We start from the raw sequence: 72089 nt of genomic DNA, 5'->3' as shown, positions 1-72089 counted from the left end.
CTGGAACAGGCCAGGAACGGAGCTTGGCCTCAGGATTACTTAGCTGGAGGTGAAACAGGGGCCACGTGGAGTGTGGAGCTTGGGATCAGAGGCCCTGAGGTACAAATAAGACCGTGCTACTTGTGAGAACGGTGAGATTGTGCAGATAGTTCCCTGGCCCTCAGGGTCCTCATCTGTAGAAGGCCCGAAGCACAGTGGGTAAGATCGCAGTATCTGGAGTCCTGCCTAGTAGGTCCTGGCTCTACCACTTCCGGTGTGACTGGGGCAAGTCCTCTCTGGGCCTGTTTTCTCATGTGTCAGATGGGCCTGGTAAGGACAGTACCCCCTGCACCAGCTGTTGTGAGGATTTAAGGGCCCAGCTACACATGTAGCATTTCCTGCAGGCTCTTCATCTAGTCATCATCTTGATCATCATCTTCTCCGTCCACCTCAGAGGGTGCTTGGGGGGCTTTCACAGGCCACTGGTGCAGGCATTACCGGGTAACGACTGGGCAGGTGACAGGTGCTCTGAATAAGGTGGTGGGAGGAGCAGTGAGACTCACTGGAAGGAGTGAGTTCTGCCTGGCTGGGAGGAGGAAGGGTGTGGAGGTTCCTGCAGGAGGTGGCTTTCTGGGCCTGGAAGGATGTGTAGAAGTTCCCCGGGCAGAGAAGGCAGAAGGTAGAGAGATGAACTTGAGTGAGACAGCCTGAGCGTGTCTGGGGACCATGGAGCGGTTCCATGAGGTGAGGGGTGAGGGGCCAGGCGTGAGGCTGCACAGGGGCACTGGGTCCAGATGGCAAAGGGCTCAGAGTGCGTTGCCTGGGGGTTTAAACTGGCTCCAGTCGGTGGGAGTTTCTATGCCTGTCTACATGGCAGATTCACCCGAGGGACTTTATAAAACACAGATTCTGTGGCTCCACCCAACAATATTCTGAGTAGTAGGTCTCAGGTGGGACCCAGAATCTTTACTTTTTAAAGCTCCCCAAGAAATTCTGATGCCCACCAGGTATGGGAACCCCCAGCATGGGGAGAGGGTGTCTCTAAGCAGAGAAAGGCCCCATTGGGATACCAACCCCAGATCTCCAGGATCTAAGCAAGAGCTTGAGAAGGTGGGGATGGGGTGATGAGCCCTCTGTTTCTGAACTCCAGCCTCCCAACACTCTCCAAGGGCATCCCACACCCTGATGGCCACATTTGCCACCAGGGCTGGCTCCTGGAGACAGACAGCCTTCCTGTTATCCATCCATCCATCCATCCATCCATCCATCCATCCATCCGTCCATCCGTCCGTCCGTCCATCCATCCATCCATCCATCCATCCATCCATCCACCCACCCATCCATCTTTTTACTCATGCAACAAACAGTTTTTGAGCTCTCCCACCATGCGCCTGTCATGGGGTTAGGTCCTGGAGTACAATGATGAATAAAGCAGACACTCTACACCCCTTGCAAAGCTTTTTGTCAGTTCTGGCTCTCTCGGCTGGCTGAGCATGGAGTGCTTTGTCATCAGGAATATGGCTGAATAAAAGAAAGCTAGGACAGGGAACTCACCAGGGGCTTTAGACAGTGGTAGCGGGAGGGCCCACCGGTCCAGCCTCCAGGCCAGGAGGGTCCTAGTGCCCAGGGTAGGCATGAACTGTGCAGCTACTTCCCCACCCCACCCCCAAAGAATGCAACAGGCTTGGGTAAGGCCTGAGCAACTCTTCCCAAGGGGAGGGTCAAGGAGCACTTCCTTACAGAGGTAGCAGAAATAACAAACATGAGGAAATGACAGGGATTCCAAGGATTTTCAGAGCACACGGCTCTGGTACAGGACGGAGCCACCCAGAGAGATGGGTTGGGACTTGCTGCAGCAACTTCCTGGCCTCCCTCTTGGAGCCATCTCCTGGTGTTCTCTGCTTTTGTTTCACCGTGACCCCTTGCCTGCTCCAACGTCACCCACACCATCCCCAGTGTGGGTGTTGTGGATGTCATTGTCACACTCACTCATTGCTAGTCATTCATTTCTTCAGGCATTCAACACATAGGTACTTTGTGCCAGACACTGAGGATGAAGCTAGAAGCAGAATATGGCCTCACATGGAACTTCCACTTGGGTGGGAAACAAATGCAATGAGACAACTTGAATACAATGTGATTATTGCCACCGTGGTGTTGTGCATAGGGTGTTATAAACCCAGGGAGGAACCAAGGGAAAGCTGATTCTTGATGAAGGAGTCAGAACTTGAGGAAAGCATGCCAAGCAGTGAGGACAGCAAGTGTAAAGGAAGAGTAAAAAAGATGGTTTGCCATGGCTGGAGCACAGGGAATGTTCCAAGGACAGCAGGAGTGGAGGCTGGAGAGGTCAGAAGGACAGTCCATGAGGGACCTTGAATGCTGGGCTAAGGAACTAGAATGTTCTACTATAGGCAATGGGGAGCTTTTGGAGGATTGTGAGCAAGGAAGGGACACAATCAGATCTGCATCTTAGAAGGATGTATGGAAGCTGGTTTGGAGGGATGAGCTGGAGAAGGAGAGGCCAGGCAGAGTGTCCAGTAAGAGGGCAAGACACAGTCCAGGTAGGAAAGCCAAGCCTACTCTAGGGAAGGTCGCTAAGCAGGTATAAGCACCTCTGGGCATAAGAACAAAGGTGGGTATGGGGCAAATGGTCTATAGAGCTGCCCCACTCAGGGCAGCTGGGCGTTTCCATGTCAAAGAGAGGCTGAAGCAGGCAGGAGCTCCTAGGCTTTGGGCTTGAGCAGGCTCAAGGTCAGCAGATGCAGCTGGGTCTGTGTCTAGAGACAGGAGGTCCACAGCAGGACCCTAGTCTAACATAGGAATCAGGGCAAGGTCTGGCCCTGGGGAAGAGTTCCCATGAGCCAAGCAGGGTGTCAGATGGAGCCCTGGTCCTGAAGGGAGAAGAAGCTACAAGGCAAGGAGCAAACCTGGCTCCAGCACCTTTGTGTCCCAGACCACCTCCCTTCTATGGCTACTTGTGAAGATTGTCTATGGGGGCACCTGGGCTATTGTCTTGCCCTCTCAGATGAGGCACCCCTCAGGCTCCTCATCGTGACTCCAGTTACCATCTGCTCCTGACCTGGGGACCCAAAGTCTGCATCAGGTCTGTCCTACCCTTACCTTTAAGCTCCTTCGAGGATGAACTGGGCCCCACCTTCTCAGGTGCATTTGGGAGTGTCCTCACATTGCCAGGCCCCTTCAGAATACAATCACAAGATGATTATCTAAAGTACATGGACACCAGAGTTCCCTGCCTAGAGCCTATTGGCTAATTCATCACTCACACAACAAACATTTATTCACACACCCACAGTGTGCCAGTCCCTGGAGTGAGAGTTGAATTTAAAAGGTTGAATCAGGTTCAGTCCTTGTTCTAGAAGGTTCACGGTATAATGGAGACAAACACTTTCAGCACAACACAATCTATTACAATATGACACAACACAGTTCAACATGACTCAACTCGACACAGCACATCTCAGATCTCAGGTCTGTTTTACAGACCCCTGACCAGGAAAAAAAGAACAGTTCATAGGCAAAAGGGTTGAGTGGTCTTACTAGGTAGGGAGGGGAGTGCTTTTAGGAATGCAGGTAGTAGAGGGTAGAGATAAAGAGGTTCCATGGTCAGAATACCTGGCTTCATTCCTGCCATTGTAATCTTGGACTGATGTTTTAGCTCTCTGTGCCTCCATTTCCACTTCAGCAAAATGGAGAGAATAATGTATATCTCATAAGGGTTTGAGAATGAACCTGGCCGGTGTGGCTCAGTGGTTGAGCGTAAACCTATGAAGTAAGCCATCACCAGTTTGATTCCAGGTCAGAGTACGTGCCCGGGTTGCGGACTCAGTCCCCAGTAGGGGGCGTACAGGAGGCAGCCAATCAGTGATTCTCATCATTGATGTTTCTATCTCTTTCTCACTCTCCCTTCTTCTCTCTCTAAAAGAAAAATCAATAAAAACACATTAAAAATGAATTAATTGAAATGGAGACATCTGTAATAGTGTCAACAATAAAAATAAAGTAATAATTAATTAAGATAATACATGTAGAGTGCCTGGTACCATGCCTGGCATGTGGTGACGCAACAGCATTGTGGCTGGTGGTGATGGTTGTTGCCTTAGAATTGTAACGCCTTATTATACTCTTAAATTCTTTGAGTCAGAAAACTGTAGTCATAGAACCCAAGGGTCTTAAAATCTTAAACATAGAACCTAAATAAAACAGAGAGCCTGAATGTCAGTTGGGGGCCTCCCTGTCCCTTCAGATGGTGGTGAAATCTCTTCTAATGCCTCAGGGCCAGGGCTATCACATTCAGTTGCTCAGGCTGTGCACTATATGCCTCTGGAGAGAGCCATTCACATAAGCTTTGATATGAATGGAGCCCCTAGATACTGTAGGACCCCTTGATGCCTGCAGCACCACACAGGGTTGCCCTGCTTTATCCCAGAGATGCCAGCTAAATGCCAGGGGATTCAGTTACTCCCATCACCTCGGCCTCCAGCAGAGCATGCTGGCTTTGTCCTGAACCACACTGACTTGAATGTTATGAAACTCAGATCCTTATTTGAATTTCTTATTTAAAATAATAATAAAATAAAATCACTCCTCCCAAGCATTCCTGAGAGTACATTTTACAGACGTTTTGGATGTTCCAGAGAAGGATCACATCCTGTGGAGCACAGCCTGCTGGCATCTAGATGTACAATGAGGCATGTGCTCCCCCCCACCGCACCTTGCATCTTGCCCCCACAACCCCCCTCGGAGCCCAGGCTCTCAGTCAGATGTCTACTAAAACCATCAGCAAAGCATTTTCCCCACAAAGATAGTTCCCTCTACATCATCATATTGAGTACCACTTATAAAATCTGAAAGTCACAGAACATTAAAATCAAATAATCTTAGAAATAAGAATCTTGGAATAATCTGGCTCAAGGAACACAAGTTTTAAAAACCATGGAGATTTTTAGAATCCCCCAAATTTTACAACTAGAAGGGGCCATGCAGGGTCATGGAGTCAACACCTTATTCAATGCAGACATCTCTTCTATAACAACACAGCTGGCAGCTGCTCATACTGCTTACACATACAGGCTCTCCGCCTTAACACAGCTCTTACTCTCTCACCAGGTGATCTATTTGTCCATTGTAGGATTATATCAGCTGCCCTCAGAAATGCTTGAAATAGGAGGCTCTTAACTTTCTTTTATACTTGTCATAACACAGGTGGTGTGGGATTTTAGAGCAATGACAGTTGAGACCCAAGAGATGGGACCTGGGTGCTCCAATGTATGATAATCATAGTGAGCTCAGATATGATTGGGGCAGGGCTGAGGCCAGAGGGTGAGGCTAATGGTGGTGGTTAACATGTTTTTGTTTTGTTTTTTAATCCTCACCCGAGGATATTTTTCCATTGATTTTTAGAGACAGTGGAAGAGAGAGGAAAAGACAGAGAGAGATATCGATGTGAGAGAAACACATTGATTGGTTGCCTCCTGCACATGCCCCGACCAGGGCCCGGGCCAGGAAGGAGCCTGCAGCGAAGGTATGTGCCCTTGACTTGAATTGAACCTGGGACCCTTCGGTCCGCAGGCCAATGCTCTATCCACTGAGCCAGACCAGCTAGGGCAATGTGTATTAATTGATGAGTTGTATTTTTTATTTTTCATTTAGTTCAAAATATTTTTAAATTTCTCTTGATTTCTTTCTTGACCCCATATGTTATTCAGAAGTGTGTTGTCTAATCTCCCAGTATTTGGGGATTTCTCAGATAGGTTTCTATGAAAGATTTCTAGTTTAATTCCAATGTGATCTGAGAGCAGATATTGTATGACTTCTATTCTTTTGGACTTGTGAAAGTTATGTTTTATGGACCAGAATGTGGTCTATCTTGGTGAATATGCCATGTGAGCTTGAGAAGGATGTGTATTCTACTGCTATTGGATAGGTAGTTGATAGATATCAATTATATTCAATTGATTAATAGTGCTGTAGCGTTCAACTATGTTCTTACTGAGTTTTTGCCTGCTGGATCTGTCCATTTCTGACTGCAAGGTGTTTAAGTCTCCAACTATAAGAGTGGATTCATCTATTTCTCTTCACAATTCTATCACATTTTATCTCATGTATTTTGATGCTCTGCTGTTAGGCATAACACATTAAGGATCGTGTGTTATTGGATTGTTGATCCCTTTTTCATTACATAATGCCCATCTTTATTTCTGATAACAGTCTGCTCTGACTGAAATGAATACAAACTACTCCTATTTTCTTGTGGTTAGTGTTAGCATAGTATATCTTTCTCCATAGTACTTTTATTTTTTATCTGTTACTTTTAATCTATATGCGCCTTTATATTTAAAGTGGGTTTCTTGTAGATAACATATAGTTGGGTCTTGTTTTTTGATCTACCTGACAATCTGTCTTTTAATTGGTACATTTAGACCATTAACATTAAAGTGATTACATGATAAAGTTGGATAAGTGTCTGCCATATTTGTTACTATTTTTTTATTATTGTCCTTTCTTTGTTCCTAGTTTTGTCTTCCACTCTTTTTCTGTCTTTTGTGGTTTTAGTTGAACATTTTATGAATCCATTTTCTCTCCTTTTATGAATCCATTTTCTCTCCTTTCTTAGCTTATCAATTATACTCCTTTTTAAACTTTTCTTAATGATTGCCTTAGAGTTTGCAATATACATTTACAACCAATCCAAGTCCATTTTCAACTAAACTATTCTGTTTTCCAGTGCAAGTACCTTATAATAACTAATATTTCTAATTCTTCCTTCCCGTCCCTTATATCGTTGCTGTCATTCATTTCATTTATACATAAGTTTAACCATCAAATACATTGTTGCCATTATTTGGAACAAACCTATCTGTTAAGATCAATTAAGAAGAAAAACTTTAAAAAATTTGTTTTCCCTTCACTTATTTCTTCTTTGATTCTCTTCCCTTTTAAAGGCAGATCAAAGTTTCTGACCTATATCATCTTCCTTTTCTTTGAAGAAGTTCTTTTGACATTTCTTGCAAGACAGGTCTACTGGCAACACATTCTTTCAATTTTTGTTTGTCTGAGAAAGTCGTCATTTCTCCTTCATTTTGAAGGACATTTTGCAGATACAGAATTCTAGTTTGTGGTGTTTTTCTCTCAACTTTAAATATTTCCCCTCATTCTCTTCTTGCTTACTTGGTATCTGAGGAGAGGTCAGATGAAATTCTTATCTTTGCTCCCCTATAGATAAGGTGTTTGTTTCTTCTGGCTTCTTTCATCTTTGATTTTTCTGTAGTCAGTGTAATAAAGGTGTACCTTCTTTTTTTGGGGGAGGGCGAGATTATTCTGCTTGGTGTTTTCTTAGCTTTCTGGATCTATGGTTTGGTGTCTGACATTAACTTGGGTGAAATTGTCAGTCATTATTCCTTCCACTATTGCTTCTGTTCCTCCCTCTTCTCTTCAGGTATTCACAGTATGTAGGTTATACCTTTTGTAGTTGTTCCACCATTCTCCCTTCACTGCCCAGCCAGTATATATTTTTTCTCTTTGCTTTTCAGCTTTGGAAGTTTCTACTGAGATATCCTTAAGCTGGAGATTCTTTCCTCAGCTATGTCCAGACTACTAATGAGCCCATCAAAGGCATTTTTATTTCTGTAGGTATTTTTTTTATCTCTAGCATTTCTTTTTGATCTTAGAAATGTCATGTCTGCTTCCATTGCTCATCTGTTCTTGATGTTGTCTACTTTTTCCATTAGAGCCCTTAGCATAGCAATCATGGTTGTTTAAATTTTCCAGTCTGATAATTCCAACGTCCCTGCCTGATTTCACTGCTTGCTCAAATTGTGTTTGCAATTTTTTGTTGAAAGCTGGGCATGATGTACTGGGGAGAAGAAACGTCTAAAGAGACCTTAGTGATGTGGTGGTAAAGGTGTGGGAGATGGGGCCGAAACCGGTTTGGCTCAGTGGATGGAGCGTCGGCCTGCGGACTGAAGGGTCCTGGGTTCAATTTCGGTCAAGGGCATGTGCCTTGGTTGTGGGCACACCCCCAGTGGGGGGTGTGCAGGAGGCGGCTGGTTGGTGTTTCTCTCTCATCGATGTTTCTAGCTCTCTGTCCCTCTCCCTTCCTCTCTGTAAAAAATCAATAAAATATATTTTAAAAAAGAAAAAAAGGTGTGGGAGATGGGACGTGCTTTATAGTGCTATGATTATGTCTCAGTATTTTAGTGAACCTGCATCCCTGGACTGTGCCCTTCACAGGTGTTTCTCAGTCCCCCCTCACCCTCCACCTTACTCAGGCAGGAGAGGATGGCTGGAGAGGGCTAGAATTGGCTATTTCCCTTCCAGATAGGTCATACTCTGACAGAACCCCAATAGGCTGGGCTCTGATAAATAGTTTCTACTGAGGGCAGACTTTGTTAAGAAGAGCAGAATGCGCTGGCGTATTTCCACCCCACGGGAAGCAGAGGGGATTTTTCTCATGTTTACTGTGAGGACCTGGTCAAGCTACTGGAGGTAAAACTCACACACCTGTCGGGGGATCCCTGTGATTGGGTCCCCCTGGAATTTTAAACTCTCAGACTTGTCCACAGAGAGCCTCCAGCAATCCTTCAATGACAGCGCGGGTTTTCCTGTCTCATCCTCCTTCCTGCAGAGGTCCCCCTCGTGGGTTCCTGCTCCGGCACGTTGTTACTCTCCGCAGCCACTGTCTGTCTCTCCCGTGTTTGGCTCAGTGATTGGCCTGTGACCTCACTTCTCTGACGGATGTAAGAAGATGTGTTGATTTTTTCAGTTTATTCAGCTTTTAAATTTGGTTTTCTGGTAGAGTGGGGACTTCCAAACTCCTTACAGTCCAGACTGGAGGTGGGGATCTTGCTTTTACCAAACCAAAGTTCATGCACCTGACCCTTCAAAAGACCCAAACTCAAAATGTCAGGGTTTGGAATAAGGGAAGGTTCGTTGACTAAGAAGGTGCCAGCCGAGAAGATGGGAGACCTAATGGTACCTCAAATCCACCTTGCTCCCTAGGCCAGGTTAAAGTCTTTCAGGGGCTGGGGAGCAGTATGCAGACGTAATGGCGGGGTACACTTTAATTGGGGGAGATTGGAATCTGGCCGTTTGTAGTGAAGGGGCATCAACACTGGGTCTTCCCGGACAAGGAACCCTCGGCTTCTGAAAGGCTCTGGTGTCCAAGTTCTGGTTCTGTCCTGGTCCTCTGGTTCCGGGGGAAGGGGGCTGAGACTTCCGTCCCAGGTGCAGCTAGAGATCACCGTTCTCTCCCCTGCGCGGGCTTTGGCTGCATGACTTGCAGTTTTTGGTTTGTTGTCTCTGAGAAGCAACCCAGTATCTCATTAAACAGAACAGGAACGTTTAGAGCTGGTTCTGTATTCACATCGCTATCATGTATGCACACCCATGCGAAGTACGCGCTTTTTATATATTATCTCATTTAATCCTCACATCAGTCCTGTGAAGCAACACCATTACTCCATTTTGTAGAAGCGATTCTTACGGCTCAGGAGGAGTAAGTGACTCCCTCAAGGCCACACAGTTAGAAAGTAGGATTTGAACTTAGGTCTGTTTCATTAGGATGCCGCTGTGTGTCTCGCCCATCATGCCACCTCCCACAGCTAAGCAGATTCTGACAGGGCTCGAGTCCCAGAGGCAGACACAAGTCAGGACTAGCAACAGAGGCTCAGGCAAAAGAGAGGATGGGACCCAGAGGATATGGAAGTTCCCAGGCCTCATTCCTGGCAGGCAAAACACCAGGTCTCCAAAGTTAAGTGCGAAATCCTGATCCTGCCCCTTAGGGAAGTCACTTCACCTCCCCCAGCCTCGGATTCTTAGCAAGTAACCCTGGGGCCTGGAAAATGGCAACGGCTAAACAAAACAGGGGGGTGTTACTGTTGTTGATAGGTAGTAGTTAATGTTGCCAGCTAGAATGCTGCAGGTGCTAATCCCTGTTTAGCCCTGGTCAGGTGAAGTCAGAAACTGGAGGAGAGGTCAGAGCGGCCAGACTCCAGCTGGGATGGCTGGGGGAGGTGAAGGCACCGGAGGAATCATTTCGTTGACAAAGTTATAATGAGATACCCCAGCTCTGTCTTCCCCTGGGACACACTCGTTACCTCCTCTTCCTGGTTACTGCCCTGGTTGGCTGGCACCCAGTGCTTGAGAGGTTGACAGCACAATAGGATCAGTGCCTCCCTGGGGCCAGGTGTGCCACCTGGTGTAAGGGAGGAAAAACCTCCTGGACCCAGCGCAGCGCCAACCCTGACGCTTCCTGGTCGATTCCAGTGCCAGCACCGATGACAGGAACTTCTGCTTCTGGTTAAGGTGGAGTGACAAAGACTGGATTTACCCTCCCACCTGAAACACGAGTTTCGCTGTCCAGCTGAGTATTAATCAACTAGAAATTGTATTAATCAACGTGGGGGTGGGGGGACCACTCAAAAGGATAAGTGAGATTAGTGCTCAGAGTTCACACAAGGCTGGGAAAGAGAGCCTATTCCTGACAGCCATTAGAGTACTAAAAAGGTCTTGGCTGAGTGCTGAGGAAAGTAATCCCATACTAGAGGCAGCTCTGACCACCAACAAAACAATCGCACTGTTTCCAAGTCATTTAATGACTTCCCAGAACAAAACCCAAGATTATTAAAAAAAAAAAAAAAAAATATATATTATATTATATAAATAATATATATATATATATTTATTGATTTTTTACAGAGAGGAAGGGAGAGGGATAGAGAGTCAGAAACATCAATGGGAGAGAAACATTGATCAGCTGCCTCCTGCACACCTCCTACTGGGGATCGAACCTGGGACCCTTCAGTTTTGCTGGTGGGCCAGAGCTGCATCTAGTATGGGATTACTTTTCCTTGACCGGCATCGAACCTGGGACCCTTCAGTCCGCAGGCCGACGCTCTATCCACTGAGCCAAACCGGTCAGGGTAAAACCCAAGGTTCTTTACAGAAACACAAAACAATTCAGAGCCCAATAAGGTAAATTTCACAGTGTGTGCCATCCCGATCAACAATTACTAACCCTAGCCCTAGGTCTGGCTCAGTGGATAGAACGTCAGCCTGTGGACTGAAGGGTCTCGGGTTCAATTCCGGTCAAGGGCACATGCCTCCGTTGCAGGGATTGGTTGGGGTGCTCGTAGGAGGCAACCAATCAATGTGTCTCTCTCACATCCATGTTCCTCTCTGTGTCTCTCCATTCCCTTCCACTCTCTCTAAACATACATGGGAAAATATCCTGGGGTGAGGGCTAACAACAACAAAAAACACAAAGAAGCAGGAAAGCGCTACCCATAATGAAGAGATAATCAACCAACTGAACTGATGGTAGAATTAATAGGTGGTAACATGAAAGTGGGTGTGTTTTATATGTTTAACGAGAAGAGAGATGGACTATGTAGAGACATGAAATAGCTAAATAAAAAAAGTTAAAAAAGTGGGACTTTTAATTTAAAATTTTAGAAAGATCCAAATAAAAACTTCTAGAGGTGGGAACTACAATGTTGGAGATATAAAATACAGTGGATGGAAATAACAGTAGATTAGACATTGCAAAAAGGAGATTAGTGAACTTGAAAAAATAGTTACAGAAACTGCAAAATGAAACACAGAGAAAAAAAAGACTTTATTTTTTTATTTTGGGGGGGATTTTGCCATTTTATTTATTTTTATTTATTATTATTATTTTTTAATTTCTTTATTGATTAAGGTGTCACATATTTGTCCTCATCCCCCCATTCCCATCCCACACCCCTCCCCACGGATGGCCCAACCCCCTGTTGAACTTAACCATTGGTTAGGCTCCTATGCATGCACACAAGTCCTTTGGTTGAACTCTCCCCCCTCCCCCCACCCTCCCCTATCCTCCCTCTGAGGCCCGATAGTCCGATCGATGCCTCCTTGTTTCTGGTTCTGTTCTTGTTCATCAGTCTATGTTGTTCATCATTTCCCCTAGATGAGCGAGATCATGTGTCACTAGAGATATACTTATAAGAACTGAATGTGAGACGAGCAATAATAGTTATGCTGACAGGCAAATGAATCAGTCTGTGGTGAGTTTCTTTCTGGACCAACAGTTCTTTTGAGACTCAATTTCAATGTCCACCAGTTCCTTATGTGTACATGTCGGCACTGACCCCTCAGCTCTGGATGGTGGACAAATGGTGGTAACGAAGGTCCGACTCCCTCTGGTTTGGTCTCGGCCGGACCCAGGGGCACGGCTTCACCCGGACTCAGAGGCACGTGGCCTCACCCAGACCCAGGGGGCGTGTGGCCTCACCCGGGCCCAGGACCCAGCCTCACCCGGATCCAGGGGCACACGGCCTCACCCGGACCCAGGATCCAGCTTCACCCGTACCCAGGGGAGCAAGGCCTCTCCCAGACCCAGGGGCGCGCGGCCTCACCCGGACCAGGTACCCAGCCTCACCCGGATCCAGGGGCGAAAAAAAGACTTTAAAAAGCCAATAGTTTAGTGAACTGTGGTACAACTTCAAAAAGCCAAATAGCGAGTTCAATAAAACAGGGGGAGAGGAGGAGGGGGAGGGGGAAGCAATAAAAGGCAAATAAGATTGGAAAAGAAGAAGTGAAACTATATTTACAGACATGATTGCTTGTCTCGAAAATCCTATGAGATCTACAAAAAAGATACTAGAACTGATAAGTGAGTTTAGCAAGATAAACATACAAAACTCAATTATATTTCCATACATTAGCCACAAACAATCTGAAATGGAAATTTTTAAAAATTTCAGTGGCATAAAAATATGAAATATTTAGGGATAAATCTGACTATATATATAAGATCTACTAGTATACATTGAAGATGATAAAATATTGCTAAGATAAGTTAGCACTGTCCATAAAAAGTTGATAAATTTGACTTTATCAAAATTAAAATTTACTGCTCTTAGACATTGTGAAGAAAATGAAATGCCAGCCACAGATTGGGAGAAAAGGATTTGACAAGGGGCTTGTTTGCAGACTACATAAAAAAACCTTACCAGTCATGCCCTGCTGGTGTGGCTCAGTTGGTTGAGTGTTGTCCCATGCACCAAAAGGTTGCAGGTTCGATTACCTGTCAGGGCACATGCCGGGGTTGCAGGCTTGATCCTTAGTAGGGGGCATGCAGCTGATAGATGTTTCTCTCTCACATCGATGTCTCTCTCTCTCTCTTCCTCTCTTTCTCTCTCTCTCTCTCTCTCTCTCTCTCTCTCTCTCTCTCTCTCTCTCTCTCTCTCTCTCTCTCTCTTTCTTCTTCTTCTTCTTCTTCTTCTTCTTCTTCTTCTTCTTCTTCTTCTTCTTCTTCTTCTTCTTCTTCTTCTTCTCTCTCCCCCCTTCCTCCTCTCTAAAATCAATAAAAACATATTTAAAAAAGAACCTTACCACTCAACACTGAGCAAACAAGCCAATTAAAACATGGACAAAGATTTTATGGACAAAAATTTGAGCAGACACTTCACCAAAGAAAATATATGGATGCTAATAAAAGCATGAAAAAACCCTCAATATCATAGCCATTAGGGAAACGCAAATTGAAACTACAGTAGGTTCACAGCCACAGATCTATTAGAACATATAGAATTAACAAGACTTGACCACACCAAGCCTTTGGTGAACATGTGAAGCAGCTGGAAGTCTCAGATGTTGCTGGTGGGAGTGTCAAATGGCATCACCACTTTGGAAAAACAGTTTGGCAGTTTAATGAAACGTTAAACATAACCCATGTTGTGACCCAGCCATTCCTCTCTTAATTATTTACCCAAGAGAATTGAAAGCATTACAAAAACTTGTACATGAATATTCATAGCAACTACTGTATTTGTAATAGCCCAAATCTGGAAACAGTCCAAGTCCCAGGGCGAAGGGAAAAGAAAAAAGGGGTTGGCCTGGGGATTATTTAGGTGGAGGTTTAAAGAGGGGCCATGGAAGCCCTGGCCAGGTAGCTCAGTGGGTTAGACCATCATCCCCATACACCAAGGTTGTGGGTTGGGTCCCTGGTCAGGGCACATGCAAGGAGCAACCAGTGAAAGCATAAATAAATGGAACAACAAATCAGTGTTTTTCTCTCTCTCAAATCAATAAATAAAAGTAAACAGGGGACACGTGGAGTGTGGAGCTGGGGGATCAGAGGCCCCGAGGTACAAATTATGACGGTGCTACTTATGGTGAGTGTGGGCACATAGTTCCCTGCCCCTCGGCGTCCTCGTCTGTAAAAGGCCCGAAGCACAGTGGGTACAACCACGGTATCTGGAGCCCTGGCTGGTAGGTCCTGGTAGGTCCTGGCGCTGCCACTTCCAGTGTGACTGGGGCAAGTGAATTTGCCTCTCGGGGCCTCGGATTCCTCAGGTGTCAGACGGGCCCGGTAAGGACAGTACCCCCTGCACCAGCTGCTGTGAGGATTTAAGGGCCCCGCTGCCCATGTGGACGTTTCCTGCAGGCTTTTCACCTAGTCAGCCTTCGCCACCATCACCTTCTCCGTCCACCTCAGAGGGTGCTTGGGGGGCTTTCACAGGCCACTGGTGCAGGCATTACCGGGTAACGACTGGGCAGGTGACAGGTGCTCTGAATTAGGTGGTGGGAGGAGCAGTGAGACTCACTGGAAGGAGTGGGTTCTGCCTGGCTGGGAGGAGGAAGGGTGTGGAGGTTCCTGCAGGAGGTGGCTTTCTGGGCCTGGAAGGATGTGTAGAAGTTCCCCGGGCAGAGAAGGCAGAAGGTAGAGAGATGAACTTGAGTGAGACAGCCTGAGCGTGTCTGGGGACCATGGAGCGGTTCCATGAGGTGAGGGGTGAGGGGCCCGGCGTGAGGCTGCACAGGGGCACTGGGTCCAGATGGCAAAGGGCTCAGAGTGCGTTGCCTGGGGTTTAAACTGGCTCCAGTCGGTGGGAGTTTCTATGCCTGTCTACATGGCAGATTCACCTGAGGGACTTTATAAAACACAAATTCTGTGGCTCCACCCAACAATATTCTGAGTAGTGGGTCTCAGGTGGGACCCAGGAATCTTTACTGTTTAAAGCTCCCCAAGAAATTCTGATGCCCACCAGGTATGGGAACCCCCGGCATGGGGAGAGGGTGCCTCTAAACAGAGATAAGCCCCATTGGGATACCAACCCCAGATCTCCAGGATCTAAGAGCTTGAGAAGGTGAGGAGGGCATGTGAGAGTCCCCTGACTCTGACCCCCACCTCCCACCCCTCTCCAGGGGAGTCCCACACTCAAAATGCCACATTCACAGCCAGAAAGTTTCTTATAAAGTGATTTCTTTACATTACGACCGGCAATTGAAGACATATGACAGCACAGTCCACCCAAAGGTTTGTAAGGGAAAGCTCGTAACAGCTCTGTTTGTAGTAGCCCACGGTTGGCAACAACACTCATGCTCACAGGTGAGTGGATATAGTCATACAATGGGGTACCGCGCACAATGAAAAGGAATGAGCTATTGATACACGCAACAACACGGACGGATGGCGAACAAGCTGGACGAAAGAAGCCAGAGCAAAAAATAAACAAGTGGAAGCGTTCATAATGTGCAGGGCTCCATTTCCATGACAGTCTAGGAAATGCAAACTAATCTGCGGTGCCAGAGAGCAGAGCCATGGCTGCGTGGGGTGGAGGGCGGGGGAGATAAGAGGGAGGGTGACCGAGGGGAATAAGCGACTTCTGGGGGTGATAGATATGTGCCTTATCTTGGCGGTGGTGCTGGTGTCAAGTGTGTATACATGTGTCAGAACATCCAATGGTATCATTTAAACGTGTGCTGTTTATCGTGTGTCCATTACACCCAACGAGGCTGCTGACAGCCCTGACGCCAGCTCTGCGCAGGCGCGCCGGTGTGGCCCTCACACAGCACTCCTCGCCACGTCCTCTTGCGAATGGCCAGGGCACCTGGGAGGGTTACCGTGCACGTGGCACTGTCTGCTAAATGCTGTGTGGAATTTTCATTTAACCTCACCACGGCCGTGTGAGGTGGTGCTGTTGTTGTTATCTGTTTTACATTTGAGGAAACTGGAGCTCAGAGAGGCTAAGTCACTTTCCCCAGGAAATGTCACCTGACTGAGCCCCAGGCCCAGCCCCAGCCCCAGCCCCAGCGTTCACCCCTCAAGCAAACTCTCGTCTGATCTGTTCTTATGATTATACAAACATTGCGATATTTGTGGAAACAAAACTTAAATAGCTTTCAATCCATCTCTGTACATCCTGAAAGTCCTAACACATCTAATGATTTTTATTTTCCATGCTTTTTTTTTTTTTTAATCCACATGAATGGAGTATTTTTACCGCTGTAATAAAAAAATGTACATAAAAATGTGTGTCCCCCCCACATTTTTATGTACCCCCCCCACCTTACATCTTCACATGTAGTCTTATTTCTTCTCCACAAAGAACAAAAAGAAGAACAGCTTTCAGATAGGTGATTTTTCTTTTTCCAGGCAAAGTCCTGAAAAGTGGGGGGCAGGGCACAACGTGTGTTGTTTTTCCTCCTTATCCTGATCTAAAACACAACTCAACCTTTTCACTGTCTGGTGGAAGCCGGTGTCTTCTTGGAGCTCTAACCTGGACCCTGGAGTCCTGGGGCAGTTGTCAATTTTTACCACCAAGCACCCCTTTTCCCCATGGCTCTAGGAAGTAGCTCACTTCCCAATACCAAGAATAGGTTCTGAAAAGAGAAAGAGTGAAAGAAAGAAAGGAAGGAAGAAAGAAAGAAAGAAAGAAGAAAGAAAGAAAGAAAGAAAGAAAGAAAGAAAGAAAGAAAGAAAATTTTCTGCTAGTTCTTTTTTAATTTTTTACTTATTGATTTTAGAGAGAGAAACATCAATTTGTTGTTCCAATTATTTATGCATTAATTGGTTGCTCCTTGTATGTGCCCTGACCAGAATGGAACCCACATCCTTGGTATTTTAGGACGATGCTCCAACCAACTGAGCTACCCGGTCAGGGCTCATACTCATTTGTTGAAAAGACTATGCTTTCCTATTGAATTAACTTGGCCCCTTTATAAAAAATTAATTGATTACATATTATAAAATATATGTAATAAATAGACCAATGTGGGTCTATTTCTGGACTCTTATATTCCACTGATTAAATGTCTATCCTTACATCAATACTCAGTGTCTTGACTTTTATATTAAATCATAATCAAACTTGTTCTTCCTTTACGAAATTATTTTCATTATGCTAGCACCTTCACATTTTCTTTTTAAAAAAAATATATTTTATTGATTTTTACAGAGAGGAAGAGAGAGGGATAGAGAGTTAGAAACATTGATGAGAGGGAAACATCGAGCAGCTGCCTCCTGCACAACCTCCTACTGGGGATGTGCCCGCAACCAAGATACATGCCCTTGACCGGAATCGAACCTGGGACCTTTCAGTCCGCAGGCTGATGCTCTATCCACTGAGCCAAACCGGTTAGGGCACACCTTCACATTTTCATGTAAATCTTGGAATCAGCTTGTTAATTTCTAAAAAGACATCATGCATGTGTCTTGATTGAGGTTTTATTGAACCTATAGATCAATATGAGGAGAAGTAACATCTTAACAGTATTGAGTTTTCCCATCCATGAACATGCTGTATCTTTCTAATATACAATTTCTCTCAGTAATGTTTTGTTGTTTCCAGGAACAATATTGGTTTTTAAAATATATTCACAAGTTATTTGTTGCACCTCCCTTCTAGAGGTGGAGACTAATTCCCCTCCCCCTGAGAATGGGTTGGACTTAGTTTCTTGACTTGCTGTAGCAGGTAGAATAAAGAAAATTGACTGTGGGACCTCAGAGACTGGGTCGTAGACAGCACTGTGGCTTTCTGATTGGGTCGTCCTTTCTCTCTTGGCTCATTCATGATGGGAGAAGCCACCTGCTATGTTAGGAGCAGTCCTATGGAGACTGAGGCCTCCTGCTAACAGCCACAGCAAGCCTTCAGATGATTGCAGCCCTGGCTAACATCTGGGTTGCAACCTCATGAGAGACCTTGAGCCAGAAGCACCCAGCCAAGCTGCTCATGAATTCCTGGCCCATGGAAACTGAGCTAGTGAATGTTTGTTGTTTTAAACCACTAAGTTTGGGATAATTTGTTACACAGCAATAGATAACTAATACACACATCTTGCATCTATTTTGTTAAATGTATCACTACGTATTTAATGTTTCTTTGATGAAGTTTTGAAAAATGTTTTTGGAATTTCCGTGTCCAGTTGTTTATTTGCTATATGTAGAAATATAATTGAATTCAGAATATTGGCTGTATCCTGGGACCTTGCTAAACTCAGTTCTACTAGCTTTTAGAAGTCTGTAATGTGGATGTGTTAGGAAACTCTGTGGTAGTCCTCAATTCCTGTTTGGGAGCATGCTGCTCCTATTCCGCAGTCTACTTTTACCAAACCAAGTTCTCGTTCATTCTAAGTCTGTGATCTTCCTCCTCCACACTGGGAACCTTTAGGACCACCCGTGGCAGGAGTTCGTGGACTTTTCCTCTTACAGCTCAAGATGAACACAACAATGTGACTCCCGCCCCAGTTCGCTTCACTTCATTCTGCTGGCTAATTTCTCTTCTCCGTCACTCGAACAGGCTCAGATCTCTGGACTTCTTCAGAGTGTGACTACTTTGCTTCCATTTTTTCTGTCCTGTTTGCCCATGTTTCTCTGTTGAAGTTCCCAAGTGTGACAATCTGGTTTGGACCATTTCATCTTGTCCCTCCATGTCTTTGGTTGCCAAGAAGCCCTAAGCAGGTGGTCAGGTCCCTCCTTATTCTAGTTGGTTCTCCACTGGGGACAAGGTTCCATGGTCCAAATGTACCTACTTTGTCTTTGGGGGTTGGGGACAGAGCAATCTCCCTTGAAAGGAGTATGATGAGTGGGCCCTGTGATGGACACCTCATACAAAATGGACATCTCTCATGCAGTGGACACCTCTCATGCATACCTCCAACCCTTGGCTCTGCCGCCTCCTAATCCTTGAATCACTCTGTGACCTTATCACTGCTCCTCCTGTAATCTCTGAGAGAAACCAAACCCCATTTATAGAACTCAACATGTCTGTACTTGGTATTGATTATCTCCCTCCTCCCTTCCAAGCCCTCTCACCCTCTTCTCTGCTCATTTACAGTCAGAACTGAAAGGCCCAGAGAAATCATGCACTCCAATCCAGGCATCTAGCAGGTGAGAAATCTCTGGGCTGGAGAGCTCAAGTTCATATAGAGGCAAAATATCAATACAGGTCTCCTATTTTCCCAAATTAGTGTTTTCCCCTGCCAAGTAGTACTTGGTCCCAGCAGGCATGCCCACCTGCCACTCCCACTGGGGTGTGATGGGCAGAGAAACTTGTGCTGCAGTCCAATGGAGGAAGGCAGGCCAAGGAGCAGATGGCAGCTGTGACTCAGACAAGGCTGTGGGTGGCAGGGGTCCCATCCCACCCAGAGTCAGGCTTTAGGACTAAGTGGGTGAAGACCTGGGGAAACGAGAGACACAGAGGCAGGGGCCTGGCTGAGCTGGAGCCAGATCAATAAGCCTGGATTAGTTTTCTGTGCCTGCTGTAGCAAATTACCACACACTGGGTAGCTTAACACAATAGAAAATGTGTCCTCTCAGGGTTTTGTCATTTGGAATTCTGAAAGCAAGCTTTGGCAGGGCTCCACTCCCTCCCTGGACTCTGTGGAAGAATTTGTTCCTGGCTTTTCCAGCATCTGATGGCTGCAGGTGTTCCTGGCTTGTAGCCACATCACTCCAATCTCTGCCTCTGTCTTTACATCTCCTTCTTTGCAATGAACATATGTCTTCTCCTCTCTCTGCCTGTCTCTCTGCCTCTCTTTTGTAAGAACACTGGTAGAGAACCAGGATGGTGTGCAGGTAAACACTGGTACTCACCGCCTCCCATAACCACATCAAAATTACAACTAAAATACAGAACAACAATCATTCAGTGCTGCCTGGAATCTGGCTAAATGAGGTCCTACAACTAGAGAAGTGAAGAAGAAAACATGCCCCGCCAGGGTGGCTCAGGGGTTGAATATGAACATCTGAACCAAGAGATCACGGTTTAATTCCTGGTCAGGGTACGTGCCTGGGTTTTGGGCTTGATCAATGATTCTTTCTCATCATTAATGCTTCTATCTCTCTTCCTCTCTGAAATCAATAAAAATATAACTTTTTTAAAAAGAAGAAAGCACATTGAGACTGGTATGGGGGACTGAGATGCAGAATGGGCTGGTCTGACACCTATGTGTGACATTTTCTCTCTCTCTTTTTTTTTTTTGTCAGGAGGGATATCTCCACTTCCGAGGGGTCCCCATCCCACACCAACCCTCCAGCCCAGGGTTCTAGAATGGCGAAGAGATTCCTCTGTAACTTTGGGCTGAAAAACCAGTGGGAATTGCGGCTGACGGACACGGAGGCTGCTGGAGACTCAGGCAGTTCCTCTTAAAGAGCCAACACATGGACGTACTCTAACTCCCTCCCTCCGGGCTCTAGCACTGGGCAGCCTTTTCGGGGAATTCAGGGACCTATGGGAAGGAACTAGATAGATGGTCTGGCAGCAGGGCAGAAACTCAGGGGCAGCTTTCTCCCCTCAGGGGTTGCTCATAGGCGTCATTGTTCCTATGCTGGGACCTCCCCCATTGCAGAGCTGAGTGGCAGCCATCTATGAGTTTCCATTAACCTGGCTCACACAGTTCTCTCCATACTGGTGATTCCCTGAGACCCTGTCACATCCAATTTGCAGTCCCACCCAAGCTGTTTGCAGCAGCTTTCCCGTATGAATGGCCTATCTTGACTCAGGCTTCAGACTTTCCTAAAATCTCTAAAACAAGCAGCAGCCAGAGTCAGCATGCCCTAAACCTATCAATACAAGGCTCAAAACCTGGCACTAGCACCAGCCTGCCTTGCTTCACAGCTTGGCCCTGGCCCTTCCAAGCCCAATACAAGTAGCAGTCATCTGCAGATCCTCTGTAGCTCCTTATGGGTAGCCCCAGGCAGTGGCTACCTTTGCACCTTCTGGGAGGCCCCAGAACCAGTGTACCTGGTGGATAGCTTCAGACCATACATGATTACAACTCTACACATTCACAAGCGACACACTCAAGGGGCAGACTCAGTGAACACCAAAGCCCCACGGAAGCAAGTCCTGCTCCATAAGGATGTTTTTTGCACAGTAGCTATTCCATTGTAGCCACAGCTGGTCTTCACAGCCACTTGGCCTGGAGATCAATTCCTTCCATTGATGCCAATAGCAATCAATGCTCAACTACAAGATAGTGCACACAGCCCACAAAGGGGCACACTTAGAGTACCCACCTCAGATGATTGCAGCGGCTGAGCCACTGGGTCCTACAGGACACCTACTACACAAGACCACCACTCTACCAATTCCAGGAGACATAGCAGCTCTACCTAATACATAGAAACAAACACAGGGATGGTGCCAAAATGTGGAGACAAAGAAACATGTTAAAGAACAGAAGAAATCTCCAGAAAAACTACTAAATGAAATGGAAGCAAGCAAACTACTAATACAGAGTTCAAAACAATGGTTATAAGGTTGATCTTAAAGACAGCCTCAAGAGAGTTAAGAATTTCAAGGAAATTAGAGCATCAAAAACATTTTAGGACCAGTCAGAAATGAAGGGTACACTAACTGAAATGAATAATTTACAGGGAATCAACAGTAGAGTAGAGGATGCCAAGAATCAAATCAGCAATTTGAAATATGAGAAAGCAAAAAACACCTAACCAGAAGAGAACAAAGAAAATATAATAAAAAAATATTAAGATAGTGTAAGGAGCCTCTAGGACAACTTCAAGCGTACCAACATCCGAATTATTGGGATGCCAGAAGAAGAGAGAGAGCAAGATATTGAAAACCTATTTGAAGAAATAATGACAGAAAACTTCCCCCATCTGGTGAAAGAAATAGACTTACAAGTCCAGGAAGCGCAGAGAACCCCAAACAAAAGGAACCCAAAGAGGTCCACACCAAGACACATCATAATTAAAATGCCAAGAGCAAAAGACAAAGAGAGAATATTAAAAGCAGCAAGAGAAAAGCAGTTAGTTACCTACAAGGGAGCATCCATACGATTGTCAGCTGATTTCTCAACAGAAACTTTGCAGGTCAGAATGGAGTGGCAAGAAATACTCAAAGTGATGAATAGCAAGGACCTACAACCAAGATTACTCTACCCAACAAAGCTATCATTTAGAATTGAAGGTCAGAGAAAGAGCTTCACAGACAAAAAAAAAAAAAAAAAGCTAAAGGAGTTCATCGCCACCAAACCAGCATTCCATGAAATGTTGAAGGGTATTCTTTAAGAAGAGGAAGGAGAAGAAGAAGAAGAAAGAGAAGGAGAAGAAGGAGGAGGAGGAGGAGGAAGAGGAAGAGGAAGGAGAAGGAGAAGAAAATATGAACAATGAAATGGTAATACATTCCTATCTATCATCAATTGAATCTAAAAATCAAAATAAACAAACAAGGAATCTAATGAACAAAATAAACTGATAAATAAAATAGAATCAGAGGCATGGAAACATGGAACAGTATGATGAGTCTCAGAGGGAAAGGAGGGTGGGGGGGGGGGGGAGAGAGCTTAACCAAAGATCTTACCTATGGATATAGACAGTAAGTTGATGAAGGCTTGGGGTAGAGCAGGAACCAGATGGAGAGGGACAGTGGAGGGAAAAAGGGGGACATCTGTAATACACTCAACAATAAAGATTTAAACAATTTGAAAAAAGAGAATCATTTTTTAAAAATGAACATTTGTGCGATAGCAGGTGTGGCTCAGTTAGTTGAAGCATCATCCTGTGCATCAAAGGATCATTGGTTCAATTACCAGTCAATTACAAATCAATAATAAATAAAAAAAGAACCTTTGTGATGGCATTTGGGCTCACCTGGACAACTCAAGTTATGCTCCTCCTTTCAAGATCTTTAACTTAATCACATTTCCCCCCATATTAGGTGGATATCTTTTGGGACACCACTTTCGGTTTACTGCAGACCTTACCAGCCCATACCACAACTCTCCTTTCAATGTCCTCTGAACTGTTGGGGAAGGAGCGGCAGGCCAGGATTCCTTCCTTAGTCCATCTGGGAGTAGAGGGGAAACAGGAGGTTGTCAAGAGAGAGAACAATTATGGCCCCGTCCCTATTTATTTATTTATTTTAAATAAATATATATATATATACATATATATATATGTATATATATATATATACACACACACACACACACACACATATATATATATTAATATATATATTTTATTGATTTTTTACAGAGAGGAAGGGAGAGGAATAGAGAGTTAGAAACATTGATGAGAGAGGAACATTGATCAGCTGCCTCCTGCACACTCCCCACTGGGGATGTGCCCGCAACTAAGGTACGTGCCCTTGACCGGAATCGAACCTGGGACCTTTCAGTCCGCAGACCGACGCTCTATCCACTGAGCCAAACCGGTTTCGGCTTAAAATATATTTTTAAAAATATATTTTATTGACTTTAGAGAAGAAGGAGATGGGGGAGAGAGAGAGAGAGAAACATCAATGATGAGAATCATTGATCAGCTGCCTCTTGCCTGTTCTACACTGGGGATAGAGTCCGCAACCCAGGCATGTGCCCTGACCAGGAATTGAACTGTGACCTCCTGTTTCATAGGTCAACACTTAACCACTGAGCCATGCCTACCGGCCGGCCTTAAAATATTTTTTTTTATTGATTTCAGAGAGAAACGGAGAGGGAGAGACAGCACAGTAGCTATTCCATTGTAACCAAAGCTGGTCCTCACAGCCAGATGAGAGAGAATCATTGATTGCTTGCTTCCTGCATGACCCCCACTGGGAGTTGAGCCCACAATCTGGGCATGTGCCCCTGACTGGAATCAAACTGGTTCATAGGTCGACGCTCAACCACTGAGCAATGCCAGCCAGGCCCCACTACTTATTTAGACACTATATTAGCTTGTGCTGCCATAACAAAATATCACAGACCAGGTGGCTTAAACAACAGACGTGCATTTTCTCACAGTTCTGGAGGGTAGAACTCTGAGACTGAAACCAAGGGACCTTATGACTGATTATATTTAGCTTTAAATCTTACCTAGCCTTTCCCCAGGATCATCAACAACCCCCAAGGCAGCAGAAAACATTGCCTGGACCTGACTAATGATCAAAAGATACAGACCCCTGGCAGGCTAAAGATAACATGTTGACCTAAGTTATGTTTCAGCAACTGAGCCCAAGGTGGAATGACCCTCTGGCTACTTTTCCATGAGACAAGACAGAGGGACTCCAGAACAGACCTCTGAACTGTCCTCAAGATCTGAAGAAATGATTTATTACCCTTACTCACCTCCGACCAATCAGCTCCCAACAGGACTCTGAAGCCTTTACCCTCGGTGACTTGGGAGTTTTGCCCTGTATAGCTGTATCTTATGTGCCATCAGAGAGTTTGGGCTTTTGAACATTAGCTTCCCGTTCTACTGGATGGCGCCATTCATAATAAAATAGCCAATATTTCTCCAGTGCAATTCTTGATGTTTAGGGCTTGGCTCTGCTAGCTCCAGATGGGTGAACTCTTTCTGTGTGATAACAAATTCAAGGTGCCAGGGTAGTCCATTTCTGGTGAGAGTCCTTTTCCTGATTTATAGATCTGCCTTCTTGCTGTGTCTCCACATGGCCTTCCCTCAGTGTGTAGGAGTCAAGGGGTAGCACGCTCATGAGATGTCTTTTCTTATAAGGATACGAATCCTATCAGATCAGGACCCCACTCTTCTGATTTCATTTAACTTTAGTTACTTCCTTAGCGGCCCCATCTCCATGTCAGGACTCCGATATATAAACTTGGGAGAGATATAAGCATTCAATCCATAACAGACTCTTTTGCTTATGTTCTTATTGAATCATCTCTATATTATCAGGTAAGGATTAATATTCCTACATTCCAGGTGCGAAAATAAGCTCATAGAAGAAGTAATTGCCCAAGTAACTCACTTCTCAGAGTCAGGAGTCAAAGTCAGGTCGATCTGGCTCTGACGTCCAAGCTAAATGCATTGCCCCGGGCTCTACTGGGAACTCCCCAGCTAAGCTTCTGGCTGGAACCTGCACAGGCTGCTCTCATTGCCGCCGCCTTCCACAACGCACTGACTGCACAGCCTCCTTACAGCAGCGCCCCATCCTCAGCACTCATGGCTCCCAGGTGTCTTGAGGAAGGCAGTGACCAGAAGGAGTAAGGCAGGGGCTCTGGAGTTGGTCTTCCCTGTGTGCACACTGGCTTGAGCCATGCAAGGGGGGAGGATGGTCTGAGGAGAATGACCTGGGAGAGGCCATGGAGGAAGATCTTGTCTCCAGTGAGCCAGGAGACTTTAGATAGGGGGCAAGCAGGACAACCCAGGACAGCCTCCATGAGTGATCTCTGGCAGTCTGTTCCATAGTCTCAGTTTACTCATCTGATGGTAATGGGTGTTCAGTTCATCTGTAAGATATGTTCCAGTCCTGAACTTCTATGATATAAAATGCTGCCACATCGACAAAAGCCCTCATGTTTGCACAGCCCTAAGCGGGGGCCAAAAAAAATATTAATACTTTTCCTCCCACCTTCTATGTTCTTCTGGCTGGCTAATAACCAAATTAACAGAGACAGATTAACAGGAGAAAATAAAAGTTTAATACACGCACATGGGGAAGTCACATAGACATGATAAATCCATGAAAATTCCAAAGATAATAAGGCAATATTGGGTGTATAAGACATATATATATATATATATGATTTCAGAGAGGAAGGGGGGAGCGGGAGAGAGAGATAGAAACATCAATGATGGGAGAGAATAATTAATTGGCTGCCTCCTGCATACACTCTACAGCCCACAACCTGAGCATGTGCCCTGACTGGGAATCTAACCATGACATCCTGCTTCATAGGTCGACGCTCAACCACTGAGCCCCCGCAGCTGGGTATATAATACATTTTTGGACAAATGAGGAGCGGGGGTAGGGTATTAGATTTCAGAAGTAAGATGGGTGATTTACAGGTCGTTGAGGAAGAGCAGGACACAGGTGGCAGGAAAATCCTTGCTAGGAATCTCAGAAACAATGGGGCACAGGGAGTGTCTAGCTAACAGGCACCTGCCTGAAGCTCCCTTGTGTACCACACTTAATTCAAATTAGGCTGAGGGAGCACCCTAAGATCTCCTTCCTCAAGGTTTCTCTGTCTGAATCTCTTGGGTAGGAAAGTGGTCCTTTCTTTCTCTCTTTAAAAAAAAAAAGTCCGGGCCAGTTTTTAATTGATTTGAGGGAGAGAGAGGTAGAAACATCAATGAGACAGAAACATCAATCCGTTGCCTCCTGCATGCCCCTCCTCCACATGGGAATGGAGTCCACAACATGGGCATGTGCTCCAATGGGGAATTAAACCAATGGCCCCTTCTTCATGGGATCATGCTCCTGGCCTGAGCCCTTTATTTCTTAATAAACATCTTAAATTCAATATCCCAGAAAGCGCTTCAGGGTGGCAGACTTTTGGTTAACACCTTTCTGGTTAAACAACGCTCTCACTCATCACTTAACCATTCAGTGAACATTTACTTCCAGGCCATGTGCTCGACCATGTGTTGGGCAATCCTGGGCAATAGAGGACACCGAGATGAGGGAGACCCAGTTCCTGCTCTCAGAGACCTGCAAGTGCAGGCACAAAGGCAGACATAAAGGGAGGAGTGGGTAAGAGTGTGACAGGCGAAGGAAGATCCTGGGCTCTGAGGGAGAGGGATGTGGAGGGAGGAGTAGTGACCCTGTTATTGGTGAGGTGTCCTCTGTGTCCCCGCCTGTTGCTGGTGGAAGTGGGCTTCTTGGGGTGCAGCGGGAACAAGAATTTCCTGAGGCCCCCACGGGAGGATGAGGTATCCTGGAAAGCTGTATTGATGATGTAACATGAAGGGAGCTCCCCTCCATGGTCTCATCGCTCTCCATTCTGCCATAGATTCCCATCTTGTCTTTAGCAGAGCTAGAATTAAATCCACTGCCCAGAGTCTTTGATCCACATTACAGCACAGTCCGGTCCTGCAATTGGCTAGCTTACCTTGTGATAGATCCTCCCTTCCCCCAACTGATGGACGGAGAATGACGTAAACTCCACCTGCAGCACGGACATTCCTGAACACCTAACCAGGCACCTTATATGGACTGTACATTGAACCACCAATCAGCACCTGCCAAATACCATAAGCCCCTGATTCCTAAGACCCTAAGTGCCTAATCATGTGCCTTATATGAAACCACCAATCAGCGTGTGCCGAGTACCTTAAGCCCTGTCCCTTCCCTTTCCTCCCCTCAAAAGGCGTGTTCACCCCTGCATGTGTGCTCTCTTCCTTTGGAAGGCAGCCTGGCAGGGTTCCTTCTCCTCCAATAGAGCCTGTGTCCTGGTCTCCGCCGCTCTGTCTCATCTTTCACCTTGTGTTCCCAGCTGCAGTCCATTGTGTGTGGGGTCTGCAGAGCCAAGGGCCATGCAGTTTCTAGGGCCACATGGCATGCTAGTGTGGGTCATGGAGCAAGCGAGTGCAAGGAAGCAGGAGTGAAGCCAGAGGAGCAAGAGACAGATAATTCTTTGTCTCAGAGTTATAACCAGGAGCTTAACCAATTAAGCCTTCAGGATTTCACATGCGTGCAGTGGCTCTGCCATGCTGGCCAATGATTTGTTCCCCAGGCTAGACTGACAGGCAAGCACCTTCCCTACTTCACCCCAACTTCACTGAGCATGCGCTCATGTTCCCCTTTGTTGAGACCCCCACCCCCCTCCCGCCTCGTGATTTGCAGAGAATGGACAGGTGGTTCCTTGAGAAGTGTGAAATTGCAGCTTCCTGGTGAAGCTGCCCAGATGAGCATGCTTACAATGTCTGGCCTCTCCTTTGCCTTCTTCCTATTATTAATATTAACTAGCTAGTTAGGATGGTAACAACCCCACATCCAGTAAAGCAAAGAAGGCAGTTTTGTCTGCACTTTATATAAGGAAACTTGGGCTGAGACAGAAAGAATGACCTAAGGCCACATAACCAGAAAGTGGCCGGGCCTGCCTGCATTCCCTTGTCTTTTGGTGAACACTGGGATGGAGGGGAGGAAGAAATCTGAGCCAGACACTGAAGATGCCTGTGAAGAGTTCTCAGTCTGGTGGGAAGGTGGACACCAATACTCCACTCTCAAGAATGTTCACCATTCTTGGTCACCTGGTGGCTGTATCACAGGGTATCCTGGCCCATTCCTGGGGAGCTGCAGCCTGCTGGGTATTGAGAATGCACACCAGGGTCAGAGCAGTGACAATCCCCAAGAAGTCTCAGCCTGGGCAAGCAGAGGGTTTCAACCCACATGAATTCATGGCCTCGGACAGTCATCCATCCATCCATCCATCCATCCATCCATCCATCCATCCATCCACTTGTGTGGTTTTTCATTCAGTCGCCATACAGTACTGAGAGTCATTTGTGCACCCAGCCTGTATTTACTGGGGGAGCCTTCCCTTCCTCTCCAAACACCAGTCCGGAGTCCTCAGCTCGTGGGGCTGCAGCCCTGTGCCTGATGTGTGTATGTACATGACTGCTGCTCAGTGGCCTGGACAGTCCCAGGACAGGGACCTGGTTTCACTCCTCCCTAGCTGACCTGGCGGAGACTGTACAGGCGTTGGTGCCTCGGAGCTTCTCTGCTGTTCCCAGCACTCCCTCTCCAGGAATGGGTGCTCTCGGCCCTGTTGCAAGGGCAGAGGTTGTGTGAGCACAAAGAACACACTCCCTAGGTCTACTGATCAGCTCCAAAGCAGAAGTCAGAATTGGAGAGGCCCAGGTCACAGGGATTGTCTCTGTTCCCCACTGTACTGATGAGAAAACTGAGGCAGCCAATACCCTCACCACCACCATCCTCCCCCGCACCCCCCCCCCCCCCCCACACAACATAGCTCCTAGTTCTGCCAAGGCCGCAGCAGCTATCCTGGGTGGTCCTCTGGCCTCACATCTGGATGCCTTGATGGGGGGTGGGAGGATGGTCTCTCCGGAATGGGCTGCTGGTGGGTGTGATGGGGGAAGGGCAGCTGCTCCCATTCTGAGGACATTCCCTCCCAAAGTGCTTTTGATCTCTAGTGAGCCTGGCCCAAACCTCCCAGTTCTGCTCCAGGATTGCCCTGCATGAAGGACAAAGAGGGGTGTGTGTGTGTGTGTGTGTGTGTGTGTAGGGGTGGGCTGTGGGGGAGAGTGAACAGGCAGGATAATACCAAAGGATCATTCCAGGGTTCATTCTCCAGCCCTCCTTGACAATGGGGGTCTCTTGAATGGTTCCTGGGGCACACACTGCCCAGTGAAGTGTGAAATTAGGTGGGGACACGGGTCGGTAGGCCTACACACACATGCACGCTCTGCAAGGTGAGGGCCTGGGTACTTTCAGTGGTGCCGCCCAGGTTGCTCCCGCGGCTTTGGCCTCCCTCTAATCTCCATCAGCATCACCAGTGCCCCTTCCTTTGATGTGCACAGAACTATCTTGCGTCAAGAGCCACCAGTCGGTTCAAGTGGACTCCTAGATAAGACATTCCGGAGCGCAGACATGAACTGCGCACAGGAATGTTCTGCAGATCAGATTCCGTTGAGAGGGCAGCGCACGTCCTCACTCTGGGGGTGGGGGCGCGGCTGAGCCCGGGAAGCGGGGAGCGCTGCCCCGGCCTAGCGGGCACCTCACCGGGCGGTGCATTTCACAGCCCCCGCGGGACCCGGGCTTTGTTCCGCCAGAGACATTGGTTGTCCCTACAGGGGCCCCGCCGCCTTCTCGGGCCACGGGGGCACCCGGAGGGAAAGATCCGGCAGCGGAGACGGTCCTGACCCAGGCTGGGTGTGCCTTGAGCCCCCGGCCACTCCCCCTGCCTCCCCGCTTTGGGTCTGCGGGGCCCCCGGAGCCGCCAGGCGGCGGGCCGGGCGGCGCCCTGCGGGCGACACTGGCCCTTTGTTACCTGCTCGGCGCGGGGCGGACGAGTGCTACGTGCAGCCCGGGAGGGCGGGCGGGGGGCGCCGGGCCACCCCTTTTTCTCCCCGTCCCGAATCCCCCGCCCTCCGCCGCCGCGGGGCCGGGGCCCTCCTGGGGCATCCTCGCGAAACCCGCTCCGCGCCGCGCCCCGCCCCGGTCCGGCACCTGCCGCCTTGGCACTCGCGGGGACTGCCCGCCCCCCGCCCCCGAAACCAGACTGTACTTTCCCTTCAGGATTCAGGCCACCTGCCCTTTCCCACCCCCACTGCCTGACAAACGGGAACCCCAAGGCCCAGCTCAGAGTCTGCTTCTGGGAAGCCCCCTCTGACTCCCAGTTTCAGTCACTCTGCTCGGGCAACCCCCGTGGCTGCTCGATCCGGGTCGCGGCTGGTCACCCCTCAAGATTGAGGGCGGGGCCCGCACCCTGGGCAGCCAGGCTCCGTCTTCCCCACAGAGGTCTCCCGCGGGGGAGTGAATGAGTGACACTGGAGCCAGGCCGGAAAGAACACCCAGGTTCCCGGAGCCCCCGTGCCCCTGTCGGCTGCCTGAACGGTTGTCTGAGCTGGTCAGTCCTTGCCACCTACTCTTGGGACTTCTTGGGTGACCTGAGACCCTTCATTTGCACGACCTGCTCAGCCAGAACCTCTGGCCTCCCAGCCCTTGCCCAGGCTGATACACTCCAGGCACAAGTGGCAGCCAGACCCTTCCAAGGCCTGTCCCTCCTGGAGTAGCCCTACCTGATGCTCGGGGTTTTGTGGTGGTCTGTGCCCCTGAATTTCGTGCTTTACGCATCATGTTGCATTTCCCCCTCATTGCCACCTTAAAACATGCTCTTTCCCCCACTTGACACTGGTGCCTTTTTCCACAAGGCCTCCCCTGGGACAACTGGCTCTCTGAACCGCTCCCCATTTCCCCGAGCTCCCCCAACTCCCATCCCACCCCACCCCACTCCGCCTTTCGGGCCAGAACTGGGCAGGGCTGGGATTCTTGCACGAGGCCACGTCAGGCGGGGGCCCCTGTGGCTTTGCACCTGGTGGAGGAATTTAAAGGAGAGAGCGTGCAGGGAGGGCGTGGTGAGAGACCTGAGATGCGGGCCCGAAGGAATGTGGGGCTTCGGGCGGAAACCTAGCAAAAGGTAGAGAGGGCCGGGAGAGCTGGCTTTCCCAGGCCCTGGGAAACAAAGACTAGTTTGAATGACAAAGGTCCCCTGGGGACCGAGGACGGCTGGTGAGGATGGGAGTGTGGGAAGAGGAGGGTCAGAAGGGCGGGAAGGAAGCTGCCCTGGGGTTCCCATCTACAGCGGCCCTTTCAAGTCCTGTTAAACCCGTAACAATGAGAGGAACTGACAGAAGGACACTGTGGGCAAAGGATGATTAACGTAATTCACTGAGGAAATATAAAAACTTGACGAAAATGCTAGAAATTCCGAAGTACAAAGAAAAGGAGATGCCGGCTTTTCTTTCCTATAGAATTGGTCAAGATGAAAATAACAAGGACACCAGATGTCGGTGAGGAAGCCAGTGCCTTTTCCTCTGCGGAGGGGAACTGAGGAACGTTTCTGCAGGACCATTGGCAGTGTGCATGTACAAACTCTTTTAAAAGAGTTAGACTTTTAAAAAAATATATTTTTAATTGATTTTTAGAGAGAGCATGGGAGAGAGAGAACGATTAATGAGAGAGAGAGAAACAGGTTAGGCTGCCTCCTGCAGGCACCCCGACTGGGATCGAACCCACAATTTGGGTATGTGCCCTGACCGGGAATTGAACCCCCACCTTTTGGTGCACAGGACAATGCTCCACACTGGCCAGGGCTAAAAGAGTTATCCTTTGATTTAGCGATTTAACTTCCAGAATATATCCTAAAATCAAAGATTATTTATCCCAGCCTTATTTATAACAAGGGAAAGTTGGAAATTCCCTGAATGTTCAATGACAGGAAATTGGGTAAATAGATTCATAGATGGAAAGCTGTGCAGAAATGAAATATTAGGCACTTGGTGAATATTAAGCGTATGAGGAAACACTCAAGATATGCTGGGAAGTGAAAAGGGGAAGTGAAAATAGCATGACTCCAATTTTATGCAATGTCTGTATAAATAGGCACAATATCTACCATTCATAGTGCTGGGCTGCGTGCTCTATCCTGTGCTAAGCACTGGACCCAGTTTCTCATTCAAGCATCACAGCAGCTTTGCCAGGGAGATTCTAGTAACTGCATTGGGCAGGGGGGGGGGGGGGAGGAGGGAAGGGACAACATTCCCCACACACATTCAAGGAAATTCACCAAAATGCTAAGTGTGAAATGAGAGGGCATGAGTTGTCCCCGCCACTGCCCCAGAGATTCCACTTCCAAAGAGGAAGTGTACTTTTAGTTTTCTTTCTTTCTTTTTTTTAAATACGTTTTTATTGACTTTATAGAGAAAGAGTGAGATAGACACATTGAACAGCTGCCTCCTGCATGACCCCTACTGGGGATGGAGCCTGAAACCAGGGTATGTGCCCTGATTGGGAATCGAACCTTGACCCCCTGGTTCATAGTTCAACACTGAACCACTGAGCCACTCCGGCTGGGCTAGTTTTCTTCTTCATACTTTCTGATCCTTTCCAAATTTTCTTCAATAGAAGGATATAATAATAAAAACATTAGAAATGTTTAAAATTGATTTTAAAGAGAGAGAAGAAATGAGAGAGAGAGAGAGAAAGAAGAGAGAGAGAGAATGAGAGAGGAATATTGATTTGTTATTCCACTTATTGATGCATTTATTGGTTGCTTCTTGTATGTGCCCTGACCAGAGATCGAGTCTGAAACCTTGGCATATCGGGATGATGCTCTAAACAACTGAGCTACCCAGCCAGGGCTAGAAAAAAAACTTTTTAAAGATCCTCACTTGAGGATATGCTTATTGATTTTATAGAGAGGGAGAGAGAGAGAGGAAAAAAACACACACCACATCAATGTGAGAGAAAACATCAATCTGCTGCCCTCTGTACACGCCTTGACCGGGGATTGACCTGCAACCTAGGTATGTGCTCTGACCTGTAACTGAACCCACGACCTTCAGTTATACAGGGCATCACTCCAACCAACTGGGCCACACCAGCCAGGGCTAAGGCTAGAAATTCTAAAATCACAAATATAATTTGTTTAAAACTATCTCTTCTTTTTGGGGTGGGTGGCCGTTTTCTTCTTTGTATTCACTTACTGGTGCTGCTGTAAAAAAAAGTGCCCCAAACTGGGTGGTTTAAAAAACCCACAAGAGTTGATTGCCTCACAGTTCTGGAGGCTAGAAGTCTGAAATCAAGGCATTGGCAGGTGGGTTCCTTCTGAATGTGCGAGGGTAAGGTCTGCTCCAGGCCTTTGTCGCTTCTCTGGTTGCCGCTGCCGCCGTCCTTGTCGAGTTTTCCCCTATGTGTCTTCACATCATTTTCAACCCACAACCCTGAGCCCTCTGAGATGAGTGTGGCAGGGAGGTGGGGGTGGGGGAGCCCTCCACAGGGGCGAGTCTGTTCCTGGACATTGTGGGTCCCCTTGGACTTGCCTCACTATGTGACCTCAGAAAGGTCTTTAGACTCTTTGGGCTTCACTTTCCTCCTTCACATATTGGGGGCGTATTACTCACCTTCCAGGGTTGGGAATGAGGTGATAGGTGAAAAGTGGCTTCCCTGGGGCCTAATCTTTCTCAGGAAGTGTCCTCTTTCTCCTTTCTCAAGGGGGGTGGGGGAGGGGGTGGCTGGGAGAACACTAGCCCAGGGATAGTCATTTAGGGCTGGGCTCAAGCTCTAGTCCTGTTCATCACTAGCTGCCTGGTCACTGTGAGTCTCAGTTTCCTTGTTTGTGGGATGGGAAAAATATCTATGCCCACCTGAGCTATTGGGCTGAGTCTCAGAGGAGAAGAGGAATGAAGACTGTAGAGGTAGGACTGGGAAAGCCGGTGCAGGTGGGATGTGTTCAGGGTTAATGAGGCCAGAGAATATGGCAGGGGGCTGATCATAAAGGGCTATGAAAGTTAGTTTGTGCTTTACCCCACAGAGGTGGGAAGCCAGCAGAAGTCTTTGAACTGGTGAGTAAGAACATCATCCTTGTGATTTAGGAAGATCATGGAGTAGTAGTTTGGAAGATGGACTGGAGAAGCCAAGAGGCAGGGAGACCTGACGGGAGCCTATTGCAGGGTTCAGGTAAGACAGGGCGACAAGGCTTTGGGATGGAGAGAGGGAGCGGGCTCATAAGGTATTTAGGAGGCAGGAGACGGTACTTGGTGATTGACAGGATGTTTGGGGCAGGCAGAGGCAGGTTTGTGGCTGGTGGTTGTTGATCACCCAGTAAAGAATACAGGAGGAAGAGCCAGTTTGGGAGGGAATAAGGCGAATCCATTGGTTTTGAATCTGTAAAGGGTTGGAGGAAGAAGAGGTACTCTGGAAAGGGTCCCGAGAAAGATCCAACAGGTTGACAACCAGGGAAGACCCATCTCTAGAAGCCCAGGCAGGAGAGTGCAAATAGGAATGTGAGCAACAGTATGAAAGTGTGCCTCCTGCTGGGTGGGGCCTCCATTCGAGAGGGTCCCCAGGCCTTCCCTGGACTCCCTGCCTCAGCTGGGGGCTCAGTGTGTCCTTTAGTAACACCAACTACCTGTTGACCCCCAAGGCCTTTTGGGTCTCGGTTTCTTTCTCCACCCAGGGGTGTCATAATTCTGCTTGCCCTCCAGCAGTATTGGGAGCTTCAGAGGAGAAACTGGTGAAAACGTTTTTAAACTGCTCAAGAGGTGATCTCTGGCTCAGCTCTTTTAAGTCGCAGGCCTTTCCAGTATTTGGTTGGTTATGTTTTATCTTGTCTTTGGTGGCTCCTTGGCTCACTCTTTTTCTTCTGTTCTGACTTGTTTTGTGGCTGCTGTCAGTCCGTGGCTGGCCCATCCTGCTGGTTTTTACTGAGTCACGCATTCAGCATTCAGCCTTGACTCTGCTCTGGGGCCTGCTCCTCGCTCTACTGCATCTCTCCTCTTTCTTGTATCTTCAAGCGCTTCCTCCTTTTTTACCATCTTTTTTTTTCTTCTTCCCTCCAAGAGGCTCAAGTAAGTGTCTACCAGCTCCATCTCCATCTGCATTCTTCTTAACCAAGTCTCTCAAATAATTATTTACATTTCTCATCTCCCCTTGTCTCTTAATTCTTAATGCAATCTGACTTTAATTTACTTCTCCAGTGAAAGTTTTTGTAATGACCATTGTCGTGGGCCGAACACTGACCCCCAAAATGCTATATCTAAGTCCTAACCCTTGGAACCTATGAATGTGAACTTATTTAGAAAAATATTTGTGGATGTAATTAAGTTAAGGATGTCAAGATGAAGTCATCCTGGATTTACGGTGGACCCTGTGTATAATGACAAGTGTGTTTGAAAGAGAAAGTCAGAGGGATTTGAGACTGAGACAGAGGAAAAGGCAATGTCAATGCAAAGGCAGACATTGGAGTTATGCAGCTATAAACCAAGGATCAGCAGCCACCAGAAGCTAGGTGGGAGGCATGAATCAATTCTCCTTCAGAGACTTAAAAGGAGCCAACCCAGCCTGGCTGATGTAGCTCAGTGGTTGAGCATCAACCTATGAACCAGGAGGTCATGAGTTCGATTCCTGGTCAGGGCACATGCCTGGGTTGCAGGCTCGATCCCCAGTAGGGGGTGCACAGAAGGTAGCCGATCAATGATTGTCTCTCATCATTGCTGTTTCTATCGCTCTCTCCCTCTACCTTCCTCTCTGAAATCAATAAAAATATAACATATAAATATATATATTATTTGATATATATATGAGCCAACCCAGCAGACACCTTATTTTAAGACTTCTAGCTTCCAGGACCGTGAAATAATACATCTCTGTGGTTTGAAACCATTCAGTTTGTGGTAATTTGTTATGGCAGCCCAAGAAACAAATTCAGCAATAATGATAGCAGCCAACATTTATGGAGTGGCTATCCTGGGCCTGGCACAATTCTAAGTGCCTTATTTTATTTAGTTCCCCTACCGACCCAATGAAGTAGCCATGCAGATACAAAGGCAATGTCAACATAATCAAGTTATTGAGGGTTTGCCATATCTTGTTATAGAAACAGAACCCTCCACCTGAGTGGTATGTTTTATTATTTTTCTCTTTTCCAGATGAAGAGTCTGCAGACCACAAACTTATGCAATTTGCCCAAGGTTACAGAAGTATGTAGTAGAGCCAGGGTTCCCATCCTGGTAAATCCTGTGGGTGCCCTCAACCACTTTGCACTTCTTCTAAGGTCAGGAGTAGAGAGGGAACTGGGGAAGCTGATAAGTGAACTGACCCAGAACTGGTTTTCGTTCGTTTGTTTTTACAATTGGAGGAATGGAAGGGGCCAAGAGACAGGGAGAAGATTGGGGACCTTGATAACCTCACAGAGCTGATGTCCCTGGAGGAAGAGGATGAGAGAAGAATATCTGTGGTGAGGGAGAGCAGACACTGCTACCCCAAAATATGCCTTTTTGGATATTGGTTATTTTAAGCAAGTTACTTTTAAGAACTAGAGGACTCAGGACAAACCATTGACCATCTCCCTAACAGCCCAAACAAATTTAGAAAGGACCTGCTCCAGGAAGGAAGCTATCATCATAAGTAACCATACTTTAATATGAACCAGTATATATGACAGGGAGGAACCTCGCAAGGCCTCTTTGACCAAAGTCCTCCAGTGTTCCACTGTTAAAGATGGCCCAGCAAACATTTGTTTAACAAACATTTGTTTTTCCATCTCCATGTGAATTGTCTTCCTTCCCTAAGAGGTCCCAAACCACAAGCCTGGTTTCTCCTTAGCTCAAGATGGCAGATAAGCCTTAGTTGCCTGATCTGTCCTTGGGCCCCAAATTCTTATGGAATCCCCATATGAACATAAGTAATTAAATTTTGTTACTTTCTCTTGTTAATCTGTCTCATGTCAATTTGATTATTAGACCAGCCAGAAGAACCAAGAGGGGAAATATCCCTTCCCCACAGTTGGCGAGCCAGCCAGGAGGCCTTACTAGCTGGACACGGTTCACACTGGCCTTGTGGCAAATGAAGAGATCTTGGGGCATCTCATACAAACTGAAGAAGGTCAGAGTTCTTACTATGTTAGCCTTCCCCCCTTTCTCTGTGGGATCTGGTGGAAGTAAAAGTGGTGAGATTAGACCAGCCAGAGAACTGAGAAGGAAAAAGGGGAAAATTTCCCCTCTCCCACATCAGCATCACCCTGGAGTTTAAAATTCCAGAGCTGGAGCAGTTCTGGGTGATAAGGTCTAGTTATGGTTGAACCTTAGGAGTGGTGGGGGCCACAGGAGATTGTTAGCAGATTCCACTAGGTCAGGACGCCTGGACAGAGATCATACCAGGGGAATTTAGTGGACTGCTCTGGGAGTTCAAACGGCCGAGCAATCATTCTTTGTTGCTTATCATGAAATAAATGGAACCTGGGCTGGTCCTTAGAAGCAAACAAACAAAAAAGAGATGAAAGCCAGAAGGGCTTCTAGGGAACAGGCACAGAAAGAACAAAACCACAGAAGAATGAGTGCATGAGGCATGTAGTTTATAATTTAAGTTGGCTATAGTTAAGGGTGCATGAAAGGGTATGATGGGACTTGAGTTTTGAAAGTGTCCTAATTTGGGGACCCTGCCAAGCAGATGCTGAATGAAGGATTTAGGTGTAAGTGTTTGAGAGGATGTCCCCAGAAAGCATAGTGAAGGAGTGGGGAAGAGAGACAGAGAGGGGAGGAAAGCCAATAAAAGATGAACAAATTACCACTTGGCTAACTGGGCTCAGTTCCACTGGGGACCTTCTGGGAGATGGTGCAGAACATGCTTCAGAATTGTCCCACAGGGGGACAAGGAAATCAGAATATTTGTTCACCAAATCTGATCTGTCCCTCGATCCTGCTGCCACAGAACAGCCACAGAGCCAAACTGACTAGGGCATGAAGTCCAGTTTTAAATCACCTACTTTGTACCGTGTGCTTCATCTGCATTATCACTCTTAAAAACGGGGAAACAAGGACTTAGAAAGGCTGAACCATAGGCACCGTGTCACAGCTAATACGTGGAGATCAGATCTTTTTGAACAAGCCCTTTCGCTACACTATACCTACCTGCACGTGTCACATGGCCTCAGGAAATCAGTAAAATGCCAGCAACAGTCCTGGGTAAATGCTCAGCTCTTTAAGCTTCTAAATTATGTTTGCTTATGGCTGTGCCAAGTCCCTGAGAACCCTGAGAGCCTGAGATAGACAACACCCACATTTGACCAAGGAGAAGACCGAGATCCAGAGACAGGAAATGGTTTATCCCAAGTTTCATGGCCGGTCTGTACCTTTTGACCTCAGATGGCATTCTCTGACCTTACCCGTCCTGGACACATGTATATGTCAGCAGGGAGCCCAGAGAGGAGGAGGAGAGCTGATGGAGTGTGACCAAGGACAGTGACAGGGAGAAGGAAAAGAGGGGCTGGTGGAAGCTCATCTGGACCCAGGCACTCAAACACTATTACCAGGAGCCTTTCTCTCCAAACTCTGTCTCAGCTGTCTTCTACACTGGCTTTATTTTTAGAAAGACTCTCCTTGTGCTTAGCAACCCCAGCAGAAAAAGAGCATCTCTTCCCTCACACATCCAGCATGGCACCCAAGATAGACTTTTAGTGGCTCTCCTGGGATATGGGCCCCGAAATATGCGCAGATTGATTGAAACTGCTAACTGGCCACTCTTAGGTTATGGAACCATCCCTGAAGCCAAGGAAAGTGGTCACCCAAACACAAAGGGAAGTCAGATGCTCTCTGTCCAGACACTGGGAAGAAAGAAACTACATACTAAGTACCTCCATTTTCCAGATAAAGAAACGGAGGCTCAGCCTACAGAAGTGCCTCGGCCCGGGCTGTACAGCTGGTACCTGGTACGGCACGATTCCAAACCAGGTGCTGTCTCCAGAACCTCTGCTACTCCAGAGCAGCAGACAAGGTCTTTTTCATTCTTGGGTCTCCCCACGCACCCCTCCCCTAAATCTTAGCCGATTTTAGTGCTACTCAAAGTGTGGTCCCAGGCCTGTGCTGGTCTGCAAACTCTGTGACCAGTCCCCAGTGAACTAAATACCAAAATTCTGAGTAAGCATTTAGAAACATGTCGCAGCAATTTGGCACTGCTTTGACACTCAAGTGCAGTAATACAAAAAGATGGATCTGAGATGTGTTGCAAATTATTCGAGAGGCATTGCTCAATGTGGTTATCTCTTCAATAAAGGCATGAGCAAAGGAAACCATGATGGCGTTAGTGGGTCCTCTATGGGGAGGCCCAGATGGTGGTTCTGTCACTTAGCCTTCTGGAACTAGGAACCCCACCCTTCACGCAGGCCTCTGCAGCACAGGCCTCGGCAGCTGGCTTGCTTCTCTCACCTACTAGCCCGTCAGACAGGCAGGCTCAGGCCCAAGCAGCTCCAGTGCCCAAGGGCTCTCAGTTCTATCCAGCTGGAACTGGCTGATTCTGCCCAGAGCCCACAGGCACCTAGCACTGTGAGCCAGGGCCCCACCCACCTGTGCTTCCACACTGTGCCCAGGAGGGAGGGTAATGGCTGACATAAACTGTCTTTGAAAAGCCACCCAAAGAACAATTTCTTTTTAAGCTGAAGTAAAAGGTCGACTCCAGGACCAAGCTGTCTTCTTCCATCTTGCCACCAGGGATGTGTCATGGCTCCTACCTTTGCTTCCTCCTTGGTTGGAAAGTCTCTGATGCCAGGATCTTGGGTCAACGGAGTAGTTGCAGGCACAAGTGTTTCTCAAAGCCAGGATGATGAAAGCTGGCAAGTGTGAGTCAGGGAAGATGCCCAGAAGCCAGTTCGGTCCTTTGATGGGGGCAGAAAAACCCTTCATCTGGCTATGTTGTCACTTACCTGTCCCATCATGCCTGGTGCAATGAAAGGAGCCTGGTACCTTAGGTTAGAAACCCAGTTCTGCTATTTTGCTGAGTAATTTGGGGCTGTTGGCATCATCCCTCTGTATCTCAATCTCTCTGTATCACGTAATCTCTCTGTATCTGCATTTGGAGAAGGGTAAACACCCAGCTGACAGCCTGATTCTGAGAATGAACTGAGGTAATGCTATAGAGCACCTGGTACGCATAGACCCTCAGAGAACAGAGAGAGTAAGAGAATGTTTTCTCCCCCTTCCAGGCAGCTGGGGAAACTGATAAGAACTGTGGCGTAGAGTCACACTGACCTGGTTCTTCTTGCTCAGGCTCAATTACCTCTAACTGTGTGACCATGGGTAAGTTTCTTAGCTTCTCTGAGCCTTGATGACCTCATCTATAAAGAGCAAAATGTGCACCTGCCAAGGTTGCTGTGAGGATTAAATGCAAGCAGATATACAGAAGAGCTTAACACACAGTAGATGCTCACTATATGCTCATTAATTTAACACCTATTTAGTACTAATGCTGGGGACTAGTTCCATTAGGCCAGGCATTGAGAATACCATGCTGAGCAAAAGATCCAGTCCCTTTCCGAAGAATTTAGAAAGGGAAATGATATTGTAAGGAAAACATTAGCACACAGAAAATTGAGTCACAACTGTGGCACATACTGCAAAGTGAGGTATAGAGTGCTAAGTGAAGATGTGACAAGGCAATTCAATCAACTAAAGAAAGTCAGGGAGGGCTTCCCTGAGGAAGTGATAATTAAACCAAGGCCTGAAGCATGAGTGGGAAGAACATTCTGGATAAGTAATGACATGTGCACCGCCCTGTGATGGGGGAACCCGGTTGGTCAAAGGTACTGAAAAGAGGCCAGTGTGGTGAGAGCCCAGGGGTCAAGTGGGGCTGGAGAGCAGAAGAAGCCAGACCTCATAGGTCTTGAAGGCTGTTTGGATTTCAGTCTTTGTCTATATCTTAAGTGGGGGTGGGGATGACATAGTCACACTTTCAACAACGATCTCTCTGGCTTCAGTTTGGAGGTGAAGTTAGAAGACCATTGCTATGCTGTGGGTGAGTGATGAAGTTTTGAGTTAAGGTGGTGATGATAGAGATGGGGAGGAGGGACGAGAGATAATCAAGGGATGGATGGTACTTGGTAAAGCATTTCCTAAGTGTATCAAGAGCAATTCCTGTCCTGACTGGTGGTGTTTAGTGGTTAGTGTCGGCCTGCGCACTGAAGGGTCGAGGGTTTGATTCCTGGTCAAAGGCACATACTTGGGTGGCAGTTTCAATCCCCAGCCCTGGCCCTGGTCAGGGTGTACGCAGGAGGCAGCCAATAGATGTGTCTCTCTCATATCGATGTTTCTCTCTCTCCCCCCTCCCTCCCTTCCATTCTTTCTAAAAATCAATGGAAAAAATATCCTCCGGTGAAGATTAACAATAACAAAAAAAGAGCAATTCCTAGGCTCCTGGTTTGCATTAGCACTTGAACGGTGGTGGTAGAAGAAGAACAGGGTTGTGGGAATAAGCCCTTGAGTCTGGTTTTGGACAGGCATTGCCGAGCTGTCTAAGAGGCAGTTAGCCCTTTTCCATTGGATTTAGTGAGCTGCAGCTCACTAGCATCTTTATCAGGTGTGTTTTCGTGAGTGATGGAACATGAAGTTTATAAAAGGGCACAAAGAGACTTGCAGGGTTGTTCATTGGCATCATGGTGGTGGTTTCTCTGGTGTATACATATGGAGGAACTTACCAAATTATACATTTCCAACATGTGAGGTTTATTGTGTCAATTATACCTCACCGAAGCTGTCAGAAAAGGTGAGTGGAGGCGAGGACGTGGAGACAGAGTGCAGACAACCCCTTTGAGGATGGCAGTGGAGATAAGAAAGGCGGAGTGGTTGCTGGAGGGGATGTGAGGTTGAAGGAGTTGGCTTTTGTTTTTGTCTAACAAGGTGGTTTGACTGTGTTTAAAGACTAATGGAGAAGTAGAGAGAGAAAATCCAAGACTAAAAAGGGATAATAAGAAATACACAGTTCCGGAAGAAGGGAGAAGGAAGGTAGCAAAATCCAGGTGAGAATTCTCTTTTGATGAAAATGACAGCTCCCATGTTGAAACAGAAGGGAAAAAGAAGAGGGTGTGTGTGTGTGTGTGTGTGTGTGTGTGTGTGTGTGTGAATATAAGAATGGTGCCTTCTTTCGCTGTCACTAATGAGAATGAAGGCAAAGTATGCATGTTTGAGGAGTGTGGTGAAGGTGTGAAGTGGTCATTGGTAAGAGTTGATATGGGCAGTGTCCAGAGCCCATTGGAGGTGGGGATCCCTCTGCCCTGTGGTGTGCTGGTCTCAGCAGTGTGTGGCTGCTGGCCATAGTCATGGAGAAAGAAGATAGGGAGGGATTTACTCCACCAGTGAGATCTAAAGACAGAGGGCCAAGAGAATTCATGGCACTGGCAAGGCTGTTATTGAAATATTGGGCCTTGACTCTGAGCTGTAAGAAAGAACATGATTTACACCTGTTAGAATGGCTATCATAAAAAAAAAAACAAAAAAACCCCAAAACAAACGAACAAAAAAACCCCACAAAAGATAACAAGTGTTGATGAGGATGTGGAGAAAAGGGAACCCTTGTATACTGTTGGTGAGAATGTCAGTTGGTATAGCCACTGTGGAAAACAGCATGGAGGTTCCTCACAAAATTAAAAATAGAACTACCATGTGATCCAGTAATTCCGCATCTGAGTATTTATCCAAAGGAAATGAAAACAGAATCTTGAAGAGATATCTACACCCCGTGTTTACTGCAACATTATTCACAATAGCCAAGACATGGAAACAATATAAGTGTCCGTCAATGGATGAATGGATAAAGAAGATGTGGTATATGGAGTATGGATTATTACTCAGCCATGAAAAAGAAGGAAACCCTGCCATTTTGTGACAACATGCATAGACATTAAAGGTGTATGCTAAGTGAAGTAAGTCAGAGAAAGACAAATGCTGCATGGTATCACTTTTATGTGGATTCTACAAATAACACAAAACAACAAAAGTCAAACTCATAGAAACTTAGAGTGGAAATGGTTACTGGGGCTGGGGAAAAAAAAGATCATGAGGTAGAAGAGGGGTGATAGACGGGAAGAAATTAGAGGGTCAGTGTGATGCAGAGCAGATGCAAAGGCCTTGTGGGAAGAATGGAGGTTGTGGTCAGATGGTGGGATGTTCATGTTGGGGGTTTTGTGGTTGTCAAGCCATTATGGTTGTCAACAGGGTTTAAGGTGAAGTTGTGTATTAGATAAACTCCCAGAATGTTAGACCCCCAGAGTAAGGACGATGGGCCAGATACAGAAACTCATCAGGGTAGAAAGCTCCGGATGCCTAGCAAGGGGTGAAACTGGAAAAACAAGAACCTCACCCCCAGGGTAACCTTTCCTCTCCTAGCATATTGCTGGTCTGGCAGTTTAGACCCTTTGACCTTTTCCTCCTTAAAGATAACATCTAGGCCTCAGTTGTATTTCAGCTCCAGGCCCAGAAAAGCAGGAAAACCAGACAAGTGGCGCCTTGGCTGCCTCAGGACCAGCTACATTGACTAATGACCCCCTGCCCTGGCGCTGACCAATCAGTGGAGACCATGACCCGAAAGAGCTCACCTGGAAATCTGATGAATATTCTATTGAGACCCTCCCCTGAGATCTCCCCTAAGATTCCCACTTGCAAGAAAGAGTTAAATATGCTCAGGACAAAGAACCCAGTGCGTGTTCTTCCTCCAAGGAGCACGCCCATACCATTCCTCCACTGGCACCTATCTCCAACCTCTGAGTCCCCATGAGACTTGCAACCAGGGGAGCAATGGGCAGTGGCAGCTCATCCTGGGCTCACCCCCTGAACCTGTCTCCAAGGCCCACTTTTCTCTGACTTCTCAGTGAGCCAGAGCAGCCCAGCCTAGGCTTTCCTGGTGCTTCTTCTATGCCCTTCCTTGTTTCACTGTCCCAAGTATATTTTGGCTGCCATCTTGGACCCAATGTCCCATTGACTCTGTATTGTGTAGCCCTTCCCTTTGGATATCCCATTCCCTGTCCTTAAATAAATTCAGTTTCTCTCTTCTTTTTCTTTTTATTATTTGTTATTTTTAAAAAAATATATTTATTGCCCTGACCAGTTTGGCTCAGTGGATAGAGCGTCAGCCTGTGGACTGAAGGTTCCCGGGTTCGATTCCGGTCAAGGGCATATACCTTGGTTGTGGGTACATCCCCAGTGGGGGGTGTGCAGGAGGCAGCTGATGGATGTTTCTGACTCTCTATCCCTCTCCCTTCTTCTCTGTAAAAAATCAATAAAATATATATATATATTAAAATATATAAATATATATTTATTATTGAAAGTATTACATAGGTCCTCCTTTTCCCCCCATTAACCTCTTCCAGCCCACTCCTTCCCCCTCCCCCAGGCTCAATTTTTCTTAAATCACCGTCTGCTATTTAGCCTGCCAATGCCACACCACCATGTTAACCTTTCACCGAGGGAAGTGGTGAATAACCAAGTGGGTGAATGAGTGAATATATTGATGTGGTAACCTGACACTTTTTCTTTCTGTAATTAGCCTAACAGCCTGTCTTTCTCCTCCTCCTCCTCCTCCTCCTCCTCCTCCTCCTCCTCCTCCTCCTCCTCCTCCTCCTTCTCCTTCTCCTTCTCCTTTTCCTCCTTCTCCTCCTCCTTCTTCTTTTCATACTTCGATTCACAATGACCTTGTCCCAATCCCCTAGATGTTTTCTTTCATGTTTTGGCTCAAAAGGTCCCTTCCACCAAGAAGCTTTCCCTGACTCCTACTCAGGAAGGGTCCTTATAAGAATTAAACACCCTCTGAAGTACAGACCCCCATACCATTAACACACACCATCATTCTTCTTACTGTGTTGTTCAGAGTCTAGCCAGAGGGTAGGAGGAGAGGCAGGGCGGTTACAGGCATTAAGGACTAGAGTTTCTGGAGCCCAATAGGACAGATGACAAGTCTCGGCTCTCTCATTCCAGAACTGTGTGACCTCAGGCAGGTGGTGGCCACTCTCTGAAACTCAGTCTCCTCCTCTATCTTCTGCCTCCACCTTAGGTGAAGAATAAACGAGACTACTGATGCCGGGGATGATGCCATTAGCAGAGGGCCCAGCGCATGGCGCTTCAGAACGGTGCATTGATGATGGTGAAGAAGATAGAGGGAGGCAGTGGGTCCTACAGTAGGAGGAGGATGATGTCTCAATCAGAAGCAGATGGGTTCAAATCCCAGCTCACTCCCTGACTAGCTGGGTCACTTTGGACAACCAACTTTACTTCTTTGAACCTCAGTGCCCTCATCTGCAAAAATGGAGGTGCAAGGTGGTTGGGAGGACTCACTGAATGAGTGGCATGAAAGTCCCCAGGATGGTGACAGATCCTCAACAGATGTTTGCTCTTGGTCCTTTCACGTTTGGCATGAGCTCCTGTGTGCCAATGTGAGAAAAATTCTACCCTGTGAATGATTTTTGTGAGCTTATTTAAGTTAAACTGTCGACAAATGCTAGGAAGCAGATTGAGATAGTGCTCGGAGAATGGCAGTTTTGCGCCTTGTTTTATACATTACAATCAGAGGAGGAGCTGGGTTATGTGAAATCTCTTGGCGATAGGTTAGGGAGGTGGAAGAAAGTAAAAGGGGGCGGACCTCAGGGACTGGATAAAAAGTAAAATGATAGAAACGTTTCTTTTACTTAGGTGGGTGCAGGGTAGTTAACGGTCAACAATTACCATGGTAACAATGATAATGAGAGGATGTGTGGTCTCAGCTCTGTGCTTTGAGGGGTCTGTAAAAAGGGAAGTTACTTTGTTTTTCCAAAGGCATGTAAATCAGCCATGCTATCCTAGGTGCAAAAAGACAAGCAGGCTTAGGTAAAGTGGAAATTAACCTTTGTTAGGGAAAAATACTGCCTTAGGACATGACTCCCCACCATAAACTTCTTTCAGTTTAAAGAAGGTTTCATTTCAGACCATCCTTTGTGGTAACTTTAAGTCTCGGAGTTTGCCAGGCCTGCCGCTCAGGTCTCCCCTGAGCTTGTCAGGTTTAGTATGTGGCCCCTTTTCGTCCACATGTGTCTCCCTCTCAACCAGTCTTTCAGGAGGGAAGGTTGATTCCCTTGGACAGACACAGGGCTACCTCACGGAGGAACCCTTAACGGCTGTGCCTGTTTGTCACTCAAGCAAGTCTCAGAAGTTAAGTGGCTCACTCGGTGTGTCACTACAGTTTCTACTCGGCCACACTGTTGGCCCGGTTAGTCTTGTGGAATTTCCCAGGAATGTCGGGCTAGAAGTGACCTCGATGGTGAAAAGGTGCCTGAGGAAGATGACCAGCACAACAACATCCTGATGCCCAGAAGGCCAACTAGGTGAAATGCAAATCTCAGGCTGGAGATCAAAAGTCTCTGCAACACCCCCTTCCCCGACGGCCCCTGCCTTCTCCCTTTAGGGCGGGAAGGAGCGGCTGCTGTTTGCTCAGGGAAGCAGCTCCCACAGACAGTGCCACACCTTACTGCGGCCCCTCCTGCTCCCTCTCCTCCAAATAGTGAAAGTAGGAATAACAATGTGATCATAATACTGATGAAACGTTTGCTACGGTTGTGCTAAGGACTTCTTTCCACACGATACCCTTTCCCCGCCTAGTTCATCGGGAAGGCGGCAGAGTGCCTCCGAGTAGGTGATCAGGACTCACCCGCACCCCACTGCTAATTCTGTGGCCCCTGCTCCCTTTTAAGAGGATTTATCTAAAGTAAAGGTTACTGCTACCCAAAGTTAAGAAAACAACGCTGGGGGGAAAGTATATATGAAATATTTCTTCAAAAAAAAAAGAGCACCCAACTTTGGGTCAGAAGGTCTCTGTTTTGGTCTGGTATCATTACTGAGGGTGAAGAGTGACCCCCAGTCCTCCCCAGCTCGAGCTGGGCTCCGGGTCCTGCTCCATCTGTTCTCTGGCCTCAGTCTCACAATCTGTGAAATGAGGGCATCTTTCACATAGTCTCCCTGACACGCTGCCCTGGCACACCCAGTTCTTGTCCTGATGTCCCTCTAGGTCTGCTTTGCCATCTAGGCAGGTAAAAGGGCTGGGCCACCCTGTCCCGGCCTCAGCCAGGACACAAGGGATGGGGGCTCAGGTGGGCAGAGGGCGGGAAAGGAGCACAGTGCCCTGAGGGCAGACCTCTCCTGGCTTGGCCCAGGCATCCCGCCCTTCCCCCAGTGAGGTGGGGGCCTGGCCTGAGATCAGACGTCCACTCACGTCAGCCCGGACCCTGCCCTCAAGTCAGGAGGCGCCTTCTGGGCGAAGAACAATGCGGGCTCTTTGAAGGAATGGGCAGCAGGGGATGGGTGTTTCTCCAAACACACGGCCTCCTTTGCAAAACAGGCTTTGATTCCCAGGCCTGGAGGCCTCAGGTGCCTGTTGGGCGGCAGGCGGGGCTGGGGGCTTTGTTTGTCAGGAAAAGGGTTCTTGGAAATGCAGGAACAAAGCCTGGGCTGCGGGTGGTCTAAGGGAGCAGGCCAGGGCTCCGACAGCAGTGAGAGGGCGGAGAGGGGGGGTGGCCTGGACATCGGACCAGCCCCTCCTCCAGCTGGCCCGGGTATTCCCGCCTCCTCTCATGCTGGGTATCAGCAAGTGTTGTTGGATCTCCAGACTGTCATGGTGGCCCTTTGGCTCCCCAAATCCCTGTTGGGGAATGGAACGGGTAAAGTTGGAACCCAGGGCACAGACTCCAAGAGGGGGCAGGAAAGAGCACTAACCTGGAGTCCACTGGCCTGTGTCCAAGGACTTAGGTCACCAAGAAGGGTGACAGCTCCTGCCAGACACCATGCTGGGCACATGACATGCATGTGTCTCTGATTTAACCCTGTTTTCTCACTTGGCAGAGGCTGCGAGGCCCCACAGCACCTCTGAGCTCATCTCCTGCCACTCCCCGCCTCGGTCACTCTTCCAGGGACACTGCCCTCCTTTCCCTTCCAGACCACGACAAACAACTGGCTGCCCCCTCTGCCCAGAACACGGGCACAGTGGCCCCTCACTCCGCAGGCCATGGCTCAGCTCCTACACGCTCAGTGAGGTGTACCCAGCCCCTCTCTGCCGGTGTGCCTCCCCGCCCCTGAATTTCCATGTCCCCTAGCCTACTGTTTTCCTCTTACAATGATTTTCACCTCTTAACATAGTATTCAGTGACTTACTTATTATCTTGGGTTTTGTCTCTCAACGAGAGTGTACGCTCCAACAGGCACCTCTGATCATCTCGTCAGTCGTGCCCTAAGCGCCCAGCACAGTGCCTAGTACGTAACTGGCACTTGCAATGTTAATTTTGTCAACTTGGCGAGGACATGGTACCCAGCTGTTTGCTGAAACACTAGTGTAGATGTTGCTGTGAAAGTATTTAAAGATATGATTCATACTTAGAATCAGCTGACTCTAAGTAAAGCAGATTGCCATCCATAATGTGTGGGTGGGCCTCATCCAATCAGTTGAAGGCTTTAAAAACAAAGACGGAGGTTTCTTGAAGAAGAAATTCTCCTGAAAACCGTCACATAGAAACCTGCCTCAGTTTCCCACCCTTTGCTTGCAAAATTTGGGCTCAAGACGGCAATGTCAACTCTGACCTGAATGTCCAGCCTGCCGGCCTGCCTGTGGACTTTAGACTGGCCAGTCCCTTCAAACAGGGGGAACTTGTCAATTCCTTAAAATAAACCCGTCCACCCATCTACCCAGCCGTCCATCACACTTCTTGGTTGTTTGCGCCGTTCTTTGGAGAACCCTGACAAATTCAGCCCTCAAGAAACACTGGAACTAAACCACATGAAATTGCTGTTTCTGTGAGTTAAAAAAAAAGGTTAAATATCAACATTTTCATATGGTTCAACCAAATATTTGTTGAGTGAAAATGAATGACCCACAAAACAATCCTGAGATAGTGTTATTTCACTGATAAGGAAACCAAGACTCCAAGAGATAAAGCTGCTTGCTAAGAAAGGCACAGCGTATGGTGGCAGGCTGGGATTCAAACACACTGGTTCCAAGGCCCCTCGACAAGTCTTTTGGGGCCAGAATGAAAGCTCAGGTCTAAAGGGATACCACCCAAAGGGCAGCACACGGGAGGTATAGACCAGCCAAGCAAGGCCCCACTAAATTACCACCATCAGATCCTCTCCCATGGTGCTCCGAACCAGCCAACCGCGGTGGCTCCCAAGCAGGGTGCATCACACTGAAAGAGTGGCTGGGAGTCGGGATGAGCTTAAATGCTCCCCAGCTGCGAGCTCTGCGGCTGCGTGAGTGGCTGTGCCAGCCTTGGCTCCCTCCATCTCAGGCATGGCTCGGGGCTGCGGGTGGCCTTCCCAGTCCCAGGGTCTTTCCACAGCTGCTGGTGGCCCCTAGGACCCCAGATCTATGGGAGTCTGAAGGGAGATAGACAGAAGGACATTATTTCTTATCTCCCCAAAGATAGAGGCCCCCAGGGAGGAAGGCAGCATGGTGGGCTGGAGTGTGGTGGTGAAGGTGGCCTTGGGGCCAGAGAACCTGGGTCTGAAACTTGGCTGTGCCACTTAGTAGCCAGGTGACTTTGGTCAAGAACTTGTTTAATGTCTCCCGAATCTTAGGCTCCCCATATATAAAGTGGAATAATAATACTTGATCCCTGGTATTGCTTCAAAAAAAACTATATGAAATAATACATGTAAAGTACTTGGAATCCCAAGTGCTCAGAAAATAGTAGTAGTCAGTATTATTACTTTTAGCAAATAATATAACTATGTTTTCTGGGTATTGCTGGAAGCAAAGAGGTCAACCACATTTGTTTTGGAGTCCTGATGTCCCCTGTGTCCCTGTGTCCCCTCCAGGCCCCCTCCCCTGTGATGTAGCCCATGTGTCCCCTCCAGGCCCCCTCCCCTGTGATATAGCTGTGGGAGAGGGTCTGACTTGTGGTAATTTAGTGTGGCTTTGCTTGGGTGAGTATATACCTTTCACGCGTTACCCTGTTTGGGGCAAGGGGACGAGGGTTATTCCTTGTTTAGACCTGAGCTTTCAGTCTGGCCCCAAAAGCTTTGTTTATTCTTAAAAACGAAAACAAAAATCGCCAGCATTTCAGTCTCCTGGAAATGACACCCCACAGCAGGTAATTACAGTACTTGGCACTTTTCACAGGAGCTGGTGTTTATGTTGAAACTCTCAAGGAGGAGTGAGAGTGATAGGCCTCATAGTCCGGATCTTAAAAGGCTGGAGGAACTCATGTCCAGAGAGGAGACACAGCTTGTCCGAAGTGATCAGTGGTTGGGCCAGGCTGTAAGCTTCCTGCACGCTCCACTCTCTCCTGCTGTGGGGACGGGCCCGCTCCAGGCAGCGTGGTCTCCAAAGTGAGGGCACATGACAATTCTCTGGACTGCAGGAAGGACTTCTCTTTATGTGCATTTTTATAACAGCAAAGTCATTAAACATGATTACTCTTTAATATTCAGATAAGCATAATATTTAGAAATAAAAAAACTTGAAACAGCATGCTTAGGTTATTTTTAACCAATCATGGTATGACATCAGAGAGGTTTGAAGAGCATGGCTCTAGGGAACCGCCCTGAACTTTGGCTTTCAGGATGACTTCCTTCCTGCTTCGGAGCTCAGCTGGGGCTGGGTCACTGCAGGGGACCAAGAGGGACCAACAGCATCATCTTTCAGACACTGGTGGCTCCTCAGCCTGGCAGAGTTACCCGCTTGCCCAGGTTCCTGCATTGTCTGGCTCACACGGGCCTAGGAGGTTGTCAGTACGGCGTCTCCAACAGCCTTTCCTGTTATCAGGGTGCCAGTACCCAAAAGGAGTCTGAACCTCCTGCCCCTTTCCATCCTGCTGGGTTATGGTCTGTCCTTGGAGTGAGGGTAAACAGACGAGGTGACAGTGTCAATAAATGTCTCCCGTGTGGCCTTGGCTAGCACACACATGGTTCTACTCAGGGACACTGATAGATTTGTGCCCATTGTCCTTCCCATGACACAAACACACAGAATAAGTATTAAGAAGACAGGAAATACTAATAAAAATAAAGAATAGAACAAAAGGAAAAGAATGTTCCTTTATGGGCTCTGAAAGAGGTTTGTGTGTGTGTGTTGCCCTTGACTGGTTTTGACAGGATAATGCTGGCCTCATAAAATGAGTGAGGAAGTATTTCCTCTTCTTCAATGTTTTTGGAAGAGGCCGAAAAAGAGTGGTATCAAATCTTCTTTGAATGTTTGGTAGAATTCACCAGCGAAGCCATTCAGTCCTGGACTTTTTGTGTGTGTAAGCATTAAAAAAAAAAAAAAAAAAAAAAAAAAATCCTCACCCAAGGATATGTTTTCATTGATTTTAAGGAGAGGGGAAGGGAGGGAAGGTGAGAGAGAGAGAAACAGTGATCAGTTCCTTCCCGTACCCCAACTGTGGATCAAATTCGCAACCTAGGTATGTGCACTGACCAGGAATCAAACCTGCATCCCTCAACCTTACAGTGAAGGACACAATGCTCCAACCAACTGAGCCACATTGGTCAGGGATGGTCGGGATGTTTTGATTACTGTTTCAATTTCATTATTAGTGATCGGTCTATTTAGGTTTTCTACTTCTTCATGATTCAGACCAAGAAGGTTGTATTCTTCTAAGAATTTGTCCATTTTTCTAGGTCATTGAATTTGGTGGCATATAGCCTAAACGCAATCTTGAAAAGCTAGTTCTGGGTAATATAAAATTCTACCTCCTGAACCTCGTCACACTTCAAGTGATGGTAGCAGATTTGGGTCAGAGCCAAAGTCACCCAATAAATATGAATTTCTTTTCCTTTTTATTTTTTAAAATTGATTTCAGAGAGAGGAAGGGAGAGGGAGAGAGAGAGAGAAACATCAACAATGAGAATCATTGATCAGCTGCCTCCTGCACGCCCCACAATGGGGATCGAGCCCACAACCTGGGCATGTGCCCTGACCAGGAATCAAACCGTGACCTCCTGGTTCATAGGTTGGCGCTCAACCACTGAGCCACTCCTGCCAGGCAAATATGAATTTTTTAGTCACTTTCAAATATAATTAACATGTATCAGTTAACACATTAATTAATGAGGGAACCAGTAAGATGGTACAACTGGTTCAAAGGAGAATAAAAAGAACCTCACATATATAGGTTGTAAGAATGCTGGTGTATTTAAAAATATTTACAAAATTGATCTACCCATGGGGCAATGGTCAATTACATTCCACTGGATGCAATTCATTTACATTACTGTGGGAAAGAATAATTTGCCTTATTATCAATTTTCCACAATTTAGAGAGTTGTAAAATATCACAAGGATACTAAAATGTGAGCATAACCAAGGCACCCTTTTATGTCCATGTCAAAGTCTTTCTCACAATTTTCCCTGACACCAGAAAAATAAGTTTGGCAAACATATCCAAAAAACTTCATGAAACTTGATTCTATTTGAATCAAAGCAAGAGATAAATTGTTGCTGAGCTCCATCCTTTCATCCTATTGATGATTTAAGAGAGGACAGTGTACTATCAAGCCAGGAAGCAGAAGGTCTGGGTCAGGTCTAACCTCATCACTAAGGTTGGGTGACCTTGGGCCATTCCCTTCTCTCTGAGCCCATGACTTTTCACTTACAAAATAGGGCCAATCACAATGAGATCATAGAAGGGAAAAGAGTCACACCATGCCTGTCACAGAGTGGGAACTCAGGACACAGGGGCTCCTTCCCCTCTTCTTGAACTATCGCCAAAGCCTCCTGAAGGTATGTCATGTCTTTTCTAATTGCTGCTCATTTCATCAACGTGAAACTTCAGCCACTGAGACCTCAGGTGGATGAAGTTCTCTCCGTGTAGTACTCCAGAGGCACTGGGCAAGCCTGTGGGAAAGGTGGCCAAAGTCTTCTTTGGAAAAAAATGGAACCTGGCACCATGGTGTCACTAAAGGGCAGATCTCTGGGGCTGTAGGGAGGGGACGACGTCAGTGAGTCCAGTACGCAGCACAGGTGAGTAGGGATGCTGGTTGGGAGGAAGGTTTGGAATAAGCCAGGGGTTCCCACCTTTGAAGGGGTGGTCAGAGACAACTTTGAAAATCTGATGAAAACCTTACACTTTCTCCCCAGAAATATGTTTATCAGTTGGCAGATTGCAGCAGGCTCTTCCCCAGAGGCGCTGGGCCTGGAACGAGCACCCTTTGCAGAGCCCCCTTCACTTCCCTCGGTGAGTGTCCCCAGCCTCACGGGGGAAGGAAGCCCCAAGGGAGAGGTGTCAGATCAAACTCCTTCCCCGTCACTTAAGTGATGGGCCCAGATCAGCTGCTTTGACCTAGACATGCCTCAGGCCCCTTAGAGTCTTTTGTCTCTTATCTAGGACTGGGATGGGGGGTGGGGTGGGGGGGAGCCCCCTAAGTATCCATCACCTCAGTCTTTAAGTCCACACAGCAGAGTATGAGTATGGAGGGGACTTCTAAAAGAAAGACCCGGGACCTTGATTATCTCCTTCCTAAGTTCATGGACCCCCTGAGGGAGGTAAAGAATGTGGACTTTGGAGCTAGTTTGGGATTTATGTCAACCATGGAGGTGCATCACTCAGCTCTTCCTTTCAAAAGAGAACTTTTTAGAGAGAAAAGATGGGAGGGAGAGAGTGTGAGAGAGTGAGGGAGCAATAGAGAAGTGTGTGGATGTGTGTGGGGTGTTTGTGTGTGTGAGCTAGGGACAGTTAGATCCTGTAGGTCTTCCAAGGGGCTGCTAAACAGGGCAGTCTTAGATGGCAAAACCCCGCTGCCACCGTGGACACTCCAGGGGTGGCCAGCGCGGGCATAGCGAGCACGCCATCTTGAAAAACAGAACTACTTGAGACTAGGATCTTAGCCTCACCACCACCCAATCTGGTCTCAGACACAAACTGGGACCCTACAGCCACTAGGGACAAAAGCCTTTGACCACAGCTGCAGACCCACAGACACCAAGAATCCAGACATCCCGCTGCAGATTTCTGTGAGTCACAGAGCCCATCCCCCTTCCCACAGGCTCGCTGCAACTCCAAAGGAACTGCTATACCCACCCCGCTGCGCAAGCAGGCCTCCTGCCCACACAGGGTGGCTCTGCTACCTGAATTTGAGCCTGGGCATGCAGATACTGGGAAGCTGTTTCCTGCAGCGCGCAATCGCGCGACCAGACTCCACACCCACACTGGGCGGTAGTGCCACCTGACTTTGATTCTGGGCAAGCACACACGGAAGTCTGTTTTCCACAGCGCAGAAGTGGACCTCCTGCCGATGCAGGGCGGCTGTGCAACCTGGTCCCCCAAGCAGACCGGGACCCTGATTCTCCACGCGAGAGGCAGCACTGAGCACCAGTGACTTGACTCTGTTTCTCATCGCATGCTCCTGGGATTCCTGATTCCCAGTGCACACACACTAAGAGCCAGTGACTCCAATTCTTGGTGCATGAGCACACAGGGACCCCAATTCTTGGTGTGAGGCTGCACCAAGCAACAGAGACTCTGATACTTGATTCTTGGTGCGGGCACAGGAGGACTCTGACTTCTGACACGTGCTAAGGGACTCTGATTTTTGGCACACGCCAGTGGGGTCTCTTTTTCAGCACAGCGCAGGCAGGGTCCCTGATTCTAGGTGTGTACACGAGGCAGCACTGAGTACCAGTGACTCTGATCCTGGGCGAGCGTGGCTCCCACCAACCCATGGCAGCCACATGTCTTGGTGTCAGAGCTCTTCAATGAGACTCAGATGGTGTGAAGTTCCCACTATACACAACCCAGGCCCCCACAACTCGGCGTTTGAACCTTCTGGTGATAGTTAGAATAGGGAGACAATGAAACAATTCCCAGAGGAAAGAAAGAGAAGAATCAGCCCTGACCAGTTTGGCTCAGTGGATAGAGCGTTGGCCTGCGGACTCAAGGGTCCCAGGTTCAATTCTGGTCAAGGGCATGTACCTTGGTTTCGGGCACATCCCCAGTAGGGGGTGTGCAAGAGGCAGCTGATTGATATTTCTATCTCATTGATGTTTCTAACTCTCTCTCCCTCTCCCTTCCTCTCTGTAAAAAAATCAATAAAATATATTTTTTTTTAAAAAGAGAGAGGAATCACCAAGAAAGGAAATAAGTGAAACGGAGGCATGTAGCATGACAGAAAAAGAATTCAGAGTAATGGTCGTGCAGTTCATACACCATATGGGTGAGAAAATCAACAACCTATGCAAAAATCAGGAAGAAATCGAAAGTGATATAGCTACAATCAAAAACACCATGGAAGGTTTCAACAGTAGACTAGAAGAAGCAGAGGACCGAATTCATGAGTTAGAAGATAAGGTAGAGAAGCAAGCCCAATCTGAACAGCAACTGAAGAAAAAAATTAAAAAGCAGGAGGAGAGCCTAAGGGAGCTTTGGGACAACACAAAATGAAATAACATACATATAATAGGGCTGCCAGAAGGACAAGAAGAGCAGCAAGGATTAGAAAATCTATTTGAAGAAATAATGACAGAAAACTTCCCTGACATGGGGAAGAAAAAAGTTACACAAGTACCAAGACTCTCAAGAAAGATGAATCCCAAAAGACCCACACCAAGACACGTCATAATTACAATGGCAAATGTTAATGACAAAGAGAGAATCTTAAAGGCTGCAAGAGAGAGACAGAGAGTTACCTACAAATGATCCCCAACCAGGTGGGACCTAGAGTGTGACTGTAGACAATTGAAAGCTCTACAAAATAGTAGCCCCAAATGCAGCTGCCATGCTGGTCTAGGGTCTATGCTAGAGGAGATTGATAATGTGCCATACGTTCAGGTGCAGGGTATGCTGCTATTGACTTGCCCAATGTGACATTTTCTGTCCCAATCAGGAAAGAAGATCAGAGACAGTTCACATTCCCGTGGAATGAACAACAATGTGCATTCATAGTTTTGTCCCAGGGCTGTGTTAATTCTCTTACTCCTTGTCACAACAGTCTGAACAGACCACCTAGACATCCTGCAGAATGACACCAGTGACATCATCCTGACCAGGAGGATGAGCAAGAGTGGCCAGCATACTGGAGGCCTTGATAAGACACATGTACTCCAGAAGGTGAGGTAAGTCTCACAAAGACTCACAGCCTGCCACACCAGGAAAGATTTTAGGGATCTAGGAGTGAGAGCATGCTGGGACATTCCATTCAAAGCAAAAGTCAAATGAATGTATTTTGCTCCTGCCACCACAAAGAAGGAAGCATAGGGCCAGTTAGAAGTTTTTGGGTTCTGGAGGCACACATTCTATATCTAGGGACACTGCTCCAGCTCATATACAGGGTGACATGACAGCCTTCCAGGTTTAGATGGGACCAGACCAGGAAAGGGCTCTGCAGCAGGTCTAGGCTGAAGTGCAAACAGCCCTGCCTCTTGGGCCATACAATTCAGCAGATCTTGTTGGAGATGCCAGTGTCGAACAAGATGTGGTGTGACGTTTGTGGCAAATCCTAGATAAAGAACTACAATGCAGGCCCTGGGATGAGGAATGACGGCTTGGGTCACATCACTTGACCTGCCAAGATGATAGCTGAGGGCGGAGGGTGGAGTGAGGAGGGGGGGGCGGGAAGAGGTGGCGATTTGAAATATAGGGTGTCCCAAAAAATGTATACACACCTTAACAGCTGATAGCTCAATTTTGAAAATGAAATGTATTTTAGCCCAGCTGGTGTGGCTCAGAGGATTGAGCATAGTCCCATGCACCAAGAGGTCACTGGTTCTATTCCCAGTCAGGGCAAATGCCCAGGTTGCGGGGTTGATCCCCAGGAGGCAGCATGCAGGAGGCAGATGAATGATGTTTCTATATCTCTCTCCATCTCTCTTTCTCTCAAAAAATCAGTAAAAACATATTAAAAAAACACATTTATTAAAAAAAAAAAAAGAAAGAAAGAAAGAAATGTATTGACCTGGCTCGTTTGGCTCAGTGGATAGAACGTCAGCCTATGGACTGAAGGGTTCCGAGTTTGATTCCGGTCAAGGGCACATGCCCGAGTTGCGGGCTCCATCCCCAGTGGGGGGCATGCAGGAGGCAGCCAAACAAAGATTCTCTCTCATCATTGATGTTTCTATCTCTCTCTCCTCCCTTCCTCTCTGAAATCAATAAAAATATATTAAAGACGTATTTTAATAAACACTGCCTTTATAATGATTCAAAGTGTGCGTATACATTTTTGGGGACACCATGCAGATAGTGGAGGAGATGAGGTGATGAGCACCAGTTGAAGCTCCAGTGATCAGAGCTGTGTTTTTGTCCCACTGACCTCTCTCTTTTAAGTATTTTCCCTCCAGGAAGAGAGGTCCACCAAAAGCCTGGAGAAGTGCATCCTGGCAGGGCATAGGTGGACTGTGGGAGCCGTGAAGGTACAGGACTTGAACCTTCAATGAAGAACTTGCTATTTAGCTTCGAGGTGTACAGTAGGATGACAGCTTCCGTCTGCAGAGTCTTCAGGCCAAGGTCATGCTCTCTGGGCAGCTCCCAGCCAAAGAGAAGCATATAGGTCCTAGGATCTGGCCATTTCTGCCCAAGGTGGGACTCTTCTAATGGGAAGTCTTTGCTTAGGAGCTCCCCATCGAGTCGGCTGGACTTGATCAGTTTTGTATCACAGTCTGACAGCCGCCTGAGCAAGTGTCAGGATCTGAGATCACACCAGGTAACCCTGGGATCTTGGCGTCCATTTGATGGATCTGGGAAGTGAGAGGCCCCATTGGAAAGCCACACCTTGCCCCTGGACAGCTTCTGGAAGTTGAAAGGGCGCAGGCTTTAGGGTCAGTCATACCTGGGTTCCAACCTCAGTTTCTGCACCAACGGGTCATGAAGCTTTAGTCTCTGTGCTTCCCGAAGAGGCCTCATTTTTTCATCTCTCTGCTTCCTCTCTTTTTCTCTCTCCCCTTCCCTTCACAGCACATGCCCACCAAGATTCCCACAGGGGCAGATTCTCTGCCAGCTGCCAATGAGCTATTGAGGAAAAGTCTCTATTTCTAAGACCACCCACACTCTCCCGGCCCCTCATTCCTCCCCAGGATGCCTGCCTCTTTTAATTCTCCATGGAGGCCAGGCACTTGAGCAGCTGAATTAAAGTTTAGTAAACTTTCTTGAGTCCCTTTTTTGTTCCAGGTTCTATGCTGGGTACTTTCTCATAATATAGTTTACAAAACTCAGTGAGGCAGGCTCTGTTATTACACCCATTTGACAAGCAAACTGAGGCTCAAAAGAGTCAGGAGGGGAAGTTGAGATTGGATCCCACTCCATCATCCTCAGTGCTCCTCCTCTAATGTAAGCACACCTGGGTGGGGGCACTGCCCGTATCTGTGGGGTTGGAGATCTGAGAAGCCTGATAACTAGATAACTGGGGAGCCTGTGCCACAAAGAATCCAGCCTGCCCTGGCCTGTGGTGTCTGTGTGCTAGAGGAGGCATCTGGAGGAGTTCCTGGAGTCAGGGAACTCCTGACCAGGCCCTGAATGCTCCCTGGAATGTTTGGGACTACCAGAGCTCTTTGATAACCTCAAAGTAATGCTAACAATATCGGCTGCCATTTGTTAAATTCTTACTACATGTTGACACTGAAGGCTTACAAACACAAGCTCATTTAATCCTCCAGAAACTCTAGGAGGAATTGTTATCCAGAATTCCTCATCCAGGCCTGTGTGACTCCAAAGCTTACACACTTACCTCGATACAGATCTGTATCTGCTCCAGGAATGACTAATGACCCTCATTACAACAGACCATGCCTCGGCCAGGCCCCGGTTCTGCCCACCACACCTCCCTTGATCTGGACTCTCAGAGCAAGCCTGAGGTTTTTTTTAAAAAAAATATATTTTATTGGTTTTTACAGAGAGGAAGGGAGAGGGATAGAGAGTTAGAAACATCAATGAGAGAGAATCATTGATCAGCTGCCTCTTGCACACCCCCTATTGGGGATGTGCCCGCAACCAAGGTACATGCCCTTGACAGGAATCGAACCTGGGACCCTTTAGTCCGCAGGCCGACGCTCTATCCACTGAGCCAAACTGGTTAGGGCGAGCCTGAGGTTTTGTTACCGGGAAACCCCCGGGTGGGCTCAGGCTGCCTGTCGCAATGTCCAATAAGGAAGGCAGGGTTGAATCATATAAGGCATTTATTGAGAAGGCCAGCCAACCAAGAAGACAGGGAGTTTACAAGCACCCACAAGCTGTTTTGACCATAAGGTGCAGGGGACAGGATTACATAGGAAAAATGGGCTGTGGTGAGGTTGGGAACAGAATGCAATTGCTTGCAGTCCTGGACGTCAGCAGACGTCAACCATTGTTCTTGGTTGTCAGGCAATGAGATGACAGCTTAGCTCCTGGTGGGGTTGGCCTGGTCATGCTTACCAGTTCTGCTTGCGTGTTGGGTACAGTGTACATTGTCCGCAGTTGAATCACCTTCTCCATCACGTTGTTCAGATCAAAGGGAGTACGCAGGTGCACTGGCCCGAGAAATGAAACTTAGAAAAGAAAAAAAAACGTAACCCTCTGTTCCCACATGCATATGTATTTCAGAATTTCAAACTAATATGATTATCTTTCAGATGAACCCAGGTGCTCTAGCTCAGATTACAAGTCCCTCCTATCAGTTTGGGCTTTGATTGTGGAAAGGCTCAGGGCTAAGGGCTTCCTAGGTGTGGTTGAGTCCCATCTCCTTGAAACACCAAGACTTAAAGAACAAGAAAGAGATCTTCTGACCCCCATTCAGAGCAAGAGAGAAAAAGTCAGAGGCAGGCTTAATGTCCATAGAACAGAACAGAACAGAACAGAACAGAACAGAACCCCCAAACCTGCCTTTTCTATCAAGGAAAAGCTTTCAAACCCGAGAAGAGCCAGCTGGCTAACAGGAAACCAAAGGCCAGGCTGGGCTGGGATCTGCCTGCCCCCAAACGCCTTTGCTCTGTGTGAAGTCCCTCCAGGGAGAGAGAGGTCATTCCATGGGCCCTTATTGGGGAGGGGAGAGGTGCCAGAGAAAAAGCAAATAAAATAAAATAAAATAAAAAATACGGCCTCAATTTGAGCAAGGGGAAGATATGGTGCATTGAGTTTATGTTAATCCCAGACAAAATTCCAGAAGTTCCTTTTCTAAGCAGAGATTACTGGGCACTGAGACAGGTTCACTTAGGTCAGGGCATGTCTGGCTCCCCAGATTCTCCCTGTAGGAGCGGGATCCAAGCATGTTGTGGCAAAAGAACCACAAACTCAGAATTTAAAAATAAGACTTTGCTGTTATGAGAACGACATTGAGGAAGAAAGGAGAGAGTTCATCAGCCAGGTTCTGGAATCTACCACACCCCACCTCCTAACATGTCAAAATTATAGGCTTCCTTTTATAGCAGAGTAAACTGAAGAGTGGTGCCAAAATTTGCCTGGTGGTCAGCGATGGAGGAGGAGCATTGGCACACTCAAGTGAAGACGATGAGACATCCCGAGGCGGATGTTGGCAACATACTTTTGAGAGAGGGTGATAGTATTTGTCCAATAAAGCACTCAGGATCTAGAAAGTTTAGAGTTTATCCAGGGGCATGAAACACCAAAAATCTCTTAGAATAGTACATGACCTGGGATAAGGAGGGGCTGATTTCCTTGGCAGGTACCACTAGCACTGAAGTCAATTTTGTGGTTGATGAGGCTTTTGAAATGTCTCTCATATTTTGAATGTTAATGGAGAAATAGGGACCAAATCTTAGGGTAGCTCAGCCTTCACATGGCTGGTTGAACCCCTATGCCAAGAGTAGAAGGAATTAATTGATTCTGTTGGGTGGGACTCTGCCTCCTTTATGACCCAGAGCATCAAAAGTGTGGTCCTTTCACTGCCGCTCACTGGTGTCTGCTCTGGGTGTGCCCTGTGTGGAGGGTTGGGTGCAGAGCAAGGGAATGTGTGTCCAATGTGTGAAAGGAAAACCCAGCTGGATGCCTCCTGGTCCCAAGATTGGTCCGGCATGACCCTCCACCTGCCTGCATGGCACAGCCGTTTCTAGTCTAGAGGCCGTGAAGAGGTTCAAAGCTTATGTTCTGGGGTCTGACTCCCATCCCATTCCAGTCCCAGCTCAGCCATTTACTGAAACATGACAATCAATGGGTCTGGGCTGCTGTCACTACTTGAGCCAATTAAGCAGAAACAGCATTGAATCATATGAGCGTTTATTCCAATAATACTGGCAGTATGGGAGAGCAGCAGGTTATCCACAAAAATCTGCTCTGCCTTCCATAAGCCAGCTGCTTGTATTGGGTAGAAGGACAAAGATTACGTGGGGAAGTAGGCAAAAGGGATAAGAATGGGTATGCAAAATGGGCAGTTTACAGGCAATGCGGGCTGTGGGTTTGCAAAGGCCTGGGGGTTTGCAAAGGGCTGGCGCCTCTGGTTTCTGCAACGAGGTTGTTAATCTTTCCATGATAACAGGCAGCTCCCAGATGTGGAGGATGGGCCGAATTTCCAGGTGCAACTCCCAGCCAGGTTAGAATGTGCTCCCTTTAATTAGAACAAAGCAATCACAGTTCATAAAGCATGGTTAATATTTCGTATAATTATAGTTGGTCATCAATATTCTATTTCTGCTCCTAACATTACCAGTTGTGTGACCTTAGGCAATTGAATAAATCTATGCCTTACTTTTTTTTCCACCTGAAAATGTGGGTAAGAGTGGTGTCTGACTAATAGGGTTAGAGCACTCACTGGCTTTCATTTTTTGACTTGTGACTCACAGTAAGAAATACATTTTACATCAAGACCCAGTACACACATCTCTGCGTATATACACATTCAAGTGCATGTATAACTGGAAAAAAAGTTTTCCAAACTCCTCATTGCTGGTGGCTGAACTATGGTCTGGTCTATTCTATTCTATTCTATTCTATTCTATTCTATTCTATTCTTTATTAAGCAAAATGATAGCTAAAACCATTAAATTGATTTTTTTTTTTTTTTACAGGGAGGAAGGGAGAGGGATAGAGAGCTAGAAAGGTCGATGAGAGAGAAACATCGACCAGCTGCCTCCTGCACACCCCCTACCTGGGGATGTGCCCACAACCAAGGTATATGCCCTTGACCGGAATCGAACCTGGGACCTTCCAGTCCGCAGGCCGACGCTCTATCCGCTGAGCCAAGCCGGTTTCGGCCCATTAAATTGATTTTTACTACGCATATGGGTCATTGCCCACAGTGTGCAAAACACTAGTTTAAGATCTTTCTGGAGTATTGCGTTTAGTTTCAAAATCTATACTTTTTTTGCACCTGTCACTTTTTTAAGCGAACCATTTTCAAGCTAGAGGGTGCCCAGAAGAGAATTAGGGTATTTCATTGCATGGTTCTTTCTCTTTCTTTTCCCCATCCAAACCACTCATTTGATGGTGTCTTCATGTATTCATTCATTTGCCCCGTCATCACAGGCCTAGATGCTTGGTTCATCTAGAAAAGAGACTCCAGGGAAAGACCTGCTCTGGATAAGTCGGGTGAAAGAGGAACCAGACCTGCTCCTTACAGTCCCCTAAGCAGAACAGGGACTTCTGGGAAAGTGGCAGGGAAGCCAATTCGGGTCATCACAGGCAGTTTTCCGTCCTGGTGCTGCTGGGCTGCAGGTCGGCTCTGGGAGACCTCTCGGGAAGTGAGTGATCAGAGGTGGAAGAAGGGGAGTGATTCAGAGGCTTCCAGTACTGGGTGGAGAGCCTTGGATGTGCTTGAGGCACTGCAGGGGCTGCTATGGTGATGACGAAGAAACCATCTAGTTGGGGTTCTGTGCCTCCCCGTTATCCAAAGCTGCTTCATTTCTGTTTTATACAGTGGGGTTCTCCATGTGGTTTATTTTAAGAGACACTGATGCTGACAGAAAATTTAAATCCCCAAACTAGGAGCTCATTAAATCCCTTAAGTCTTAGAAGCAATCATTTCTAGGATTCAGATTCATTTTTTTTTCCCTATAAAAACAAGTCCATTAAAATTACAGCATAAGCTTTTGTTTTGCCCTCTTAAATCCAGATATAATTGAGAGCAAGAATTAAAGAATTACAAGCACCCTGGATTGAGATGTCATTTGTTTTTTCTTCTCTCTGTATCCCCCCTCCCCATCTGGCCTATCCCAACCCCAGGAGGAGAGCAGAGAGCCCTGCCTTTGGGCCCCGTCCCCTCAGTGGGTGTTGGGGAAGCCGACTGAAATCAGAAGTCTCCTGCAGACAAGTGGTCTTTCAGGCTTTTGTTGATTAAAGCCTGAGGGGACGGGCTTGATAGAAAGCGAAGAAGGAAGTAGAGGGAGGTGAGTGGGTAGGTCCTGGGAGGAACTGGCAGAAGTCCCCTTAAGGAAGCTGGACCCCAGGCACCCACACTCCTTTGATCCACCAAAGCTGTCAGCTTCCGGGAGCAATTGGGGTTGGTCTCACAATGTCTCTCAAACATGGAAGTGCCCATGATTCGTTCACCTGGGAATCACGATCAAATGCAGATTCTGATCCAGGAGGCCTGCGGTGAATTTCTAACCAGCTCTAATCAGGGGCTCTATCGTTGCCGGTCTTAAGACAACACTTCAAGGAGCTCAGAGTCCGTCCCTTGTTTTCTGGGTACAGTGAGCCTTCCAGACTCTTGTGCACCCTTCGAAGACCCGCCTAGTAATAGGGGGACTGAATTCCCCATCAGCGCAGCACCCAGCGATGCAACGTTAGTTTAACCTTGATTTGAAAGATCTTTCATGTTTGAGCTTGTGATTGCGGACTCATAGCCACGGCCCAGGTTAAGCTGCCTCTCCAGGAATTCAAGGGTTATCAACCCACTCTTGCTCCAGGGCTGGATGTACTGGGTGGAATCCACCTGCCCGCCCTGCGCAGGGTGAGGAATTCTCTGGGCATCACGTCCTTCCCCCACTTCTTTCCTAGTTCAGGGGCTTAAATCCATAAAACAGCTGCTTATCTTAATGTCTTTCGGTGGAATTTTGTCTGTTCCCTATCTCGCCCTTACCTAAAAGCACCAAATCCATCCGTTTGCGTCCTTTCCCCCAGCCTGGGGTAAGAGATAAACCGAGGCATCTGGAAAGAATGGCACGGGACACAGCAAGCCCCCTTCCTACTCCGAAGGCCTCTCTGTTCGGGAAGTGGTGTCAAGTGTCAACACTGTTTATTTGTTCATCTTCACTTCCTTTGCGTACTTGTCCTACTTGGGCGTATACGTTATTTTGTAAAGAATAGCAAAAAGCTAACCATTCCCAGCCAAGCCCTCCCCCTAGTCACTGCCAACCTCAGGAAACAATTCTTAAAAGGGACTTGGCCTTCCTCAGAGCCCCTAAATACACATTTGTAAAAGGGACTTTGTAAATATCCCTTGCCTTGGAAGTAACAATGTCTTGTGTTTGCATAGCACTTTAAAAATTTCAAAGGGATCTAGCATTAATGGGGCGTCCGCTTGTGCTGGGGGCAGCATCTCATTTTATCTGCCCAGCAATTCCTATGAGGGGGTATTCATAACAGCCCTTCTCCACTGATTCGCCCACAACCAAAAGCAGAAAAAGCGACGTGTAAAGGGATAGAAAGCTGGAGCTCTGCCTCCTTAGCCCATGGGGATGCCCCAGAAAATCGTTTCACCCCTCTCTCCCTGAAAGTGACAGATGGAAAGTGTGGAGGTGGTGGTGGTGAGGAGGGAGCTTCCACCCTCCTCAGCCATGCAAAGCCGAGGGGGGTGGGAGGGAGAGGCATATGGTATCTCTTCCTTTGGGCCTTCAGTGAGTCGGTTCTGTGCGGTGGGCAAAGTGGGCCGGCTGAGTTCTGGCTGTGGCAGGAGCCCTGAAATGCACATGTGCTAGGTCTTGTATCTGGAGAGGGAGAGATTTAGCCCCAGGCTGTGCCCAGGCTGGGAAACTAGGTGACATCCACCAGCTTTGATGTCAGGACACCTGGAATCCAGCTCAGCAGTTCCACTGGCCAGCCATGGGCCTCTGGCCTGACCAGCTGGACCCTAAGCCGCAGTTTTCTCTTTAGGAAAATGGAGCGGCTGGACAGGATGCTCTCCAAGGTCTGAAATGCTCTGATCTTTCAGCTGGAGAAGAAGTGGCTCCTTTGTCACTGAGAGGTTGTGACCTGTTTTCTTCATGGGGGTGGGTGGGTGGGGGGGTGAGGTGGTGGTAAAAGGAAATCACACACACACACACACACACACACACGCACGCACACACACAGGGCTCATCCTGGGCTACGTGCTGGGGATGCAGTAATGACCAAGACAGATAAAGCTCTTCGTTCTTCCTTCCATGGAGCAGACAGAATGTCTGGAAAGGCAGACACTGAACCAGTAACTAATCAGTTACTGCTTCACTGAGGTTAGAACAGAAGTGATGAGAAGGAGCCAGCATGTAAAGGGCAAAAGAGAGTTCCAGGCGGATGGAACAGCATGTGCAAAGGAATAGGCAGGAGTAATATTGCCATTTGGTAGGACAGAAGGAAGCCTGAGTGGCACAGGGGTGACAGGAGATGGATGGGCAGTGACACCTCTTTCACAGTCTGGTCCAGGCTACAGAGTCGTGTTTGGAGGCAAGAGACTGGACCAAGGGGTGCTCCTCTGTTTCTTCTCCCCACCCCATCACACACACACACACACACACACACACACACACACACACTCATACACATACACACACACTCACACACACACACACACTCACACACACACACATACACATACACACACACACTCACACACACACACACACACACTACACTCACACACACACACACTCACACACACACACTCACTCACACACACACACTCGTACACACACTCACACACACACTCACTCACACACACTCACACACACTCACACACACACTCACACACACACACACACACACACTCACACACACACACTTCACACACACTCACACACACTCATACACACTCACACACACACACTCACACACACACTCATACACACACACACACACTCACACACACACTCATACACTCACACACACTCACACACACACACTCATACACACACTCATACACACACACACACACTCACACACACACTCGCACACACACTCATACACATACACACACACACACACACACACACACACACACACTCATACACACACACACACACACACACACACACACTCACACACACTCACACACACACACACACACACACACACACACACACACACCAGCCTTGGGGAGCCTTGGAAATAGCTGAACAGGGGCTTTGTGGTAGATCATTCAAGGCAGGAAAAACTCCGCTCTTTCCCCCTCACTCCCACTGGTGGGGGGACCTTGGGGTTTCGCCCAAGGAAAGGAAGTACTGCTTCCTGGTTTATATTGAAATGGGAAAGACTTGCCCAAGAACAATGGCATTTTTGTGAAACACCACATTGTTCTGGTGAGACCAGGAGGGGGCTTCCTTCGGGACCGCGCTGGTCCCATTGCCCTGGTCTGCCAACCACAACAGCGACATGGCGTTCTCCGGGACCAGCCTTTCCTCTGAGATACTTGCTCTTGCACAGCCCGACCTGCTTAACCTTCCGACCCACTCTGCCCAGGCAGCAGCATCCCGGGCGCCAGGAGGTCCCTGGAGAGCGCAGGCCATGCTGGCTGGGGGAGTCTATTGGGAGAACCAAGAGTTGATTTGACCATCTCTATTTTCCCATTTCAAGGGACCTTCTGGAAAAGGGGTTCAAGTCTGTCCTGAGAGTGTCTCAGCTAAAAAAAAAAAAAAATCTTTAAAACACAAGCCAGAAGGCCATCTTTTTTACTCGTAGGGAGACTGAGGAAGGAAGGCAGTGAGTTCGCTAAAGCCACACCGAGAGTGGTGGAATAAGGCCAGGATCCAGGGCCGGACTCTCAGGCCAGACTCTGCGCTAACGGGGCAGAACCGAAGTTTGGAAGGTAATGGAAGAAAGTCCACACTGAAGAGACAGACAACCCTGCAGGGGCCCAGCATGCCTGGAGCGGGGTGAGGGGAGCGGGAGGGTGTGTGATGAGGGGAGCTGGACTTTTTGCTGTCACAGGCAGTAGGGGTGACTCCTGGAACCACCCCTGTTTTTCAGGCATGCATGGCTGGTCCTCTGTGAATCGCTAAGTGGGCAAATTCAGTGAAACAATCGAGTCTATTCAGAGGAGGATGTTAGCTGGAAGACAGTGGGCACATAAATGCATAGTCAGAACGATGAGTTGGAAGAACTTTGCTTTCCTCCAACTTGTTCTTTTTATATTCTGCCTGGCATAGAAAAAAAGGCTCAGAAAAACAATAACCATTTCTCATTTTAATAAACGAGTAACAGTGGTGGTGACAGCATTGAGGGTGATGAGGTATTCATGGTGGTGAAGATACTGGTGACAACGCTGCAGTGGTTACAGCAAGCATGTCAAACTCATGGCCCGAGGGCCACATGCCTCGTTTATATGGCCCATGTTAGCCTTTGAGTTTGACATGCTTGGGTTACAGTGATAGTGTAGATGTCAGTAGTAGTACCATGTTTAGTGGTATTGATTGTAGTTATAGTAACATTGGTATTGGCTTCAGTTATGGTGATAGTGATAGGAATGGTGATGTTGGTGGTGTCTGGTTTAGTGGTGTTTATTAGAGTTATGGTAATGATGGAAGCAGTAATGGTGGGGGGAGTGATGGCATGGCGTAGTGATGTTGGTATTGGTGATAGTGGTAAAGGTGCTGGTGTTGCAAATGGTGGTCATATTTTTTGCTGGTAAAATGACAATTATCTTGGCTAGTGATGACAGTGATGGTGCGCTTGGTATAAGGATAGTGTAGGGGTTGTTGGTCAAAACAATTTTTAAAAAGAATATGTTTTTATTGATTTTTTAGAGAGAGAGGAAGGACGAGGGATTGAGAGAGAGAGAAATATCGATTGGCTATAACCTGGGCATGTGCCCTAACTGGGAATAAAACCCGAGACCTCTTGGTGTATGGGACAATGTTCAACCAACTGAGCCACACCAGCTGAGTGGTCAAAATGATTTTAATGATGCTTTGTGCTGGTGGTGAGGATGGTGGTTTTGGTGTCAGTGCTAAGGACAGCACTGTTTTTGACGGTGCTAGTGACATCTGCCTGTCTTAGTGGAACTGAGTGATACCACTTCTGACAGTGACCCCCTAGATTATATGAGCCGCCCTCAGCGCTCCTCTGTGGAGCTGACTGTGCTGGATGTGGGGAAAGGGTCACACATTCCCTGAAGCCCCCTTCCCATAGCTGCATTCCTGGGGAGGCTTAGTTGTCTGTGCAGGAGATGGCTATCTGTGGGGGTCAGCGGGGCTGACGCTGAGAAACAGGTCTGTTTCTAGGAAAGTAAACAGAGAGGGAGGCTCAAGATTGCTGATCTGGAGAGGGCTCTGTGGGGCAGGTCAACAGGACACAGGCACGTGAGGCAAGCCCATGGTGGGGGCCATGCTGGGCGGGGGCAGGGAGGCAGCGGTGATGGCCGTGCAGGGGCTCACGTAGCTGGCAGAACAAGGGCTGCATTTGGCTGACTAAGCAGAGCAGGCTGGGACTGATTCTCTTGGATTAATAATGTGTCTTCTCCCTGGGATTAGCTCACTCAGTCCTGGCTGGGAAAGTGGTGGCGGGGGGTGGGGAGGGTTAGGAAGAGGTGGGGGTGGGGGTGGCGTTCTACCAGCTCCCCCGGCTTAGGGGCATTGGAGGAGGCTGTGGGCAATCCATGGGGCCCCAGCAGGGCCAGTGACTGATCCTGTGCATCCTTGATCTCATTCCCAATGGGCCCCCATTTGGCTGACAGGAAGCCAGGCTCCCCAGGTGTCAAGAAATCTTAGCTGCCGTACCCTCAACCGCTCATAGCCCCACTGCACACTGTGCAGAAGGCAGCACAGCCTGGGAGTGAGGAGAGGAAGCTCTGGAGCCAGAGCAGCTCACCTCACTGTCCAGGTCTCCCAAGGTGAACTGTGTGACTCGAGCTGTCACTTTGCCTCTGTGCATCTGCCTCTGTGTTTGTGACAGGGGACAAGGGCTCTACTGCTCACAGGCTGTCCCGAGACCAGAGGAGTTAAGGCGTGCAAAGTGCTTGACGTGCTGGCATGGGTGGGCGTTCAAAAAGCATCTGCTGTTACTAGTACTGCTGAACACTGAGTAACTAAGAGACTCAATTCTCTGAGCCTCAGTTTTCTCACCAGTTAAAGGGGATAATCCTCAACGCGCATGCTCGTTATGAAAATTGACGGGATTAAAGGAGGGACATGAGCCTGTACAAGGAAGCACACTAGTTGTGACCCTCTTTAATGATGTTAGTACAGGGCCGGTCCCAGTGTCCCTCCTGGAGTAGGGGGCTCATGTCATGCAAGATCGGGGGTCCCTGGAGCACTACTCTCCTGTGGCTTCAGGATCTCGTGCCAGGCCTGCTTCCTCCTGACACAGAAGCAAATCCTTCCTATGGCAGGGTTCCCGAGATCAGCAGTCCAGTTCCAAGCCCTTTACCCCCTCCCCCTTCCCCTAGCCCAGGACTCAGGCCCAGAGGTAGGGGTGGAGAAAGGAAGAGAGTGTTCTGGGAGAGCCCTCTTCACCCCTACCTCCCTCTCTTGTTTTCTTCTTTTCCTTCACTTACTCATTCATTCACTCACTCGTCACTTATTCATGGACAGGACACAGAAGTCCTGGGGTCTACCCTTGTCTCAGAAGAAGCTAGTTCAGATTCCAATCAGGGCTGGCAGCTAGAGCAAGAGTGGGGGTGCAGGGCGGGGGGGGGGGGTGAGAAGGGGAAGGGAAGGTGAAGAGGGAGGGAGAAAGCATCAAATAAAAATTAAACTTTTCTTTGCAGTAAGGAAAACTATCAACAGCGACGATGTTTAGATACCATAAAACCAACATCTAAAAAACAGAATGACTGCATTCTGAGTTTATTCTCTCAGCTGTAAAAGAGACAAACATGATACATGGATTGGATGTTGTTTTGCTGTTCTGTTGGACTTCAGGTGCGTAGAGTTGAATTAGTCATACTCCCCTCTGCTAATTTAATACCTCTTTCCTCCCACATTCCTATCCCCATTCCTTACGCTCTTCCTCAATCCAGGAATCCAGTCCAATACATCTTTTAATGTCCTTAAAATGTGTTTAGCTTTATAAAATATGTATTTTGGGAGATTAACTTACAAGAATGGTGTGATGCTGTGAATCTTTCTGGTCCCTACTTTTCTTACTCAACACCATGACTTTAAGGCCTAGGTATGTTACTGTATGTAGAGTGATCTGTTCCTTCTTGCTCCTGCACACTCTTGCGCTGTAAGCATCCCACTCATTCATTTCCCCAAGAACAGACACATCGTCGCCCCAGCCACAGAGCGTCGCTGAAAGCATGAAACAGAAAGCCCGAATGCTGAGCCTGCCTGCGGGTCCCAGTCAGTGAGGTCAGCCACCCTTTGTTTATGTCAAGACTTCAGGCTACACAGTTTCCATAACATTTAATAGTCGGTTGCACAAGTGCTTCTTGTTTATACCCCATCATGACGGAGCACTACTTACTCCCTCACATACCACCGATGCTCACTAGGGTCCATGTCCAGTGCTGGGTATAGGATTGAAGAGGTGGGTCTCACAAGGTCCCATGTTCTCAAGGAGCACATGGCCCAGGGAAAGGGACAATTCCGGTCAGGGGTGCGACACAAAGCAGTCAGTGATCAATTCCTCTGGGGAGGGTGAAGAAGCCTCCCCGTGGGCAGAGCCCCCTCAGTAGGATTTTAAAGGATGAGTAGGAGCTCACCAGGCAGATGGAGGAGGCGGTGAGAAGTGGGGGAGAGATGTCCCAAATGAAGGAACACCATATGTGAACGGTCAGAAGCCTGTAGTTGGTTGGCATGTTTAGGAAACGTAATGATTCTGTTATGACTGAGACACGGGGTATGAAAGGGAGGGCAAGAGACAGCAGCCAATGGTGGCTGAGTTCTTTTTATGCATCAGACAGTCTTCTACTAGTAAGTGGGTAAGTACAGAACCTTTATTCTTTTTTTGTTTTGTTTTGTTAATCCTCACCTGAAGATATTTTCCCATTGATTTTTAGAGAGAGTGGAAGGAGAGAGAGAGAGACACAGAGAGAAAAAAACATTGATGTGAGAGAGACACATCGATTGGTTGCCTCCTATACACACCCCAACCAGGGCCGGGGATCGAGCCTGCAACCGAGGTACATGCCCTTGACCAGAATCAAACCCGGGACCCTTCAGTCTGAGGTTGATACTCTATCCACTGAGCCAAACCAGCTAGGGTGAACCTTTCTCTTCTTTAAGTTCAATGGTTTCTCACCTAGTGAGCATCTCGTAATCCTGATCTAAGAAGAAATAGGAACTGCCAGGACAGAGCCTTTCTGAAGCCACACCATAGCCCTAGAAAGATACTGTCATCATTCCCTTTCGAAAGGAAAGGAAGCAGAGGCCCAGAGGGGTTAAGAACTGGCCCAGTCACACAGCTTATAAATGGGGCACCCAAGAACTCAAGTCAGGCTGCCCGGCTTCATAATCGCAATGCTATGACCGCTGAAAAACGAGGACGGGAGGTCAGGTGAGCTTGCAGAGGACCTCAGGTGCCAGCCGGGGGGCAAGAAGAAAGTAGAGGAGGCCCCATGAGAGCCCAGGTGCCATGATGTGAGTGTACGAGATCACAAAAGTGTGTAAAGGTGTGTGTGCTGCAAGTGTTGTGTATGAATGTGTGTGAATGTGTGTGTACATGAATGTATGTGCACGGGTGTGCTTGAGTGCAAGTGTGTGTGCCAGGGTGCATGTGTCTGGGAGACGGTGCAGGTCCCACTAGGACTAGGTGAGGGTGTGTATGATAGTATTGTATGTAAGTGTGGGAATCTCTGACTGTTCATGGGCCTGAGCATATGTCCTGTTGGTGTGAGTGTGGGCGTTGGTGTCCCTACCACCATGGGACCCCAGGGAAGCTGTCAGAGTCCATTAGCCCTGCCTGGTGTGAGGAGCCTGGGTTTTGGCCACAGAAGCTGGATGGGCACACATCAAAGGCAGCCTGAGCCTGGGGCAGTGGGCGGAATAATTTAATGAGGGTCCAGGAGAGAGGCAGTGGCTGTGGGGAGTGGGAGGAGTGCCAGTTTGTGCCCAAGGCAGCTCCCAGGCTCCACATCTAAGCATCTGGGGCCTGCTATGTGGTGAGGAGTGGGGAGGCTGTACTGGGTGCCTGGCCAGGCT

At 47.7% G+C, this 72089-nt stretch overlaps 1 long non-coding RNA gene across 1 annotated transcript; it reads left to right on the top strand.

The window, feature by feature from the left end:
* Positions 1-30281: 30281 nt before the first annotated feature.
* Positions 30282-45388, top strand: LOC129150307 (uncharacterized). The gene is made up of 5 exons (XR_008557060.1): positions 30282-30537; positions 34064-34148; positions 36328-36426; positions 36932-37073; positions 45003-45388. It is a non-coding gene; the product is annotated as an uncharacterized LOC129150307 (long non-coding RNA).
* Positions 45389-72089: the final 26701 nt, after the last annotated feature.

This window comes from Eptesicus fuscus, chromosome 9 (genome assembly GCF_027574615.1).
Source record: "Eptesicus fuscus isolate TK198812 chromosome 9, DD_ASM_mEF_20220401, whole genome shotgun sequence".
Lineage (NCBI taxonomy): Eukaryota > Metazoa > Chordata > Mammalia > Chiroptera > Vespertilionidae > Eptesicus > Eptesicus fuscus.
This window is presented reverse-complemented; position numbering and strand designations above follow the sequence as displayed.